The sequence below is a fragment of the Protopterus annectens genome, chromosome 1.part0 (assembly GCF_019279795.1).
Source record: "Protopterus annectens isolate FY-2018-M chromosome 1.part0, PAN1.0, whole genome shotgun sequence".
Lineage (NCBI taxonomy): Eukaryota > Metazoa > Chordata > Ceratodontiformes > Protopteridae > Protopterus > Protopterus annectens.
In genome coordinates, this window is record NC_056725.1 from 1,835,304,136 (window position 1) to 1,835,376,224 (window position 72,089).

The window sequence follows — 72,089 nt, forward strand, 5'->3', positions numbered from 1 at the left end:
TCAGTTTTAACATCTAAGAAAGACATTTCTAACCTTATTTCTAAAAGGTTATATTTTTTTCTTGCATTTCTGACTGTTTTGTTTATGCAGCAGAATGTGCTGCCAATTTCGCCTTTTATTAGAAAAAAAACAGACACTTTCAAGACTAGATTTATAAGCATGTTTATACAATCAAAAAGAGTAATTTTGTTGATTGAGTCATTCAATCCTTCACTCAATCATTCATTCATTAATTCCCTTATTCCCTGATAACTTGACTTTCCAGTTAAGTGTTGCAGGGGAACCAGAGACTATCCTGGCACTCACAAGGTTCAAGGCAACAAAACAAATCCTAAACAGGGTGTCAGTGCATTTCAGGACACACACACACATGCACACATACACGCGCGCACATACATACACACACACACGCGCGCGCGCGTGAGTGCGTGCACATTCACTCCCGCATGGCATGCATTCCTAGAGGCAATATTATACAGGATCTCCAATTCACCAATAGTACAGTTTTAGATGAGGGAGGAAAACAAAGCATTGATCAGAATCACATTTATTGGCCAATTATGCATGCATACAAGGAATTTTTTTTTCAGTGACTCTCCAATTATGAATTATACATAAATGACATACATGCAACTATTAAGAACAAGACAAATGGCATACATGCAACTATTAAGAACAAGACAAAAAAGTAAATATACATATATACATACAAGGTGCAAAGTGAAACTCAGTGCAAGAAATACTGAAATAAACTCTGAAAGAAACAAGTATTAACAATATGTAAACAATACTGCAGAATCCTTGGAGGCTTGGGAAAAAGAATACCCCAACCTAATAAGCTGAGTTAACCATTTATGAACTTGATGGCCTGTGGAGTGAAACTCTTCTTATATCTCTTTGTTTTGATGCGTATTAATCTGTAATGCCTGACTGACGGTAATAGTTCAAAAAGATGGTGGCCTGGATGTGAAGGGCCAGTGATGATCTTCCCTGCCCTTTTCATGACTCTGGAATAGTACAGGTCCTGTAAGGAGGGCAAACTAGTACCAATTATATTTTTGGCAGACCTGACTACTTGATGTAACCTATTTTTGTCATGATTAAACCACACTGTTACGGATGAGCTGAGAACAGACTCAATGACTGCTGTATAGAATTGAATCAACAGTTCCTGTGGGAGGTTGATCTTCCTCAGCTGTCCCAGAAAGTACATTTGCTGTTGTGCCTTTTTTATGATGGACCCTACATTGGTCTCCCACTTCAAGTTCCGGCAGATTATAGATCCCAAAAACTTGAAGTATTCCACAACTGACCCAGCAGTATTAAATATAAACAGGGGGGATAATATTGTAGTACTACGCCTAAAGTCCACTGTTATCTCCACAGTTTTAAGAGTGTTCAGTTCCAGATTATTCTGACTACACCAAAGGTCCAGCTGCTCAACCTCCCGTCTGTATGCAGACTCATCACCATTCCTGTTGAGCCCGATGATAGTTGTATCATCTGCGTATTTAATAAGTTTGACAGAGGGCCTCTTAGAGGTGCAGTCATTAGTGTAGAGGGAGAATAGCAGTGGGACAGCACACATCCCTGGAGGGCACCTGTACTGATCGTGCGATAGCTAGATGTAAATTTCCCCAGGTTCACCTGCTGTTTCCTATTGATTAGAAAATCAGTGATCCATTGACAGGTGGAAGCATTAATGGAAACTGGGAGAGTTTCAAGTGAAGAAGTTCTGGAATTGTTGTCTTAAATGCAGAGATGAAGTCCACAAACAGAATCCTTGCATATGTCCCTGGGTTGTCAAGATGTTGCAAGTTATAGTACAAGCCCATATTAACTGCATCATCCACTGACCGGTTCTCTCGATAAGCAAACTGAAGGGGGTCCAACGAGGGAGCTGTAATATCCTTTAAGTGACCTAACAGCAGCCTCTCAAAAGTCTTCATGACCACCAATGTCAAATCAACAGGCCTGTAGTCATTCAGTCCTGTTATAGTGGATTTTTTAGGCACTGGAATGATTGTGGCTTGCTTGAAACATAAGAGAACTTCACACAGCTCTAATGATTTATTAAAAATCTGCGTAAAAACAGGAGCCAGTTGATAAGCACATGTTTTTAAACAGGAGGATGAAACCCCATCTGGACCAGCTGTCTTCTTAATTTGCTATATTTTAAAAAAATGATGCGCATCCTCCTCAGAGACAATTAATGCAAGCTGAATGTGAAAATGTGTGGAAGAGAGAGAGAGTCATATAAGTCTGAACACTGACAGAGCTGGTAATAGTATCATTTGTAACCCCAGGCTTATCAAACCTGCAGTAAAAAGCATTCAAGTCATCAGCCAGCTGGGAATTAACTGAAGTGTAGGGGGGTGGTTTCTTGTAGTTTGTAATGTTTTGTAGACCTTTCCACACTGATGCAGGATCATTGGCTAAAAGCTGTTTTTTCAGCTTTTCAGAATAGTTCTTTTTAGCCACTTTTTTTCTTTTGTCAGTGCATTCCTTGTCTGTCTAAATAGTGTTCTATCCCCACTTCTATAGGCATCTTCCTTGGCATGATGAAGCTGCTTAAGTTTAGCAGTAAACCAGAGTTTGCTGTTGTTAAAGTTTAACCAGGTCTTAGTGGAGACACATTATGTATGATGTGGCATGCTATGTTTAAAAACCATTGTGGATGCAGGAACTCTTTATGCAAACATATACTGAGAGCTGCAATGGGCTTACAATTTTCTTTGCAGGTATGGGCTTTTGGATGGTATCCTATCTTACAGCTCAAAGAATATGAATGTCAGGTTTGTTTGTAATGCACATTTCCTGGGGCTTAATGAAATATTTAGTTTAAAGCCAGTGCTTAAAGTCAACCATTAAGACCTTGATTGCTGTGGTTAACTCTTCTATATATGCACCGTGAAGGCTCTGCTCAGTGTTTTATCAGTCTGAAGAATTATGGAAGCATGAAACCACTTAATTGTTTATATAGTGTGCATACAAATGACTTTTATCACTAAGTTGTTTTTTTCTTTTCTCTAATGTAAAAAGTGCTTGCTAGTATTACTTCAAAAGCAGAGAATCAGTTGATTGAAGATCAAGCCAGAAGGTTTCAAAGACACCATACCTAACGCCCTGCTTCTATGTACACGTGGACTATGCAGCAGCTATACAGGTATACATAAGCCAAGTCAAGACTGTGGACTGACCATATGCTATATACAACATCATTTATGGATATGTGACTCACAAAATTATCATATAATTCTGTTTGATAAGTGCCTGTGTTGTCTTGTTTCACTGCTGGTAAGGATTTTTGCACAACATAGTACTTAATTCACTTGACACAACAAAATGTAGATTATGAGAGAATTTGAGTAGAACACAACAGGATACAAACAGTCAAGTAGTTAATGCAGAAGTATAGTATTAATATATTTGCTCATTTATTATATTACTCCCACAGAGTAATACACATTATATAATGCAGTATATTCCATAGTTACAAATGGATTATGTCATTATATCTGAACCATTCTGTGTTCTTCGTGACTGCACTCCTGTATTACTGAGGGTAATAGGATTCATTCAGAGACGTGGAAAACAAATGCTTCTGGCCCCACCAATATCAGGAATAATACCAAGAATAAAATGTATTAATCTCAGTGTAAAAACAAGCTAAGTGCTTTTGTTCTCTAATTTTAGAACTTAAAACATAGCAACACTTTGCCCCTTTTATTTCTTACATATATTTTACTTAACATATAAATATGAGTGTGTGTGTGTGTGTGTGTGTGTGTGTGTGTGTGTGTGTGTGTGTGTGTGTGTGTGTGTGTGTGTGTGTGAATGTGGATATATATATATATATATATATATATATATATATATATATATATATATATATATATATACATATATATATACATATTTATACATATATATATATATATATATATATATATACACATATATATATATGTATATATATATATATATATATATACAGTAGAGACACACACACATATATATATATATATATATATATAGAGAGAGAGAGAGAGTGTATATATATATATATATATATATATATAGAGAGAGAGAGAGAGAAAGAGAGTATATATATATATATATATATAGAGAGAGAGAGAGAGAGAGAATATATATATATATATATATATATATATATACATATATATATATATATGTATGCATCCTTTACTTTTGTTGAATTATGGTTTCATAGATATATGTTTAGTGGATAGAATTTTGTCGATTGAGCAGATGGTTAACAGGTGTGTAAGACTGGATGATTCTTGGGGTTGGGGAATATGCCCTTTCACTGGGAACTGTGTAATCTTGGATTCAGTATATATAATTATGATCTGGAACATTTCTCCCCGGGCCTCCGCTGAAAACAGGCTCTGTGGAACCTAGTCGGACTTTCCCGGTCAACAAATGATAAATAAAAAAAATAATAATAATTAACAGAGGGTATGCCCCCTGCAAAATACAATCCCTAGGATTCATTAACAATCATGTAGGTGCCATGCATGTTAGCTGTTGAATATGCTGCTGCTCACTGCACCTACACGGTTCCAAGCACCTTTTCATAGTCAGCAATAGTGCTCATGCCTACCAGTATAAACAAAACAGACTGTGTATAGGTAATGCTCAGATATGAACAGAGGCTGTAGCCCACACATATTAAGGGTAAGTACAGGTAAACAATACAGAATAAGGGGAATTGCTACACATAAAGTGTGTTATAATGATTTAGTAATGTTTAAGAGGGGAAAAGTGTACTCATATCCAAATGTGGCAAAGTGTATAAGAGGTATTGTTCCCATAAATCCTGCAATATTGATGTAATGATAATTAATGTGAATGACAATCCCACAATTATGCACATAAGCAATAACAGATATGCTAATAAAGGATGTGATACGACTATAAACCTGCAGTGTAACACAGGGGAGTGAAAATGTGATATACATGTTATTTAAATTCCGTTTAGCAATGGCAGAAGATACTTTAAGGGATGAATTAATAGAATACAGTTATTGCATATAAGGATGTATAAACAGGGAATCGCACAGCACAGATGGCAGACAGCGCAGTGGTGCAGTGGTAGTATTGTCGCCTCACAGCAAGAGGTTCTCCAGTTCGATTCTTGGCCAGGGTACCTTCTGTGTGGAGTCTGCATGTCCTCCCTGCATTTGTGTGGGTTTTCTCTGAGTGTTCCGGTTTCCTCTCACGTTATAAAGACATATGTCTGGAGCATTTCTCCCTGGGCTTCCAGTGAAAATCGGCTTTGTTCCAAGTTGGACTTTCCTGGTAAACAAATGTTAAATAAATAAATCTATGTATACAATCTGACAGCACCACTGTATTAGTTATCTCACCATGTATACATAACAACAAAATGACCTTACAGTTGTAATGTCAGGTACCCATAAATAGACACGGTTAAGCAAATAAATAACAGTGGCACCAATAGGAAAGGGGTTTATCATCTACAAGCGTGTAATAGACAAGCAAGAGTTGTATGGTTATGGAAATGTTATATGCCAATCTAATAGCAAAAAACATACAAAAGTTACAAATGTCAAGACACACTGGATGACATGTCAGAAGTCTAGTTGTGCCATTGCAAATATGTCCGACATAGTAATATTGGGCATGCCTTCATGCAACTACAGGGAACAGTAACATAGCAGCAACACAGTAGAAAGTGTTGTAACAGAGGATTAATCACAGTTTCTGATAGTCTCACAGCATGCCATACAGTAATAAACATTTTTGGAATCCCTCATCTGCCATTAAGCTCTATAGTATGATGGAAACAGCTGCAGTATTAAAGACATAGCTGAAGGAAGACATGCAATACAGAACATAATTATATTTTGAATAGGTAATGCATATGAGCAAGGAATGACCTAAAAAACATCTGTATCATGTCATTTTCAAATACATGCCCAAACAGATGTCAGAGAGATGCATAACAATCATGCACGCCAGAGACATGCACATATCCGTCAAGTAAAGAAAAAGAACACCCTTGAAGGGTGTATAGCATTATCGTACCATATAAGGTGTGTTGTTGACCTACCTGGTATGAAAATGTTGGCCTTTTGAGTGTGTGTAAATTACTGTTATTTGACACATTTGTCTGATAGGCATATGTCACCAGATTCAAACTTCTGCCTATTATACAAGGCTCTCTTCAGACACAGAATGTGCCACATCAAATAGCAATGTAGGCTGCCACAAATAACTTAATTGAATGTTAGTGTTAACCCAGGAGGTACAAATATAATATGAACACTCAGATTTATTCACAATGCTGGAAAGGAGCTGTACATGTTACTGTCCATACAACACTGAGCATTACAGTATGCCTTCTTCTTTGACAAAGAAGCTGTTTCCATCATGTAAGACACACACTTTCCCAGAATTGAACCTAGTCTATCTGTGCAGGTATGCTATAAAAGCCAGTACTCAGTGCATGTGCCACAATGGCACTCACATTTCAATATCCCCTGAATAAACATTCCACTGCTATGCAATCACAACCTGTGATGATATATCATTATCCAACATAAAAATGGATATGAATAACTAGATACAATGGTGTTTGTGTAACATCAGTACATTCATATAATGTTGTCAGCCCCTTTCAGGAACTGAACAGCACGCAGTGCGACTGTACTGACTAAGAACATCTGGATGAACCACAAGTGCCACAGTGGAAGTCTTACAACTAGTATAACAATCCACCTATGTTAAATTATTACATCATATGTATGTGTGGTAAACACTCTCTGAGATGAAAGGGTGCTTGGAGGACTCTCACACTTTAAATGACACATTATAACTGTAGTCCATGTCATTCATGCATTACAGTATAAGGCACAACAATGCTAACAGGCGTTGAATGTGGATGTTGAGCACATTAGCATTTGACAGGAGACAATACATGATATCTGAAAGGATGAAAGCACCATGGAAGAAATGTCATTACAATTCTGACATATAATTTCTGCAAAGGATATGTGTGCCTGTAATTGCTGTAGTACATCAACAGACAGCACATTGTCTCATCCCCTTGTGCCAGAGGATAACACTTCCTACATATGTTATGTAAGGAACATGAAATAAAAATTCATCATTACTCAGTATAAGAATTGTTATGTGAAAAACTGTCCTAGCTTTTAGTAAGAGAGATCAATACCTATATATATATATATATATATATATATATATATATATATATATATATATATATATATATACACAATGCAGACATGCTTGATAACAGTGTTTGTAACATGTACATTCACAATAACACTGACACAATGTAGTCTGAGCAGTAACAGATGAAATTCAAATAACTACCCAAGATTACACATCACTGCCTGAATTGCAAGCACCACACAACCGTGTTGAGGTAAAACTGAAGACAGTGTATGGTCAAATGGATGACATCACCACTGTTTATTAGCTGAATGTTTAAGCCAGAAAGTCTTTGAAGTGCACAATAACACTGTACAGCTACACGTCATATATATCTTTGCAGAATAGTATACACAGTATGAGGTCAAAAAACACACTCACAGCTGGACTCCAACATTCTACACATGAAGTTACACAATGGACAAAGCACACAATCAAAGTCACAGAACATAGGAGAATGCACACTTGAAATCTGACATACTGCAGGTATGTTAGCAGTATGTAATCATTGTGTGGGCAAAAAGTTATTTTCCTTGGTGATGCTGTGATTTGCTAGTATCACAGAATGCCACGGTACTTCAATATCATAATTAGAAGAATACATAAATGTGGTTAAGGGGTAGACAATAGTATATGACAATAAAAAACTGTCACACTATTGAAGCAGTGATGGGATCAAACCACTTACCTACCCACCTATCCATTTACACCACCCATATAACACATTATCAGCGACCAGCACTACAGGAGAATAATGACTACATTTGAGACATACAGCAGGATGGGGATGGTGTAGTCATCTATCATTTTAAAGCGTTTATTCAGAGTAGAGGTAGAATGAGCACAAGCTCACCTAAATATCAACACCTTCATACACACACAAGTCTTCCATGGTGGGTATTGAACTTCCTACTCATCTAGTTACACAATTTACAGATTAGTGTACTAGTCACATGTGCCAAAGTAGAAGTCAGACTATTAAGGTGACAGAGTGCACTTTTGTCAGGATGACCTCATCAGTGTGTTTCAGACAGGATACTTTCATATAAATCGGTATAAGGAAGTTGTGTGCACATTTAAATGCATTCGCCTCAGGGGAAGTGGTGACAGCAACAGGCATTACACACATACAAGTCTTCCACAGTGGGTATTGAACCTCCTACATATCTAGATTACACAACCTAGAGAGCAGTGTACCAGTCATAAATGCGACAGGAAAAATCAGACTCTTTAAAGCAGAGAGTGCACTTTTGTTAGGATGATGTCATCAATGTGTTTCATACAGGATGTTTCTGTAAAACGTGGAATTAGGGAGCTGTGCGAGCAGTTAAATGTGTTATTCTCAGGAAAAATGAACACTTCACCAAGTTTTACACACAGTATCTCACACACACACAGACACACACACACACACACACACACACACACACACACACACACGCACACACTTCTTCCATGTGGGCAACAAATCACCTACCTGTCTAGGTTAAAAAATCTAGGGTACACTGTATTAGTCACAAGCACTACAGGAGAAGGCAGGCAATACCACTGTGAAATTAGCATTGGAATATTTCTAAAAAATGTTGCTTGGAGGATATGGTACTGTGTATCACAGGTTGTCCAACAAATCCATATGTGTGCACAGGACAATGTAACATCACTATGATTGTTACATGTAATTACATACTTTTATAATGAAATGTAGATACTATCCCTGCTGTACATTGTGTTACTGTGAGGGACATTAACATACTCCACATAATGGAATGACATACTCATTGACTGTTGCACACCAGTGAATCATCAAACATTGCCGTGACTTCCTTTAGAGATGATTACACACTTGTATTGTCTCATACTTGTACCACATGCATTGGCAAGACAAACATGCAAGTTATACAGAGGACAATGCACTGCAAAATTACAGTGATAGAAACTGTGAGAATATGTTAACCAAGCTGGTAATACAGTGCAAGTGTAAACACTGTAAAGCAGACATATACTTGAAACAAATTAATTAAGCGAGTCAACATAAATCTGAAATCAAAATTGCCTGTTGACAAAAGTAATGCAGACATACAAAGATGCAGCATAAAATTATAACAATTTGATTTTTTCATTTTTATTGCACTTTTTGAGCACAGTACTGTTAAGCTGATTTGCACTGCTGATGGCAAAGTGTTAGCACATGCTTAATCATATCTTGAAGTGTTGAATGTACAAAAATAATTAGCAGTATTCTATTAGCTCTGTGCTGACTTCTGCACAAAGATCTTCACAAGACAGCCTTCACAATAGGTACCAGGCAGGTTATTATAGCAGCAGGGTAATGATGTATGAAGTATAGGTTTGGCCAACATTTACAACCACAGTAGTCAGATAAAACATCATGAAACATGAGGTCGTCCGTCTGTATTGGAACATTTGCAACATACCAAGAAAAACATTTATACCTTAGTGTTATCTTAGCACAGCATGTAAAGAGTCACAAGGGTAATAGTTAATACTTCATAGCAGATTTCAGCAAATGTGAATGTATGAATTTATCACTAATACCCTACTGACACTGTTATCCATACATCAGGCTCTTCAGTTTGTTCAAAATGATATTAAACTGAATAATCATAGCATTGCACATAGACTCAAAGTCAGAGTAATGTGGACAAAGGCAATTAAATCCAAAGATATTGCCATAAGCTGTGTACTTCCATCTAGCCTTCTTTGCATATGTTGCCTGGAAACAGACACTGGGCAAATGCAAGGGTGGAAGAATAATGATACAGAAGGGAGAAGATACATCAGCAGGGTGACATGAAGGCTTGGACAAAGTAGATTATGATAGAAGAAGGATAATTGTGGCTCATAACAATATGTAGGCAACAGCTACACATAAATTATTGTACGAAAAACACTCAGTAACACTTGGCTAATGGCTGGATTAGAATCCTTGAAATTATTCAAAAATCTTTCTACACATTTCAGCATTAGCTCATTATACCACAGAGGAATTTCTACTTCACAACATTAAAATAAGACTATTGAAGTACACTGACAACTTATTGAAGAAGGAGAGGTAAACAGAAAGAGTTAGAGACAGGTGCAGGGAGGAACAGCAACAGTATGTTTTGTAGGACATGTAGGAACATCTGTATGGTGTTTTAGTCTTATCTGTTAAGTCCTCGGCAATTTTTCACACTCTGTATAATAAACTGATTGCTATAAGTACAAATAAAGCATGAGAGAGTACAATAAACATGAGTACCTAACCAGGATAAGGTTGGCTTACTAAATCTCTCTGTTGAGGCTGCAGTGTTCTTGAAAATGATGTCTTGCTGCACTATTCCAATGTTATGTTAAGGACATGTGTTATAAAGAGAGAAAAACAGATGTTTGCAATTAAATGTATGACAGTAATATGATATGTTCTGATATAATAAATTGACATACAGCTGTAATCGAACCTATGACACTATGCCAAAATAACAGTCTACAAACAGGATAATTATGTTCTGCTTATTTAGACCATTTACTGCGCTTAATTTATCACCTGCCGCCTACTTTTATACTGTATTTATTTACTATGTACTAAACTACACTGTTGTACTGCAATTGCCTGCTTCATTGTGCCTGTAAAATTGAATTTTATTTCTGTTTTCACTGCTTACAATACTTTTTTGTTGTTTTCACTGTTTAAGTATTTACTGGTATTTTTTCACTGTTTAAAGCTATCTGTTCTGCCTGTTCTGGTTTTCCTGACAATCAGTCTTTAAATAACTGATCTATTAACTGTTTAAAACATTCTTTAGAGCCTCCTGGATGATTTTCTGCTGTTTTAAACATTTATTTCAGTGTTTCACTGCTATTTTTCTGCTGTGTTAAACATTCTGTAGTGTTTCCCACTGAAAATAGGGTAGCTAGTAGCTGTAGCATAGTCCAGACCCAGGCCTGCTGCTTCTGGAACTATCTGTAGTGGTTTGTTTGTTCTGAGCATATTTTCCAGGCCATCTTGGATTGGAGGGGAGACTATCTGCACTTTCGTGAGAGAATTGTGCCAGTTGAGACCTGTCTGGTAAAGGGAGGCTGGTCTAGGGCTTGGAATAAACATCCTCATTGGTCCCTTTGAATATTTTTAGAGGTTTTTTTTCAAATTTTAGCTTCTAGTATTTAGGCCCTGCATTTGAGTAGGGTTCTGCTTGTTTGTACTGAGCTGAACTGAGGTGGGCTTCCAGCCTCAACTCTGAGCTGAGATACCAGATGATTAGAGGCTTCTGAGCTTCCAAAAAAACACAAGTTGCCTGTTTTTTTGCTTATTTATACTATTTAGTGCACTTTTTATTGCCTGCCACTTACATTTATTCTGTATTTATTTACTATGTGCTAAACTATGCTGCTGTACTGCAATTGTCTGTTTCACTGTGCCTGTAAAATTGAATCGTATTATTGTTTCCACTGTTTACAAAGCTTTTTTGTTGTTTTCACTGTTTAAGTATTTACTATTTTTTTACTGTTTTAAAGCTATCTGTTCTGCCTGTTCTCGTTTGCCTGCCAAGCAGCGTTTAAGTAACTGATCTGTTAACTGTTTAAAACGTTCTTTGGAGCCTTCTGTCTGATTCTCTGCTCTTTTAAACATTTTCCAGTGTCTCACTGCTATTTCTCTGCTGTGTTAAACATTCTCTAGTGTCTTCTGATGAAACTAGGGTACCTAGTAGCTGTAGCATAGTCCAGATCCAAGCCTGTTGCTTCTAGAACTGTTTGTATTGGTTTGTTTTTTCTGAGCATGTTTTCCAGACCATCTTGGATTAGAGGGGGACCTGTCTGCACTTTTGTGAGAGAATTGTGTTTATTGGGACTTATCTGGTAAAGGGAGGCCGGTCAAGGGCTTTGAATAAGCATCCTCACTGTTCCTTTTGAATCTTTTTAGAGTTTTTTTTTTTTTTCAAGTTTTAGCTTCTGGTATTTAGGCCCTGCATTTGAACAGGTTTCTGCTTATTTGCACATTGCACAGCACAGTGCAATTGTGCACCAAAGCCGAACAGTTAAATTCAACAAATTTTTCGTTAAAACCCAGGCAGAAATATCCATTCAGTGAGCTCCTCCGTGATCTTTCCTGAAAAGTCACCTCTAATAACAACCATCTTCAGCGTAGCATTATGGACAGTTGGACTACCCTTGTTTCTCCTGCCAACCTTGTTGATTTGGGTCTCTTGAAGCAGTGTAGCAATTGCCTCATGTACACAGGCAACCCTCTACTAATAACACAATCTACTACATAGTGTGAGAGATGTATTTATACTAAGAATCTCAAATCCATGCTCTCTCTCACTCAAAACACTAACATAGAGAAGGTTGTCAAATCACCCACCACCACATATTCAAATAGTACCACTACTCATAGACATACCACTACTAATACACATAGTATGCATCAAACACATAAATCCACGTAACGTGGAGGTTCTCTCATAAAACTTACCAAAACACCAGAGACCTCCAAAACACAAGACTGCTACAGCTAACACAGTCTCCATAGCACCCATGACACATAGCAACACCAGTGTCTCACCGACTAAGCCTGTAAGGCGTAACAGTCAAAAACCAAGTTTTCTTGTCATTATTGGAGACTCAATAGTGAGACACACGGATGTCCCACTCACCAGGTTGGAAAAGGAGAAAGTCAAGGCCAGCTGCCTGTCCAGTGCCAGGATTCGTCAAATCACACATGCACTCAGGTCTCTCAGCAACAAGTACCGTTATGACTCTGTCACAGTTCATGATGGTGTGAATGACCTGAGATGTACCTCACTGGACTATATGAAGAAAGACATGGTTGAGCTCTCTGAGTATGTGTCCCTAGCAGTTGTGTCCCTAGCCTTGAGCAGCATACTACCCTCACCTGGAATGATGCCACAGTATAAACAAAAAATGATTGATTTCAATAATTGGCTCAGTTTTTGGTGTCATTCAAAGGTAATCCTGTTTCTGCCAGCCTGGGAAGCCACGGTCAACAAACCTCTCTGCTTTGCCAGTGATGGTTTGCACCTGGCTGGCTGCTGGCAAAAGCTCTTACCTCCCCATACTGCCTTTTTAGGCAAGGTCTCAAAAACAACATTACCAATGTGAAATTAACCAAACAGAACAAAATAAGGGTCATGCTGCTAAAAGCTAGGAGCTTAAACCAAAAGCTGCACTCCCTGGAAGCACTTCTATCACTAGAAGATGTAGATGTCTGTGCAGTCACAGAAACCTGGTTTAAGGCCTCAGAAAGTACCCCAGCCCTGCAAGGCTACAATGCCTTCCATACCTTTAGACCACAGAATGAATATGTGAAAACCAAAGGAGGTGGTGTTTCAATCTATATTAGAGATAAATTCACCTCCCACCTAATTAGACTGGACAACTCCATGGAGTTACTCTAGATCCAGGTTACGGTGGGTAAGGCACCCATTCAAATCTTAGCCGGTTATAGATCCCCCTCCATGGGTCATGACACCCACAAAGCCTACTTAACCAAACTGAAAACAACCCAAATTTTCCCGAACACACTGGTTATGGGGGATTTCAATTATCCCATCATGAACTGGGAAACCTATGCTAGCCCGAACTCACTAGCACAAAAGTTCCTTGACTTTGTGAATTCAAATGCCCTGGAACAAATTGTCCATACCCTGACAAGAGGAACAAACATTCTAGATCTGGTCCTCACCAACATGTCAAACAGGTACACTGCTGCAACTGCTGGACCCTCATTAGTTAAAACTGACCACAAATCAGTAACCTTCCAACTGACACTAACACCAGAACTCACAAAGAGTGAAATCAGACTAAATACTTCACGAAGGCAAACTATACCCTCATAGGAGAAGGTATAAATGCATTCCAAGCCCCACCCCAAGCTGGAAGTGGTAACTACACCAAAGATTACATAAAGCCCCATACAATCACTTGCATAAGTGTATAAACCCGTCTGTATGGGATAGAATCAAAGCCGGAGCCTCAAGTAAAAACAAGCTGCCATGGTGGACATCGAGCATCAACAAACTTTACAATAAATGGAAAAAGTTGCTGTCCAAGAAAACAAAGGCAAGGCCCCAACAATGGAAAAGCACCCTCCTCGGCCTCAACAGGCAAATAAGAAAACTTGTCAAATCCTACAATAGCTCCTTTAAGAGAAACCTAGCAAATACTGCCAATGATAACAAAAGGCCTTTTACATCTAGGTACGTAACCTAAAGGGTAGGACCCAAGCATGTGCAGAACTAGTGGCCAGCAGTATCACATACACTGACCCCACAGAGATAGTGAACCTGCTAGCAGATAGGTTTGGTGAAAATTTCACTCCCTTGTCCTCTCCTAACTTACAACAAACCCTCCCCCAAACTCCCCCCACCCTACATTTCTGAAGAGCAGGTCCTCAAAGCTCTGTCCATGGCAAAAAAACACAGCCCCTATGGAGCCAGATGACATCACAGGCTGTCTTCTAAACAGGCTAAAACATAACTAGCATCACCAGTAAGTACTCTTTTCAATCATAGCTTAACCACAGGCTTTGTTCCTGCAGAATGGAGAATAGCTACAGTTATTTCCCTCCATAAAGGTGGCCTAGCAACAGACCTGAGGAATTACAGACCCATATACCTGACCAGCTTCATTTGTAAGGCCATGGAACGTATCATTATGGACCTCATAAATAAAGGCACAGGTAACATTTAACCCTGGATCCTATCCAATTCGGCTTCTTGAAGGGCAGATCCTGCCTGTTAAATCTGGTGGATTTCTTTGAAAGTGTGACCAAGGCCATTGATGAGGGCTAATCTGTGCACACAGCATACCTCAACTTGGCAAAGGCTTTCGACACAATCCCACATTCAGACATTACCAATAAACTTAGCAAACTGAATGTAAACTCCTTCACTGTAAGATGGGTTGCCAACTGGCTCACAAACCAGACACACACTATCAAAGTGGGTGACTCCACATGAACTAGCAGACCTGTTACCAGCGGAGTACCATAAGGGTCAGTGCTGGGCTCCCTACTGTTTGATATATACTTCTCAGAAGTTCAGGTCAAAACTAAGGGGTTGTGGCTAACCATATTTGCAGACAACTGCAAACTTGGTGCAATCATTGAATCCCCAAATGATGTCAGTATAATCCAGAAGGGTCCCTCACAGATAAATGACTGGTTTATTAGTCACGGTCTCAAACTGAATACAAAGAAATGCATCATCATTCCATTAGGCACAAACAATGTCCCTTCACAATATCAACTCAACAACAATACACTAAGTATCCATGAAGTGGTAAGGGACTGGGATCACAGGTTGACTGAGACCTTAACTTCAACCATCACATGTCTACCATAGTAAGGAAAGTTTTCACATAGCACGCTTGATTAGTAAAGGCATCAACTCAAGAGCAAAAGAAGTTATAACCTCCCTGTGCTTGGCACTTATTCAGTCCATAATTGAGTATAACACCCCAATTGCCATGTACCATACTAAGCACCTGTAGCAATTAGAGAGACCTCAGATGTTTCTAACAAAGAAGAACAAGGGGCTCCAGCATGTGCCTTACACAGACCGAGTAAAGTCCCTGTCACTATACTCCATATTGTATAGACTTCTTAGGGGAGACTTATACCTGGCCTACAGAGCAATCCAAGACCCAAACCTAAGCCATATTTAAGTCACCCATTCTAGTGACTTAAATATGGCCTGCAACTTAAATTGGACCTGCTGGAGGAACAGATTTATCTCCCAATGACTGCCACGTCTTTGGAACAGGCTAACAATTCATGTAAAACAGAGCACCTCTATGACACTGGTCAAGAGGAACCAGGACAAGTGGATGGGGCTCCATAAATTCTTAGTGGAGCTAGTGCCCACAATCTTTCTGGACATAGGCAGTCATCACTAAATGCAATCTTGGGTATTGTCTAGCACTTCTATGGATTTTACATTGGGTTGAAACAGCTAGGCTTAAAATGACCTCCAGGTCAATAGCCTAGTAATCTCCTATGATCCTGTGAGCATGCTACATATGAACTCCTAATTTAATACATCCAGCAGTCTTCTAAGAATTGTTAAATTAACTGAATCACAGTACTGCCTTTATTATGGCTTTACTCTGTATTCCCAGAGTGCAGGAGATTTAAGCACATTTACATGACAGTAAATGGACCACTGCAGATTAAATTGAAATCTTCAGCTTTTGCAATAAGAAGTTAAACAGCATTCACTGTCACTCAGCATTGCTGTGTTATGCCAAGCTCCACACAAATGCCAAGGATAGAGTGAAGGCTTTTCCATGGACCATTTATGGCCATGTGTGTTGTGTATGAATCTGTTTTTTCACAAGATTAAACATGTGGAAAAAAAGGGTGTGATAGAACAGTGGTGAAAATGGGGATGGCAAGCAGAGAGTAGAAAACAGAGCAAAGAGTACAAACATTTGTAGGAGGGTCATTGGAGAGCACCATAGCTATCAACTTCTTCACAATGTCAATGTACAATTGTACCCACAATGTCATGGATTTGCAGAGTCGCCACGCCAGTGATGGGTGACAACAAGAGAATAATGTTGTATGACCAATTGGGCCAAATCAGTTGTGTCAGGATGACACATTGGTGAAGTGGAGAGCTATGAATAGGGTGTATTTTTTGTGGGAAAGGCACCCATTTATTTTTGGGGTTTTTTGTAGGGAAGAGAGAGGAATGTTGGGAAAGGTGTTTAGGAATGAGAGGGTCAAGTAGGTAGGGTAGGTTAGGAAATATCCACAGACATACAGGGCATGCAGGACAGATAAGGATGGTAATGGAGATGAAAGACTGGAGGGCACCATGTTTGGGGGTAGGTAGTGGGCATCAGAGAAGTACCCACTTCCAGCATCAGAACAGTGAAAATTTAGTCCTCACCCTCATAACTGTCATCAGTGTCACCTGCAGCAGCTCCCTGTGTCAGTGATGGGTGTGGTATTGTCTTTGCAATCTGACACAAGATCTTTTCAGCTCTTCAGATACATGAATTAAGGCCCTTCTACATTTCTGTTTACACCAGCCCTGTCATCTCTTGCTGGGTGACAAAATCACCGCCTCCACTACTATTGCTCCCAGAGGGTACCACTTCACCAGCAGCCTGGGAAGAGCTACCTGACACACTTGGAGCAAGTAGGGCAGAGATTGTGGAGGCAATACTGACAGGTTGTGACCCTGAAGTGCTGGGTGTCTGTGCTGCCATCTGTAGAATATGGCAGGCTGAGCAGTAGTGGTCAGTGTACCTCTCTGTGCTGGTGATGATCAATTTTTAGCAATAAGTTATGCAGACAGTAAATTGTTAATAAATTATAACCCCCAAACACACACACAAAAAGAAAGAAAGGGTGGGGGAGACAAAACAGATATTTCAATGTCACTGTATTTTTTAAACAAACTTGGCTTGGCAATACATAAACAATTGTGATAATTTACTATTGCACACCTTTGAAACATCTATATATGATGGAAAGTTATTTATGTGTCATTAAATAAACAATTGTCACTGCTCTTATATAAGAAACAGCTGCATTTATTTCACTATGACAGATTGCATTTATGCATTCGCAATTAATAATTACAATAACCATAATGTAATTCTTCTTGACAGACTGCTGTTAAGATCTTATAAATAATTATGAATTAAACATAGTTGCTTGTATTCAAATTTCCTAGGGCAAGCAGCAAGAGTTATTGGGGAAGGTATACATGCTTGAGATGAATGATGAGGTATGCCTGCTCAAAATGCTAGTGTTTATGGGAATGAAACATTATGGTTTTAATTTTTGCATGAATCATACCTGCTCCATGATTCTCTGAGGGAAGGTAATCTCCCCGTGTGTTTGCAGCTATCTCCTTTGCAGCCTCTACAACACAAAAAGAAACAAAATACATATGAAAGCATAATGAGTAACTCTGTTGCTTGGCTAGATAATTACTGCCATGTCATAGACAGGTTATCTGTCAGTATACTTACACAACTGGATGTTGTTCCCAGTCCTGAATTCAGCCTCCCATTGGCTTAGGAGGTCCTCCTTGCACTTTTTAAGGTCTCTGTACTGGTGATGACATTGTTTCCCATTGTGTGGAATGCCACTTACAATGGAGACAACCTTGGCTAAGGTATTCCAAGCCTCAGCTTTATACTAAGACCTGGTATAAGCCCTCTGCAGCAGCCTATGGCTGTAGCACTTCAACAGGAGTGCCACAATTATCCCGGACTCCTCAACACCCCACTTTTGTGCTCTAAATTTAGCACCATTCTCTCCCTCACCAGTCATCTCTGCAAAAGTCAAGCTAACAAAATATGTTTGAATTGTCATGTAATTCAGATTTTGGATGCAATTGGTATTGCACAAAGATGCACAGCCTTGCCAACAGCATTTGTGCAACTGAAAGCAGACACAGTGACATTACTTACAGCACATTGTAAAGGTGTGAAACGTGGCATTAACTTGTGCCATGTGTGATGTTCTACCCATTATCACAGGTTCCACTGCTCAACAATGGACTACATAATGGTATGGCTTTTAAGGGTTGCACTTTGGAAGGTGAAAAATACTGAATTCTGACATACTGTCATGTTGGGGCTTACACAATGTTAAAATATTATTGTAACATCTGGAAATATAAAGTATGCAAAAATTGCAACTTCATTTATTAACTGACATTGCCACAGGAGGACTACCTTTCCAGCAATCGAAATTTGACATATAGTAATTTCTGAATGAATGGAGATACACTTCAGATAGGCCTATATGTGTGAGGTTGTAATTATGTCTTGGAATGCATTCCTATGTAAACGTCATTTTTTCTGCAAGTAAATATGTTTCAGGTGGATGCATTTGAATGTGCTGATTAGTACAGGTTGATTTATGTTACATACATACATCACAAGACATAAGGGCCCTGAACACATAGTTGAAATATGTAATGAGTCATGATGATTATAACAATAGCATTGTGCCCATCATACATATGCAAGTGAATTTTATATGAAATATGATCATTGTCATGCCAAGGAAACTGGGCACACATTAGGATGTGTTTAGCTGTAAAACATTAATCATATATCTTAAACAGCACAGTTTCATTATACAAGGCTTACCAATAGATTAAGTGTAAGAAACAAGTTTAACATTATCAATTTTCTTTACTGTTACAGTTCTATTCAGAAAGTTATAAGAATTTTTTTAAATGTATCTTGTATCCAGATTTGAACCCTTAATGTAATGTATTATTTATCTAAAGTTATTGCCATTACACTTTATGCCACAGAAAGAGCTTGGTAATAGGTGGAATTTCTCCTCTTAGTATTGTCCGGGGTACTAAGGAAAGTGCACCATTGCCAGGAGTGTTTCTGCTACATAAAGCAGCCTAAACAAAATTTTTCACTTTTTTCCTTAAGTAGTGAACAGTATTTGCACTCTGCCAAGCGATGAGTAAATGTACCTTAACATGAAAGAAATAAATGAAAAGTAAATATGATGATTAATGGCAAAGTGTACTGCAAACAGGATTCAAACAATGCTTCATGAGTCTCATTTCTCTCAATTCACTTGAGTTATACCTTGTGCCACAGAGAAAGGTACCTGACAGGCATATTTCGCTGGGGTGCCTTCTGTGCGGAGTCTGCATGTCCTCCCTGCGTTCGTGTGGATTTCCTCCGAGTACTCCGGTTTCCTACCACGTTACAAAGATATGCGTCTGGAGCATTTCTCCCAGGGCCTCCACTGAAAATTGACTTTGTTCCAAGTTGGAATTTCCTGGTAAACAAATGTTAAATAAAATAAATAAATAAATACATTTTCTTCAGTGATTACTATCCAGAGTGCTGCCACATGCACAATGCTGCCAGGCATGTTTGTGCTACAAAAGACAGCCTAAACTGAAATGTTCACTTTTTTCTTAGGTAGTGAACCCTGTTTGCATACTGCCAAGTGGAGAGAAATGCACCTTAAAATGAAAAAAAAAATTGAAAAGTATATATTGTGAATAATTGCAAAGTGATCTCTAAACAGGAGTCAAACAATGCTTCATATGCCTTATTTATCTTAATTTACTTCAGTTACACCTCATACCACAGAATTTGACATCTGTCAGGTGTATTTACTAAATTAACTACTCTTCCTGTTGCGGGGGGGGAGGGGAGGCTGCACAATGACACCAGGCATGTTTGAACTACCTAAAGCAGCCTAAACTTCATTTTTTTATTTTTTCCTTATTTAGTGAACCCTGTTTGCAGCTGCCAAGTGGAGAGTAAATGGAAAAGACATTAGAAGAGGAATATATGATGGAGAAAAATACAGAAAGTAAATGAAATGCAATATGTGGGTATATGTAGCAATGCCCAGAGCAAGATGTCAAATACCCCTGCAAATTACAACATCAATAGTACACCCCTAAGAATAGACTCAGAGGTGAGAGATGTAAGTACACAGATAGATAGATATTAGCCTGAACATTGACCACCACATGTCCACAGTGGTGAGGAAGTCCCTTTATGTGGCACAACTTATAAGTAAAGGTACAGCATCCAGATCCAAGAAAACAATAGTCTCGCTGTATTCAGCCCTCATTAGACCAATAATCAAGTACAATGTGCCATTTAGCATGTACTTGACTAGGCACTTACAGCAGCTTGTGCAACCTCAGAGGTTCTTCACAAAGAAAATACAGGGTGCAAACAACATGAACTATGTGGATAGACTAAAAGCCCTATCCCTTTAATCTGTCTCCTAACGACTAGTAAGGGGTGACATGCCTGACCTACAAGGCCCTCACAAATTTAGCCCTGATTGAGCTGCTACACATCCACAAGTCAAGCAGCACAAGGGTCACTTAATCTAACCTTAGTAACCAGCTCAAATAAAACATGCTACAGAGACATACATGCGTCTCAGAGATCGTCTCTTCTTTGAAACAGGCTTCCTATTCACATTAAGTAGAGCCCTTCCTTGGTTGTCTTCAAAAGTAGTTTGGATCAATGGATGGGAAATTGCAAATTCACAACTGGGGTAGTGGCTATTTCCCTTATGGACAGAGGCAATCTGTAAGATACGCAATGCACAAGCACAAATCTATACCAACTTCTTGCTCTTAAGGGCTATATATTAGGTAAAATCAGTTTTATTGGCTAGGCTTGTAAGGGCCCTTAAGCCGTTAGCTTAGTAATCTCCTATGAACCTATGAATGTATAAGAAGTGTATTCAAGTGAACGATTCTTCTTTCTCACATCTCCTTGCAACATCAGACATGTACTTTGTGGAACACATTATCACACTTTTAGTTAATGACAAATAATGTGAAAGTAGGCAGACTAATGATCACATTATTAGCAATGGTGACAACATTTGATTTTTAAATAACAAAAACACAATGGTATCACAAAATGTGATTAAATATGTATTCAGACAACCCTCAGTAAAAGTACCATTTAAATGGATTCAAAACACACATCAGATATCTTTTATCTACAAGCTTACTGCACTTATACCTTGTATCACAGAGAAAGCTACCTGTCAGGTGTATTTTCTTCCCTGAATACTATCCAGAGTGCTGACAGCTGTGCAATGCCATCAGGTAGGTTTGTGCTACCTATAGCACCCTGAACTACATTTTCACTTTTTTCCTTAAGCCATGAAAATGACCTTCACACTGCCAAGCTGTGCACAAATGATACAAGAAAAAAAATAATATAAATCAATTATTGTAGTTCAAACACTTTACATGTAGATGTTTAACCAAATGTGTTATGTAGTAATAGGAACCTGTATGAATGTGAACCTTCAAACAAGGATATTGAAAGCAATCATTTCATACTATTTCCCAGATTTACCACAGACAAAGACATATATTAACAAGGTGAAAAAGACTTTAGATGTAATGGTAACGTAGCATTGTATCAAGCCACATTGAAAGTGCAATAGAAGCAAGTTATAAAAGTTGTCCTTTCACATTTGACAGAGAATGTCTGGATGACTGGAATATTGCAAACAGCATAGGCATGTACTCACGCTATAACACTATAGGTGTAGCCATTTTTTTCTGTCTGGTGCCTCTTTCTGGGGTTGGGGAGCAACCCAAATTGTGTGCAGTCATGGTGAACACTTCAGCACATAGAAATTGTGTACATGTTTCACCCATACAGACACATAGAACTGAGCTCACAGTGATCCTGTCTATTATATACTTGTTTGTGTCTGTTTTTTATTTTATCTCATACAGGGATATGGCACCCTAGAGGACATCTAGACCCCATAAACCACCATACAGTGATTCAGAAAATGAGGTAATTATTCAGGCCTTATGTCACCATGGGGCTTTTCTGTTAAGGAGAGGCAGAGGTAACCAATCTACCCGAGACAGGATATGGCAGCAGGTGGTCAATAATATTAATGTTATCAGAGGGCATGGGAGAACCTACTTACAGATAAGACATCGGGTGACTGACATGATAACCTGTGCCCACTGTAAAGCCACTGCAATTACCAGGAACAGGTGGATATGGGTGTCCTGCTACCAAATTATCACTAATCAAAACCAAAGAGTTCCTGTCTACTATCAGATATCCCAATAGTTTGGCATTAGGTTTCACCAGAGTTCTTGACAGTGGAGCAGATGTGGATGACAAACCCAGCGTGTCACAAACAGACCTTTCAGGAATGCAAAAAACAAGTGTCATTGTTATATCTTTATATGCATATATCTAAGATGTCTGATGTATATACCGCATTTCCCCGAAAATAAGACCGGTTCTTATACTTTTTCCCATGCTGAAATACGCATTAGGGCTTATTATCAGGAGATGCCTTATCCCCCCCCCCCCCCACGTACAACAATCTACATTTATTCATTTATTCATGTACAGAAATCGACATTTATTCATGTACAGAAATTGACATTTATTCATGTACACAAATCGACATTTATTCATGTACTCAAATTGACATTTATTTGGTACTTTTCTGTTATTGGGCAACAGTTCTAGGTAACGCATTAACAGTTGTGTGAGAATTCTATATAAATAGTGCAACAAACATTTCAACTTCAGAATATCTACACCTTGGCTTTCACAGTGCAATATTTCATGCTTAACTGAAAGTGCAGACAAATCTCAATACATGTGTATTGGAGAAGGTGAATAAAACAGGTGAATAACTGCCACTTTTTGAGTGGTGATGCTTTCTTTATTCCTTACCCAAACCATAAGAGAAGAATGATGGAAAGTCATAAAAATGAAGTCTGGGAACTAGTGGCCTTACTTTGTAATTACCCCTTGATAATGAAATGTTACCTTAATACAATAAAGTCAAAAAACTGACAAGAGCTTGCTGGGAGCTGAAAGCAGAAGCAATCCATTCTGTTGCCCCGATAACGGAAAAATTATTCAAATACAGTCATGTCATCTTCTTCTGGAACATTGCCATAACTTCAACCCCCGAATTCCAGCCTGAATTTTTTGAGACTTCATTTCCTGTAGAACCATTGGCCCCAATCTGTCATGCCCAGCAACAGAGCTCTCCTTAAATGAGCACTGCTTGTCCATGTAGCCTGCTCGTAGTGCATTGGCAACACAGCTGTCAGTGATATTATCCTATGAATTATTCACCCAAGTCATGACCTCTTGCAGGCTAGGCTTCACAAAGTTTCCACGCTGATTTCTCTCCATTCTATTTTCAATGTAGTCATTGAGTTCCATGTGCAAATGATCCTTGAATGGCTTGTTTATTGCAATATCAAGAGTCTGAAGATAGGCAGTCATTCCTGCAGGAATCATTATTTGATCTATTCTTCTCTGTGCAAGGAAGTTCTTCATGTCTTTAGCACTGTGAGTGCTGGCTGAATCCCACACTAGCAGACCTCTTTTGCCACCTCGCAAAATAAGTGGCAGCATTACATCGACCCACTTCCTTATAACTGCTTGTGTGCACCAGGCTTTTTCAGTTTCAAAAATGTAAATGCCTGAAACACGTTCAATCTTATCTTTCTTGCTCTTACTAATGATTAGAGGTGGGGTTTTCTTTCCATCTAGACAAATTGCCAAAATACAGGTAACACGTGCACTTTCGTAACCAGTGGAGGGAATGTAGATTGACAAGGCACCCCTCTGATCAATTGTTATTTGAGATCCTTGTCCCATAAACACTGCAGATTCATCCATAGCAATCATGTTGAAGAGTTGGTATTTAGAAAAGTCGATGCCATCAACAAAGGACTTGAATGTAAGTGCACATTTAATAACTTTAGTATCTTCCAGCTTGAACAGTGCTGTTGATCTTCTTAGAGACAGTTGATATCGCTGAAGGAAGCCATCCAGCCAATGTTGTGATGCTTTGAATTCTTCTGGGGATATTTCTAATTGTGGTGCCATTGCAAGGACAAATGCTTGACTATCAGCCCTGTGCACAACCAAAGCCTTTGCTCTCCTGTCAGCAATCCATTCACAGATGATGTCTTCCAGATCAGGAAATAATGGTTGCTAACCTGATCCACGCTTGCACTTCTTAGCATTTCCCTTGTCCACCTGGTGACTGAGGTTATCATACTTTGCTCGCCATTTTCGGACCATCTGGAGTTCCAACTTCTCTTTGCAGAAAGTCATCAGATTCTTTCCCCGGGAGTCCTCCACGATTCCTTTCTTGTACTTGATGGAATAGCTCTTTCTATTCGCACTCATCTTGTCTGGGGGGGAGGGTTAATTGAAGACTTATGAGACAGGAGTGGCAACAAAAATGGTGACAGTTAAGAAGACACAACCACACCTGTTCGTTATCAAGTGCGCACGTTTTACATGCATTGTCTGTACTTTGACCAATCAAAGTACACTTGCCAGTGTTTATGGGCCAAGGATTTCAAACGTCAAGTGTGAGTGAGGATTAGGGTTACAGTAAGAATCATGGAGGAGTCCCGGGGAAAGAATCTTATGACTTCCTGCAAAGAGAAGAAGCTGGATGCCCGAATGATCCAAAAATGGTGAGCAGAGTATGATAACCTCAGTCAACAGATGTCAATAATATTATTATTTTATAATTCAACACTTTCGTCATGTGTTGATGATCTTAAAAGGGGGCTTATTTTTGGGGTAGAGCTTATATCATGACCACCCTGGAAAACCATGCTAAGCCTTATTCTCTGGTTAGGTCTTATTTACGGAGAAATATGGTATATGTATATATATATATAGAGAGAGAGAGAGAGAGAGAGAGGGAGAGACAGCAATAACAGTCTTGCTTCTTAATATAGTTGTGCAAATGAGGGTATAATTGGCCTGTTTTATGGATGGTGGTCAAATGAAATGCTTGAAGCACACTATTGTTTCTAAAATGTAACTGTTGCAAACATCAGACAGTGGAGATATTACTGACATAATTGTGACCTCAGACTAAATGCTCTGATTAGAGAATATAAGTATTTTCATATGACAGTAATCCGATATAAAACTTTTTTTTTTCCTTTACAGCTTCCACATTTACCTTGTCATTACTATAGGTAACAATTGTGTCCTTGGTGGTTGTCCCTGTCTGATGCTATCAGAACACAACCATTACATGATTAAATAAAGGTTGTGTGTCTGACAGGCATCGGTTTTCCTATGTGCATCTGCCTGGGGATCTTATACTTTGACCTATGTAGTGATTGTATGTGCTGTCCTTTGCCTCTTAGCCAGAGCTAGGGCATACTGTGCATGCCTTCATCTTCAAACACCATCTGCAGCTGGTGGTTCTCCCTCAGACCTCTCACCCATACCAGCTGCCAATGCTACTGGCCCTGCTTGTGGTCCTTAAAACTGTGTTCCTGCCCCTTGCTGTCCTCATTGAAGATGTTTCCTGAGAATTGTATTATGTGACATGGCACAGACTAAGTATTTTGCTACCTGTGCCTGCATCATACTGCATTGCACTTCCTGATCTGTCTAGACAATGGAACCTTGATTTAAGCAAACCAAATACATGTTCTATGATATTCCTAGTTTGAACATGGGCCTCATTGTTTCCTTGCAAAGTGGGGTTGTGTGGGTTCCTCATGGGTGTCATGAACCAGAGTTCCAGTGTATAACCTGCATCCCCACTAGATGCCCTTGAAAAATGTCACCCCTAGCAAATCTGGTGTACCTCTCATAAGTTTGCCATATGTATGAGTCATGAAAACTACCTTGGTTACCTGCACAGATATTGCAGATGATCCCTTGGGCATTACAGACAACCTGACAGTTTATAGAGTGGAAGCCTTTTCCATTTATGAACCTCTTTTCCAGTTCCCTAGGTGGGACTTTTTTCTATGTGTGTGCAATCTATAGCCCCCAACACTTCAAGGTAGTGTTCTATAGCCCAGAATTCCTGCATGGTTCTTGTTCTTTCCTGTGGTGTTGTTGGGAAACAGATATACTCCCTTGCATGTAGTAGCATTGTATTTAAAAACTGATGTAATATTCTAGAGGCTGATGCCTGTGATGTGCCTAATATATCCCCTGTGGGATTCTGGAAAGTACCAGTAACTAGTATAAGTAATGCAAAATTTACCGGGTTTTTTTTCCATTGGGATGGGTTCTCCACAATTTTCCTGTAACCTGAGGTGGGGGTGGCAGAGGTTGCATATTTCCTCCAGTCCACTCTGCATCTCTCAACAACTTCTGCTTCATGCAATCCATGATAATTCAAACAGGGTCTAAACACCCTTCTTCTTGCCCGAGGTCTGGCAGCAGCAGTAACAGCAGCACCTGATTTAAAACCTGTTGCACATACAGCATAATAACAGCAGCAGCAGCCCATAACATGCTTTTTTCTAAGTATAATCAAGCCTGTATTCCAAAGAGTGTTGGTGTACATGGCAAAAGCCTACACTGAGTGTAAATGATTGATTTATAACTTCATTTATAGCACCTCCATGTTGGACTGATTAATTAACACGTACTTCAGCTATTTCTACCTTCATTAGCATATTCTGACATTTATCTGTGTTTGGCTGCTCTACACATCATGTTGACCTGTTTAATGAATACCAAATAGTACTCTATTACATACATGCATATATACATACAAATATTTCAAGCATAGGTATTAATGCCCTTCTAGTCTGCTAGTTGTTCCCTTAATAAGTGTCCAGGCTGTTGTTAAAATATCTAAGATAGTGTTTACTTTAATGTAATTCGGTAATCTATTCCATGCATCAGCTGCTCTCTCAGAGAATCGATTAGTACACTTCTCATTTCTATAGAATCTTTCTTTATGGGTTTCTAATACTATGATGGGAACGGACCCCATTCCTAAGTCAAAGTATGATTAAAGTTCATGAAATTAATATTGTTTCAATCTTTAATATTATCCACAGCACCCACAATGTGCCCAGTAACGACTCCTGCAATTCATACAGCATTACATCAATAACATATCTAAGTACAATTGTAAATTCTTTTTTTATAAGACCAACGGAAAGAAGAAAAAAGCAGGTAGTTTGAAGCTGTTCAGCGTGGTGACCAGTACCTGCTTTTTTTCTTCTTTCCTTTTGAATCTTTCTGGGCCTTTGGTGGAGTATCTACAGTTCTTTTTGGTTTGGCTTTTTTATAAGACCCATTGCTCCTACTACTATTGGAACTGTCTGGGTATCCTTCTTCCAATTGCCCTTGTTTCTGCCAGGTATCCTGATATTTTATGACATTGTGTCTCTCCATACATAAGACATTGTAGTCACTGGGTGTAGCAATTTCATTAATCAATGTTATTTTTGTATACTTTTCAAGGCCTACTATATCTAGTTTTCTCACATCTAGTTTTTGAACTGTTGGTAATGGGTGATCCCAAATAAAAAAAAAATTCATAATTTTCTATAATGCTTTGTTGCTCATGTTTCCAGTGTTTTCAGTTACTTTAATATTATAAGATTTGCACAATTCTCTATGTAACAGTCTTGCCACATTATTATGCCTTTCAGTATACGGTCCTTCTGCCGCTAGTATATCACAGCCAACAAGATGTGTGACTATTTCCAATTCTGTTTTACAAAACCTACATTTGTCTGTTTCTCCCAGATGATCAATGGACTTTGTAAACCAATGTATACATAGTCCACTATCTTTTTATTATTATTTTTATTATTTAACATTTGTTTACCGGGAAAGTCCAACTTGGAATGAAGCCAATTTTCAGCAGAGGTGCGAGGAAAAATGCTCCAAATGTATGTTTCTGTAATGTGAGAGAAAACCAGAACACCCAGAGGAAACTCACAGGAACACATGGAGGATATGCAGACTCCGCACAGAAGGCACCCCAGCCAAGAATTGAACAGGAGAACCTCTTGCTGTGAGGTGAAAAAGCCAACTGCTACACCACTCTGCTGCCTAACAGAGGATACAATGTTTTCAACATCCTGGAATGCTGTACTTGGACTTGCTATCTTACTATCTCAGAGCTGCAACAGAATATAGCAGTTACAAACTGGTCTTCTTAAAGTATTAAGTAACTTAAGTCAAATGCAAACAGTATGTGTTGCAGCTAAAGTATGTGGGATACTGTCAAATGCTTTTTTGTAGTCTATCCATGCCATACTTAGAATCTTCCCCTTTTTTACAGTTTTCCATTATGACATTATTTAACAACAAATGATCCTTTGTTCCATATGATTTCCATTTGTTACCCTTTTGTTCTATTGCCATAACTTGAGTTTTCTTCTAAGTGACTATAAACTCTGTTGGCATCAATTCCAGTTATAGTTTATACATCATCTGAAGGCAAGTTATAGGTCTAGAGTTTTTTAGGATGGCTTGCAAGTTCACTCTTAAGTAGGAGCATTGTTTTTCCTGTTAAGCAGGTTGGTGTCGGGGTGCACATACAAATAGTTCTTACTTATGGATAAATCTTCATGTAAAGATGTTAATACTTTTAGCCAGAAGTTAGTTACTGCATCTGGGCCTGGGGTTTTCTTATTAGGAGCTTTTCTTAACTTTGCCTCTGGCCGTGAGATCATTTGAACGTATTATTCTTTCTTTTACTTCTTCTATCCATTAAAGGACCACTACGGTCAAATTATGAAGAAAAAAAGAAGTTATGTACTCACCATAACATTCCATCTGAATAGTTATACTTCATTTTCTGCAACCTGTGGGTATTTGGATCCACATCGGATCTGAGCTGGCAACATTTTATCAAGCATCTGCTCCAAGCACCAAGCTTTTCCCCTTACCCATAATCCCTCACCTCTCCTATCTTCCCTCAGATCGAGTTTGCCACTAACCAAACTATTAGCAACTCAATAACGTTAACCTAGAACAGGTTCAGGGGAAGGAGGAAGGGAGGGATGGTTGCAGAAAATGAAGTATAACTACTCAGATGGAACGTTATGGTGGCTACATAACTTCTTTATCTGAAGTAGTTAACTTAATTTATCTGCAATCTGTGGGACAGAGTCCCCAGCTACCAAAACTCCTGGGAGGCCCTCATGGAAGGATATTCCTGAGCACTGCAGAGCCAATGGATGCTCTCCCTCTAGAGATCAAATCCAACTTATAACGAGAGATGAATGTATGTGACCTTGCCCAGGTCACTGCTGCACAGATATCATCCAGAGAAACCCTAGACTAAAAAGCAGCAGAAGTTGCCATAGATCTGGTGGAATGGGCTTTAATAGGACCAGGTGGGGCTAGGCCTTTATCCCTATAGACTTTCAGTATACATTGTGTAATCCACCTGGCTATGGAGACCTTGGAAATGGCCTTGTCCAAAAAAGGGTCTAGAAAAGGATATGAATAATTGGTCAGACTTACGAAATTGCTTAGTCCTGTGTAGATAGAAATGAAGCTGTCTATGAACGTGTAGCAAGTGCAGCTTATATTCACCCCTGTTCTGGAAATTTGGAAAGAATACAGGCATATTACTCATCTGGTTAATGTTAGATGCAAAAGCCACTTTCGGAAGAAAGTAAGGTTCATGTGAAGCAAAACCCTGTCTTTATGAAAAATCAAGTAGGAGGGCTCGGCAGATAAAGCTTGGCTCTCAGAAACCCTTTTAGCGGAAGTAATGGCCACTAAAATGGCTGTCTTCCAGGACAGAAATTTTAAGTCTACTGATGCTGCTGGTTCAAAAGGGGGTGCCACCAATGCCTGCAGAACTAAAGTAAGGTCCCAAGGGGTGGAAGGAATTCTTAACCGGGGGATGCAAGAGAAAAGTATCTTTTAGAAAGGCTTTGCACAATCTCAAGGAGGCCAGAGCATTCAAATTTTCGCCAATATGAAAATTAGATATGGCTGCCAGTTGTACTTTCACTGTGGAGGAACTTGCCTCAGTTGAAAAATATATGACAAAAACTCCAAGACTGCAGAACCGGCACAGTAAATGGATCTATGTTTCTCTGAGAAGCCCAAATACAGAAGTGTTTCCATTTGCTGCAATAAACCTTCCTAGTGGAAGCTTTGAGGGATGCCACCAGAATACTCTTTACCGAAGATGATAAACCGGGAGTCCTAGAGATTAGGGGAATTGGAGCAACCAAGCAGTCAGCTTGAGGCTGTCCAGGTCGGGCGGACTGATGCCCGAGGGATGGGATATGAGATCCGGGCAGGGATCTAGAATCCATGGAGGAGTTAGAGCATGAGACCAGAGGAAGGGGAACCACACTTGACGAGTCCAGAATGGGGCAATGAGGATCACTTTGCACCCCAGTCGGTATGCTTTCTGAAGAAACTTCAGAATTAGAGGTAGTGGGGAATAGGCATACAGTAACCTGGGAGGTCAAACATGGACTAGAGCGTCTCTGGGGGAGTCCCCTGGGGAGGGGATTAGAGTGAAGAACTCGCTGCATTTTGTGTTGGAAGGAGATGCAAAGAGATCGCAGCAAGGGTGACCCCATGCTAGGAAGATCTCCTCCGCTACTGACTGTTTTAGAGACCACTCATATGGCATTAGAATAGCCTGACTCAATCTGTCCGCTAAAATGTTGGAGTGGCTCGGGATGTGCATTGCAATCAGAAACTGACTGGTGGAAATTGCCCACTCCCACACTCTCATGGCCTCGCGGCAGAGAGGGTAAGATCTGGTCCCTACTTGTTTGTTGATGTACCAGACAACGGACATGTTGTCCGACTGAACTGAAATCATCCCCGGGAGGAGAACAGTGTGAAAGGCTTCCAACGCTAAAAGCGCTGCCCTCATCTCCAGAACACTGATATGCAATCTGGTCTCGGTTTGGGATGACGTGCCTTGGACTGTCCTTCCCAAAAAGTGACCCCCACCCGAGCTGGGAGGCATCCATGGTCACTGTGGCTTGGGCTGGGGATGTTGAGAATGGGTGACCTGCCAAGATTTCCGGAGATTGGAGCCGCCAAAGAAGAGAAGTCTTGCAGGCTTTGCTGATCCGTATAGGGTAGTCCATGGGGAGGTCTAACCAAGACCACTGAACTGCCAAGGTCCACTGAAGCACCCTCATGTGAAGGCGCGCACATGGTAAAACTGAAATTGCTGCTGCCATGGAACCTAGGGCACGGAGAATGTCGCTTGCCATTGGTGTCCTGGGGCCGAGAATCACTGACACATGGGCCCGTAGGTTCTGGATCCTGTCCTGAGTGAGAAAAACTTGTAAAAGTAGAGTGCCCAACCGTGCCCCTATGAATTCCAAGGTCTGTGTCGGATTTAGGCAGAACTTGGAGATGTTGATGGTGATCCCTAGATTGACTGCAAGATGCATGAAGGAGTCTCTGGAAATGCAAAGTAGATGCTTGGTGGTAGCAGCGAGGAGCCAATCATCTAGGTAAGGAAACACCTGAATTCCCTGAAGCATCAGGTGAGCCGCTACTACTGCCATAACCTTGGTAAACACTCTGGGGGCTGTGGTGAGACCAAATGGTAGGGCTCTGAACTGGAAATGATTGGCTCCCAGCCAGAAGTGAAGAAATCTCCTGGAGCTTCTGCAAATCTTGATGTGGTAGTAAGCATCCTGGAGATCTAGCGAGCACATCCAGTCACATCCTCGGAGATAAGTAGTAGAATTTCTGCTTGGCTACCGACAGGTTCAGGGTAGACAGGTCCAATATGGGTCTGAGGTCCCTCATCTTTTTGGCACTAAAAAGAACCTGGAGTAAACGCCTAATCCAGACTGATCTGGGGGGACCGATTCGATGGCCCGATTGTAAAGCAGCAACTTTGAAATTTTGTGCGCTGTGGCCTCCCTTTGAGTGGGTGGGACATCTGGGAGGAGCTTTGATTATGTAGGTGGGGCGATGAATGGGATGGAGTATCCTCTGGATATTATTTGGAGCACCCAACGGTCCATTGTGATGGACTCCCAAGCTGTTAGGTGCAATGACAATCTTCCCCCGACTGTCTCCAGAGAAGGACAGTCGGGCAACCCCTCAGGGTTGCTGCACGAGTTGATCGGAGAAGGTGTCCCTCGACCTAAAGTTCCTCGGACCCCCTATGCCTCTGGGGCAGCATCTGTCTTGTCCCCCTCTGCCTCTAGGGGAATGAGTTGTACTGAGTGTCGTGGGAAAACTGAGATTTTCTGAACCACATCTTCTTCTGCCCTCTCTGATTCCTAGAAAAGAAACTTTGAGGGCTAGAGAAGTGGACTCTGATGGCAGACAGAGTCTTCCCGTCCTTCTCGCTCTGGACTAGGGTGTCACGAACTGTCTTCCCAAAAAGGGAGGAACCGTCAAAAGGGAGCATTCATGAAAGATGCCTTGAAGGGATCAGTGAATTGACAGAGTCTGAGCCAAGCATGCCACCTCATAGCTATGCCAGTCCCAGCTGCCCTAGCTGCTCCTTCCATGGCATGGGAAAGAAGATGCATGGACATGTTAGAAATGGATTTCAGAGTCGACATTTTCACCGAGAACAGCTGCTTATCCTCTGGCGACAAGGAGTCTGGGGGCAACACAGCTAATTCCATGACCAGGTCTCGCTGGAGTCGAATGATGTGCGCCAAATAATTCAGCACTCATACGGAAAACATCACTGAAGAAAAAAACTCACTTCCCAAAGCAGTCCACCGCCCTAGACTCTTTGTCCGGAGGGTGGACCGAATAACTTTCCTGAGCCAGTTCTCTCTTGGTGGCAGTCGCCACCACCATAGCATCCACAGGGGATCCCTTGTACCAAGCCTGTCTGTCTGTGGGAGGAGAAAGGATCCTGTCTGGGCATTTAAGTATTGGCTTTATGGTCCTTCCATGCCCGTGTGGTGATAAGATCAACTAATGGATCTGCAGGAGGGGACACCGAGGATGTAGATGGGCCCATGCCAAAGGCCTCCAAGAATACTGTCTCATCCATTGAGGGTTTTGGGGCTGACCAACCTCCCCTCTGGCAGAAGATTTCTGGCAGAAGATTTCCATGATGTTTCCAAAGGAGACATCCTCAGGAGGTGACCTGGGGGAACCCTCACCTTTATCCAAGTCAGTAACTTCTGTGAGGAACTCCGGGGAGTCCATGTGCCTCCTCTTACATGAATGCTTACATGGGGCCTCCTCAGTGGGACTCTCTGAAGAGGGTTTGTAAGTCATGGGGGGTTCCATGATGGGATCCACCTGGGGGTCCTCTAGCACAGGCTGTCCCTGGGACAAGCTGATGGGAGTCATGACCAAATCCAAGGCAGCCTGGGCGGAGTCCAAGGCAATGTGCTGGGGTCTCAATCCATGGGAGAGAACCCTCTCCACCACGTCGAAGACTGAAGGAGAGCAAACCTCCTTGGCAACCAACAAGGAAGAAGTTCTCACCGGCTCTGTCATGAGGATCGAGGCCGAGGCCAAGGTAGCCAGGATTCCGAAGGAATGGCTCAGATCTGACAAAGTCGGAGCCAAAGACATCACCGTTCCCTTGGATCCGGCTCCCTGTTCTTGGCCCCGACAGTTGCTCGGATCCAAACAAGTCTGATCCAAGGAACTCAAGGTAATGGCCGGCGTCAAGGTTGGAGGAACCATTGGCACCGAACACCCAGCTCCTCGGATCCTTGGAGCCATAAACCCTGAGATCAATGGTCGCATCAGGGAAGGAGAGATAGGATGGAAGAAGGGCATAGAGGTCCCCTCTTCAGCTGGAGAGGGACCTGGCAAGACTCCCATTTGGATTTGGGTCTGAATGAATCTCCGCATCATCCTGTCCACGTCAAGCTCCAATAGACTCTGAGTTGACTGCGAGGAGGCGACCGACTCGGATCTGGCCCAGTGAGATGACCTCGAAGAAGGCCTCTGATCCAAGGGCTCCATCAGCTTCGGGGAGAACCTCAGGGAATGGAGCCGAGGAGAAGTGGTATTAACAACTTTCACAGGTGGACTGGGAAAAGGCTCCCGCTCAGAAGATTGCTTACGGTGCCTCGCTACCCTTTTCTCTCTCTCTCTTTTTTGGCCTTGTCTGTAGCTTTTGTCCCTGCCTCAGCAGGCTTAGAGGGAGGTTGAGTCCCAGCCTGAGGTGGGGAGGGGTTGGTCGGCTACAGGAGCCGATGTCGAGGCCATCGTCTCTAAGGCAGAAACTGGTAGCAGGCCCTTGGCTACCAGTTTCACCTTCCTCTCTTTAAGGGCTCTGGGACTGAACCCTGCACACACACAGCACATGGCAAACTAAGATGGGGAATGCCAAGGCAGATAACACACAGAGTGTGGCCATCAGCCAGTGAAAGCTTGTGGCCACACTCTGCGCATTTCTTGAACATTGGTTTAGGCTGGTCAGCCATAACACATTCCACTAAGCCAAATGCTAAACTAGACACACACACACTCAGGGGTTGGCTAGGCCTAGAGTATTTTCAAGAAAGAAACTCAAACTTTCTAACGACTTTTTTTTTTTTAAACAAACTGACGACAAGACGAAGGGGAGGAAGGGCTATCACAAACAACTACTCTTACACACTAACTTAAGAATCAAAAGTTCCACTTACTCTACCCAACTTGGAGCTATAGAGACCACGATGTGTACACATGAAGCGGCAAATGAGATCTGAGGGAAGATAGGAGAGGTGAGGGATTATGGGTAAGGGGAGGAGCTTGGAGCAGATGCTTGATAAAATGTTGCCGGCCCAGATCTGATATGGATCCAAATACCCACAGGTTTGAGATAAATGAAGTTAACTACTTCAGATCATATATTTTTTTATCTTGCCTTGATTTACTACACCTCCCAAAGCTGCCTGCAGCAAAATAAGTACTCATTCCTAATTTTATTTTGTTTTTACTCTTGTCTGCCCTCATGGGGGCAGACATAGTGATTCCTTTGGAAAGCTAAATCTGTCCCATAATGAACAAACTGTGAGAACAAATAGCCCTACCATTTGTTGTCAGACTAGACTTCCATTCACTTAGAATGGAACACCTGAAAAAAACTGCCAAGTTTGAGAGTCTGCAGCTCATGTGTGATTGACTGGTATGCACTGACTTTTACAAATGTTGTTCCTACTGGTGTACTACACATTCTCTGAAAGAAACTTGCAAAAGTGTCAACAAATTACTGAGATATAAAAAAGACTTTTCACAAGGAGCAGTTTTGCAAGTTTCAGTTCCTGGCCAGGTTAGTCCTCCCATCTCTCCTCCTTCAGTGGGCTACAGTCTCACATTTCCAGCTTTGCTACATTCAACTATTTAGTCAGCTTTGCATGACAACAGACAAAAAAAAAAATCACAGCCTAGTGTGCCACTAAATCTGTTCCCTTGTATGTCTCTTCACTTCTAAATAGCATTTCCCAGAAATAAAAAAAAAAAAAAAAAGCAAATGCGTTAATCCAGAGTTTAGGCCAGTCTATCCATTTTTTTTAAAATGTGCACAGTAAAATAGTCAACTTCTAATGCATTTTGGCTGCTGACATGGTTATCTTTACATAGTTATTCTCTTATAGTATAACCTGAACTTATGGTATTTAATGATAAATTTTACAACAGTTCTCAGTTTCTTAACAATGACCTTCCAAGCTTCTTATGTAACCTAGTACTTTTTCTTACTATTGCTTTATATAGTTTGTCTTAGTTGTATATTTGTAGCGTGTTTCTCATCCTCTCAGTAACAGACTCCTGGAGAAAACTTCCAAAGCAGATACTCGTATTGAAAGAGTACCAGCAGCTGTAGCAGTGATACCACACTCCAAAACAATGCACTCAAACATAGTACTGACAAACACAGGGGAATGTATATGTCTGAATCAAGCAGTGATTAAATTGCTAGGGACTTCACTGAGCACAATTTTACTTTTGATGTGTCCATTTCATAATGTATAACATTCGCACCACACTTATAAAGGCACACCTCTACCATCCACAAACACAGCTACCCACACAACATACCAGTCAAATTTAAGGCTTTTCCCACCTCTCTGCAAAACACTGCAGTAATGGCTTTGGCAAACAAATGAAAATGATTGATGGGTGTTGGTTCAAGACTCCCATCCATATCTCTCAACAGTACAAATTTTTGCAGAAAGTCCAGATATTTTGTCTGTTTTTCATAAAATTGCAGTTTTCTGTCAAATCACTGGCAAATCATTGAACACTGAAGTCAGAAAAGTGACAGGCATTTGATTTTCAGACTTCATATCCGTAAGAAAATTCACTCTAATGCAAAACCTGTTTATCAACTTTCTAAGTTTGTAAGTGCAATATTTATAAATTGTCCCAGTTTTGGGGCCTTTGTCCCCTATTTATGGCCTTGTCCAGATTTCTTGTTCTATGATGTTGAGAGTTATGCTGCCATCCCTTCCTACTGGAGCCAGTCCACTGCACTTGCACAAGTGTTCCCCTCAGCAGGGCAGCAAGCTGGTATTTGTGCAGATTTGCTTTATAGTTCTTTTACACCACACACGCACACACACACACACACACACACACACACACACACACACACACACACACACACAAACAGTAAATCTTGTTGTCCATGTTATTTCTTCTTTTCCTTGGTTTCGTTTCTTTTACTTGTAATGTTACTTTTACTCATTTTTTTCTCCTGCCTCCCATATCTACCCTAATTATTACTTCTAACAAATACTTTTTCTCACTCTTTCTTCTCTTCCCCTCCTCCTCTTTATCCACTATTTGAACTTTTCCACTCTGACATTTGCTTTATGAGTAAATAATAAACTGTCACCCTTATAATGTTAGCACATTTCAATGCTGCATAATATTGTATTTAGTCTAATAATAGGTTCATAGGTAGGTACTAGGCTATCGGCCCAAGGGCCTAAGTAAGCCTAGCCAACAAGGTTCCCTGGCTTATGCAACCCAAGAAAGTTATTTTCCTGTGTCACTGTCAAGCAGAGCCACAGAAGTGATTCGTGGGGTATATTTCCTATTTCCCATCCACTCAAAGATTTTTCTTGAAGAGTGCTAATGAGGAACTTTGCTTGACATAGATGGGTAGCTTGTTCCAGAGTATGGGAAGTCTCTGGGACAGGAATCTATCCCTCCAACATGTCCTGTTTATTGTCGTGACAAGGATTAGGTCTGTAGAGCGTGTAGCTAGGAGGGATTGGGATTTCTTTAGGTGTAGCATGTCCAACAGCTCTGGGTTTGACATAGCTTTATATGTTAGGCAGAAATCACCTCGGAGTAGGTGATATGCTACGGAGTAAAGCTGGAGTTATTTGAGATGGTCAGTGTAGGGCATCTGTTTGAGGCTAGTAATCCTCTTTGTGAGGTACTTCTGTGGCCTTTCCAGCTGCTGCAGAAGTCTTGTGGGGTACATTCCAAAAGAGGCATTGTACTCTATAATGGGCCTAATGAGTGTCAAGTAGAGGGGAACAATGACCTCTTTTTTCCTGGCTGAGAACCCTTTTGTGATGAGGTGTGCCATGTAGAAGGATTTCCTGACTACTGTGGCAATGTGATTATCAAAGGAGAGACTACTGTCCACCTGGGTCCCCAAGGTGTCATCACACATTCGGTGTTAAGTAGACTACTGCCTATGTGGTAGTTCATGGGTACAGAGTTTTTACCAAAGGGGATGACAATGCACTTTTTGGCATTGAGCTTGAGGCCATTGCTCTCACACCACACATCTGTCTCAGTGAGGCCCTTCTGTACAATGTCCACATCATTTGGGGACTCGACTATGGCTCCTAGTTTGTAGTCATCTGCGAACTTCATTAGCCAGGGGCCTTCTGTGTTAGCCTGTACTTCAGAGAAGTAGATATCAAACAGGAGAGGTCCCAGGACTGAATCCTGTGGTACTCCACTTGTCACTGGTTTGAAGTCAGATTTGGAGTCTGCAACTTTTACAGTGCGGGTTCTGTCAGTGAGCCAGTTGGCAACCCATCTTGTGACGTAAGGATTTATACCTAGTTTAGTGAGTTTATATATAATTCCAGAATGGAGGTTGGTGTTGAAAGCCTTGGCGAGGTCAAGATAGGCTGTGTGAACTACCTTACCCTCATCTACCTTGCCCACTAAAGTGTGCTAGCCTGTGTAACTAATTTATCACTGTTTCTGCATTTTCTGTGTGTTTCTACCAAAAAAACAAAAAAATAATCCTTGTTTTACCGCCTTCCTCGACTAGTTTAGACCAGTTTACAGGCATTGCTGTATTCTGGGCTGTGGTGTAGTCCCTGTGTTGTCCATTACCTTACTTGGATAGAAGGAAGTTTCTTTGCTCACCAGTGGGAGTGGGGAGCCTTGAGCAGCCTACCTGTCCTTGGGGGAAGTGACCTCAGCACAAGAAGCTGTAGTAATTGGTTGTTTGGGACCATTTCCAGCTCTTTTGTAGTTCACTGTTTAAAATCCGCCTCTGGGCGTTTTTTCTGGCTATACTGCTCAGACAAGCTCCATGTGGGTTTACAGAGTGGTCCTAACAGCAGGGAACTCAGAAAAGTGACTAACTTCTGGATTTAAGTATCTTTGCTTTTTTTCACTTGAAATAGCTTCTGTAGCTTACCTTGAACTAGCCTGAACTGTTTTTTAACTGATTGCTGCATTATTTTAAAATCTGCACTTAAAGTTACATTTTAGTCGAATTTGATCGAAAGTTTGCTTGTTTGTTTGTTTAATTTAACTGTGGAGGCTGCCCACTAAAGTGTGCTAGCCTGTGTAACTAATTTATCACTGTTTCTGCATTTTCTGTGTGTTTCTACCAAAAAACAAAACAAAAAAATAATCCTTGTTTTCCCGCCTTCCTCGACTAGTTTAGACCAGTTTACAGGCATTGCTGTATTCTGGGCTGTGGTGTAGTTCCTGTGTTGTCCATTACCTTACTTGGATAGAAGGAAGTTTCTTTGCTCACCAGTGGGAGTGGGGAGCCTTGAGCAGCCTACCTGTCCTTGGGGGAAGTGACCTCAGCACAAGAAGCTGTAGTAATTGGTTGTTTGGGACCATTTCCAGCTCTTTTGTAGTTCACTGTTTAAAATCCGCCTCTGGGCATTTATTTCTGGCTATACTGCTCAGACAAGCTCCACGTGGGTTTACAGAGTGGTCCTAGCAGCAGGGAACTCAGAAAAGCAACTACCTTCTGGATTTAAGTATCTTTGCTTTTTTTTTCACTTGAAATAGCTTCTGTAGCTTACCTTGAACTAGCCTGAACTGTTTTTTAACTGATTGCTGCATTATTTTAAAATCTGCACTTAAAGTTACATTTTAGTCGAATTTGATCGAAAGTTTGCTTGTTTGTTTGTTTGTTTAATTTAACTGTGGAGGCTGCCCACTAAAGTGTGCTAGCCTGTGTAACTAATTTATCACTGTTTCTGCATTTTCTGTGTGTTTCTACCAAAAAAACAAAAAAATAATCCTTGTTTTCCCACCTTCCTTGACTAGTTTAGACCAGTTTACAGGCATTGCTGTATTCTGGGCTGTGGTGTAGTTCCTGTGTTGTCCATTACCTTACTTGGATAGAAGGAAGTTTCTTTGCTCACCAGTGGGAGTGGGGAGCCTTGAGCAGCCTACCTCATCCTTCGGGGAAGTGACCTCAGCACAAGAAGCTGTAGTAATTGGTTGTTTGGGACCATTTCCAGCTCTTTTGTAGTTCACTGTTTAAAATCCGCCTTTGGGTGTTTTTTTTCTGGCTATACTGCTCAGACAAGCTCCACGTGGGTTTACAGAGTGGTCGTAGCAGCAGGGAACTCAGAAAAGCGACTACCTTCTGGATTTAAGTATCTTTGCTTTTTTCACTTGAAATAGCTTCTGTAGCTTACCTTGAACTAGCCTGAACTGTTTTTTAACTGATTGCTGCATTATTTTAAAATCTGCACTTAAAGTTACATTTTAGTCGAATTTGAAATAGCTTCTGTAGCTTACCTTGAACTAGCCTGAACTGTTTTTTAACTGATTGCTGCATTATTTTAAAATCTGCACTTAAAGTTACATTTTAGTCGAATTTGATCGAAAATTTGCTTGTTTGTTTGTTTAATTTAACTGTGGAGGCTGCCCACTAAAGTGTGCTAGCCTGTGTAACTAATTTATCACTGTTTCTGCATTTTCTGTGTGTTTCTACCAAAAAAACAAAAAAACAAAAAATAATCCTTGTTTTCCCGCCTCTCCTCGACTAGTTTAGACCAGTTTACAGGCATTGCTGTATTCTGGGCTGTGGTGTAGTTCCTGTGTTGTCCATTACCTTACTTGGATAGAAGGAAGTTTCTTTGCTCACCAGTGGGAGTGGGGAGCATTGAGCAGCCTACCTGTCCTTGGGGGAAGTGACCTCAGCACAAGAAGCTGTAGTAATTGGTTGTTTGGGACCATTTCCAGCTCTTTTGTAGTTCACTGTTTAAAATCCACCTCTGGGCATTTTTTTCTGGCTATACTGCTCAGACAAGCTCCACGTGGGTTTACAGAGTGGTCCTAGCAGCAGGGAACTCAGAAAAACGACTACCTTCTGGATTTAAGTATCTTTGCTTTTTTTTCACTTGAAATAGCTTCTGTAGCTTACCTTGAACTAGTCTGAACTGTTTTTAACTGATTGCTGCATTATTTTAAAATCTGCACTTAAAGTTACATTTTAGTCGAATTTGATCGAATGTTTGCTTGTTTGTTTGTTTAATTTAACTGTGGAGGCTGCCCACTAAAGTGTGCTAGCCTGTGTAACTAATTTATCACTGTTTCTGCATTTTCTGTGTGTTTCTACCAAAAAAACAAAAAAACAAAAAAAATCCTTGTTTTCCCACCTTCCTCGACTAGTTTAGACCAGTTTACAGGCATTGCTGTATTCTGGGCTGTGGTGTAGTTCCTGTGTTGTCCATTACCTTACTTGGATAGAAGGAAGTTTCTTTGCTCACCAGTGGGAGTGGGGAGCCTTGAGCAGCCTACCTGTCCTTGGGGGAAGTGACCTCAGCACAAGAAGCTGTAGTAATTGGTTGTTTGGGACCATTTCCGGCTCTTTTGAAGTTCACTGTTTAAAATCCGCGTTTGCATGGCTTTCTTGTTGTCTTATAAGCGCAGCACCGGTTAAACAAGGCTAAACTTTTTCTGGCTCCGCCAAGTCTGTTCTTCAAATTTTCCCTTAAGGAAGCTCTACTCTTAGTATAACCAGACTAGTCACTGTATTATAAGCCTAGCACTTGTTCTCAATACTTCTCTACTAAGTAAGCACTCTCGTACTAAGTAAAGCACTACACCTACTTACCACCCCTGTGAATACCCACTTCCCTTAAAGGTATACCACTCCCTTATACTGTTCTAGCATGTCGAGTGGTAGATTACTGGCGTCGTCTCCAGTTCAGCTGGTCAATCTGGGCATTTTGAGACAATGCTACATTTGTCTCATGTACACAGACAACCCTCTCCTCCTCCCAACAAACACAAATACATGTGAGAGATGCAACTATATAGCCAAACTGGAGGCTGAACTCTCTCAACTCAGGGCTGGCATGACCAGACAGGAGGAGATGGCAACCACACACACAACAATCCCAGTCCCACATAGACCTACCACAACTGCAAACCAAACACATAAAAACACAAAGACATACTCAGAGGCTCTAATAAAAAACTTACCAAAACAACAGAGGCTCCCAAAGCAGACATCCAAAAATCCACCACCTCAAAACAAAACACATGCAACACTTACTTCAATAAATCAGTGTGTCGACCAATCACAGCCCTTAAGGCCAAACACCTTGCCTGATACACTAGTAATAGGTGACTCCATAGTCAGACACACTGATGTCCCACTGACCAGGCTGAACAAGGAGAAGGTGACTGTGAGCTGTCTATCGGGAGCTAGGATCCGCCACATAACACACGCACTCAGGTCACTCCAAAGCATGTACAAATATGACTCCGTCATTGTCCATGCTGGTGTGAATGACCTGAGACGTACCTCCCTGGACTACATGAAAAGAGACATAGAGGAGCTCTCCGATTATGTAGCCCAGGCTGGTATGACCCTGACCCTGAGCAGCATCTTGCCCTCACCAAGAATGATACCACAATACAAAGACAAGATGATCAGCTTTAACAATTGGCTCAAGTACTGGTGTCATTCTAAGGGGATCCAATGTCTGTCTGCCTGGGATGATATGTTGGACAAGCCACGCTGCTTCGCAAGGGATGGCTTACACCTGTCACCACTGGGCTTCCGGATATTGGCTAAGGCTCTTGCCACCCCCATAGTGCCTTTTTTAGGCCTGGCTCAAAAGACAAACCCACCTCCTTAGAAAACAAAAATGGAAAAAAACTAAGGGTAATGCTGCTCAACGCCAGAAGTCTAAATCTCAAGATGCAGGCACTTGATGCACTCCTCAGCATGGAGAACATCGACGTCTGTGCAGTAACTGAAACCTGGTTCAAGGCTCCAGAGAGCACCCCAGCACTACCAGGCTATACCTCGTATCATGCCTTTCGGCCCCAAAACCCGGGCCGAACCACAAAGGGAGGGGGAGTGTCCATATTCATAAAGGACACCCACACCTCCAGGTTAGTAGCAACACATGAAGCATCAGAGACCATACAGGTACAACTAACCATAGGCAAAACTGCTATACAACTGGTAGCATGTTACAGACCACCCTCCCAATCTCAAGAACCCCACTCAGCCTTCCTGAAGACATTGGAGGATATGTATGTATCACAAAATATCATCATACTGGGAGACTTCAACTACCCAAACATAGATTGGGTACATTATTCTAGCCCTAATACCCTAGCCCAAAGGTTCCTGGAATTCATAAATTCAAATGCACTGGAACAATTAGTTGCCTCTCCCACTAGGGGAGATAATATACTAGACCTGATCATCACAAACATGGGGACAAAATGCTCCACACTGGAAGTATACCCCTCACTAGTGAGATCTGACCACAAACTAATCACCCTGGATATACATATCCCACCTCCACCCCCAGCACAAAAGACCACAGTGAAAAACTTCTCAAAAGCAGACTTCACTCTTCTTAAGACTGAGATGGTATCCTTTAAGCCCACTGTGCCAGTGGATACCACATCCCACAATGCCGAATCCGTCACAAATGCTTTCTATGGACATCTCCAAGAATGCATGGATCATGCAATCCCAAACAAATCCAAGTCCCTCTCCACCAAATGTAAGCATCCTGTCTGGTGGACCTCAGCCATAAACAAATTGTATAACAAAAGAAGGAAGCTACTGCACATCAGAGCGAAATCCCATGAAGGGAAGACATTTCTGATCAACATTAGCAGAAAACTACGTTCTCTCATAAAAACATCCAAGGCAAACTTTGAGAGAAAAATCGCTAAGGACACTAAAGATAACCACAAAGCCTTCTTCAGCTATGTTAGAAACCTGGGCGGAAACCCTCAGATATGCTCAGAGTTGGTTCACAACAACAAAAAATACACTGAACCCACAGATATTGCTAACATTCTGGCTGACAGGTTCAGTGCAAATTTCTCGCCTCCTTCACCCCCAAAAGAAGAAATACTTATCCCAGCTGAATGTATTCTCCCTGTCATCTCAGATGTCCAAGTGAGAACCGCCCTAAACAAAGAAAAAACACAGTATCAATGGGACCTGACGGTATCCCGGGGTGCATGTTACGTGAACTCCAAGACGAGCTAAACCCACACATAAAAATGCTATTTAACCTTAGCCTTACTTCAGGATATGTACCTGAACACTGGCGTACAGCAACAGTGGTCCCACTCCACAAGGGGGGTGCCTCTACAGACCCTGGAAACTACCGCCCCATAAGCTTGACTAGACTGGTCTGCAAAGCTATGGAAAGAATCATTATGGAACTCATAAACGGAGACATAGGGGACCTACAGATGCTTGACCCAACCCAGTTCGGCTTTGTAAAGGGCAGATCCTGCCTTTTAAACCTGGTTGACTTTTTCGAAACAGTCACTAGAGCCATTGATGAGGGCAAAGCAGTCCATACAGCATACCTGGACTTGGCTAAGGCCTTCGACACAATACCCCACTCAGGCATCATAGATAAGCTAAACAGCTTAAAAGTAAACCCTTATGTCACTAGATGGGTTGCAAACTGGCTAAAGGACAGAACCCATAAAGTTAAAATCGCTGGAGCAATGTCAGACTCAAAGCCAGTCACAAGCGGTGTCCCACAGGGATCTGTCCTGGGACCCCTCTTGTTCGGCATTTATTTCTCAGATGTTAAAGCAAACATGGGAGGGCTGTGGCTGACAAAGTTCGCAGATGACTGCAAACTAGGCGCCATAGTCGATACACCAGCAGATACACACATCCTGCAAAAAGGCCTCACTGAAACGGACATCTGGTGCCGTAGTCATGGCCTTAAACTAAATGCCAAAAAATGTATAGTCATCCCTTTTGGAAAAAACAAAGTACCCACAAATTATCACATAGACAGCAACCCACTGAGTATGGAAAAAGTAATCAGAGACCTAGGGACCCAAGTAGACAGCGACCTCTCATTTGACACCCACGTTGCCAAAGTGGTTAGAAAAACATTCTACCTTGCACACCTCATCATGAAGGGTTTCACATCCAGATCCAAGGATGTCATTGTACCCCTATATTCCTCCCTCATCAGGCCCATGATTGAGTACAATGGCCCATTTGGTATGTACCTCACCCGGCACTTGCAACAGCTGGAGAGACCACAAAAGTACCTCACCAAAAGGATCAAGGGTCTCCAACATATGTCTTATTCTGCCAGACTAAAGAAACTTCAGCTCTATTCAGTAGCATACCACCTGCTCAGAGGTGATCTCTGCCTGACGTACAAGGCCATGTCCAATCAGGATCTGATGGACATGCTCCACCTCAAAAAATCCAAATCCATCAGGACCATGAGAGCTAAAGACTTAAACCTCGGCACAAGTATGAATAGGACATGCTGGAGGGATAGATTCATAACCCAGAGGCTTCCCATGCTTTGGAACAGGATCCCAGTTCGTATTAGGCAGAGCCCCTCACTGACTCTCTTCAAGAGAAATCTTGATGAGTGGATGGGAGATCGTAAGTTTACCCCAGGGGTCACATCTGTGTCACTGCTAGACAGGGGCACAGTAAACTAATTCCATTATATAAAGGGACCTTCACTGTGTCACTACTAGACAGAGGCACAGTATTCTAGATTTATTCTGTACATTTTTGTACCATTTCATGGGGTGGCAAAAGCCACATCACTATGGCTAGGCTTACAAATGCCCCAGGGCAGATAGCCTAGTACTATTCTATGAAACTATGAAACTATGGTGACTGCGTCAAAGAAGTCGATTAGGTTCAGGAGGCATGATCTGCCTGTCACAAACCCAAACTGGGTGGGGTCCAGAATTTGGAGGTTACCAATGTCTTTGTTTATGAGTTCCATGACAATACGTTCCATGGCCTGGCAGACCAGGCTTGTCTGACTAATAGGGCGATAGTTCCCAGGATCAGTGGTGGCTCCCCCTTTGTGGAGTGGGATAACTGTTGCTGTGCACCATTCAGTGGGCAAAAAGCCTGATGTGAGGCTATGATTGAACATGGTGCTTAGGTGGGAAGCCAGTTCATTCTGAAGTTCATGTAAAACTTAGCCTGGGATGTTGTCCAGTCCCATGGATGCTGTGTTTTTGGCTTTAGATAGTGCAACTTTTACCTGTGTAGTCATGATTACAGGGACTCTGCATTCTTACTGTATAGATATGGGCTCTTTAGGGGGTGAGAGGGGGGTAAATTTAGCACTGAACCTATCTGCCATGATGTTGGCAATATCAGTTGGTTCTGTAATTTTTGTGCCGTTGTGCTGTAACTCCGAGCAGATCTGGGTGTTGCCATTGAGATTCTTGACATAGCTATAGAATGCTTTGTGTTTGTCCTTAGAATCAGTGGCGATTTTGTTTTCATAGCTAGCTTTGGAGGCTCTTATAAGGGATCTCAGCTTCTTACTGAGGCTGACCAGGGAGCTCCACCACTCATGGGAGTTTACTGTCTTTTGTAACAGTTTCTTCCTTCTGTTGTACAGTTTTTTTATGGCAGGGGATCACCAGATTGGCTTCCTTTTTTGGAGGATTGCTTCTTGGTTCTATTTGGGATAGCACGATCCATGCACTCGTGTAAGTGCTTATAGAGTGCATTTGTGTAGGATTCAGCAGTCGTAACTGTATTGTCCATCTGCATGGGTGTCATAAAGTTTGCCACTTCTGTCTTAAGAAGCATGAAGTTGGCTTTGGAGAAATTTTTTTACCGTGGTTTCCTTAATGGGGGGTGGGGGCGGGATGTGGATATCTAGGGTGATTAGCTTATGGTCAGATCTAACCAACAAGGAGTTGATTTCAAGTGTGGAACACCGGTCACTCATGTTGGTAATGACTAGGTCTAGGATATTGTTGCCCTTGGTGGGGGTGTGGATAAGTTGATCCAGGGCATTGGAATTTATGAATTCCAGAAAGTATTGAGCAAAGGAGTTGGTGTATGAGTAGTTTTTCCAGTTAATGGTGGGGTAGTTGAAATCGCCCATTATTATGGTGTTTGGTTGAACCCTAATATTTTCCAGTATATCTAGAAAAGAGGAGTGGGAATCCTGGGGCATGGTGGGGGATCTGTAGCAAGCTACAATTTGGATTGCAGTTTTGTCCAGAGTTAGTTGCACTTGGATAACCTTGGATGCATTATGCTGAGCAACTAGCGTGGAGGTGTGAATATCCTTAATGAGTAAGGACACACCTCTGTCTTTGGTGTTCCCATCCAGGTTACATGGCCAAAAAGTGTGGTATGAGTTATAGCCTGGTAGTGCAGGGGTGCTCTCTGGAGCCTTGAGCCAGGTCTCAGTCACTGCACAGATATCAATGTTCTCCATTTTAAGGAGTGCCTCGAGTGAGTGCATTTTGAGATTTAGACTTCTAGCATTGAGTAGCATTACCCTCAGTTTTTACTTGCCTGTTCCTGTTACGGTGGTGAATTTGTCATTTGAACAATGTCTAAAAAAGGCACTATAGGGGTGGCAAGAGCTTAGCCAGTATCCAGAATCCCAGGGGTAACAGGTGCAGGCCATCTCTGGCAAAAAATCGTGGTCTGTCAACCATGTCATTCCAGGCAGACAGATACTGGATCCCCTTAGAATGACACCAGAAGCTTAGTCAATTGTTGAAGTCAACCATTTTGTCCTTGTACTGCAGTATCATTCTGGGCAATGGCAGAATGCTACTCAGGGCTAGGGTCATAACTGCCTGGGTTACAAGATCGGAGAGCTCTTCCATGTCTCCTTTCATGTAGACTAGGGAGATACGTCTCAGGCCATTCACACCAACATGGACAATGATATAGTCATATTTGTACTTGTTGTAGAGTGACCTGAGTGCGTGGGTTATGTGGTGGATCCTGGCACCTGATAGGCAGCTGACAGTAACCTTCTCCTTGTTTAGCCTGGTGAGTGGAACATCAGTATGCCTGACTATATGTTTGCCCATAATATCTGAATAAGTGAGTGGGATTTTCATGACAGCATCAAGGAAACATTTTCCTTCCTTCTGTGTTTTTTTCCTTAAGTTTTGGATTTTTCTTGGTATATTGATTGATTTTCTTAGTATATTTTATTTTTTATTTATTTTCCATTTGTTTACCAGGTTAGTACGACTGGACACAAGGTGACCATTTTCAGGGGAGGCTCGAGGAGAAAAGCTCCAGATACATAGTAAACAATTATAAAAAAAATAAAAATAAATTATACAAACATAGCTATTTTGTACAAAGAGCACAGAAAATATAAAAGGAGTATTTTACAATTGATGCAGCATACAATGGTTAGAATATTGAGAAATAATTAAACAAGGTAATATACAACAAATATACAATTGTTTGAACATAAATTCAAAAAGAAGTTTCCATAGACAAACAGGGTCATAAACTAGAAATCATAACTATATTGATATGATTTATATTGCATTTATCATGTTTTAATAATAGTATATGTGTATTATTGTACATATGTGCACAAATATTTGTATTAGTCTATGTATTTACAGTATATTGACAAAAGTACTGGGTCACATCAGAGGCTTGGGAGGTCATTGTTAAAAAACTGAGAACTGTTGTAAAGCTTGGCATTGAATACCATAAGTTCAGGTCATACTATAAGAGAATAACTATGACAAGATAACCATGTCAGCAGCCAGAATGCATTATAAACTGAATGTTTTACTGTGCACATTAAGAAATGGATAGATTGGCCCAAACTCTGAACTGTTGTGTGTGCTTTGTTTTTTTTTTTTTTTGTTTTGTTTTTTATTCCTGGGGAAATGCTATTCAGAAGTGAAGAGACATATAAGGTGAACAGTTTTAGTGGCACACCAGGCTGTGATTTTTTTTTATGTCTATTGTCATGCAAAGCTGACGAAATTGTTGAATCTACCCAAGCTGGAAATGTGAGACTGTAGCCCATTGAAGGAGGGGAGATGGGAGGAGTAACTTGGCCAGGAATTGAAACTTGCAAAACTGCTCCTTGTGAAAAGTCTTTTTTATCTCAGTAATTAGTTGACACTTTTGCAAGTTTCTTTCAGAGAATGCGTAGTACATCAATAGGAACAACATTTGTAAAACTCAACACATATCAGTCAATGACACATGAGCTGCAGACTCTCAAACTTGGCATTTTTTTCAGGTGGTCCATTCTAAATGAATGGAAGTCTAGTCTGACAACAAATGGTAGGGCTATTTGTTCTCACAGTCTGTGTATTGAGACAGATTTAGCTTTCCAAAGGAATCACAATGTCTGCCCCCATGAGGGCAGACAAGAGTAAAAAAAATAAAATTATTAATGAGTACTTATTTTGTTGCAAGCAGCTTTAGGAGGTGCAGTAAATCATGGCAAGATAAAAAATATATGTTTTTTCATTGTTCGCCTGTAGTGGTCCTTTAAGCATTTTTGTTGTTCCATGGGAATTTCATAGATATTTCTCTAAAATGTATCTATTTCTTCTTTTATTTTTGGTGTTTCGATTCCTTTTGCCTTGTTTCTCGATTCTCTGTAAAACTTTTTGGGGTCATCAATAAATTGCTTATTTTGTACTTTTTCTTTATATTTATCTGCATATCTCCTAAGCTTTTCTGCCTCTGCTGATATTTTTAGTTTATTATCTGAGATAGTGCACGATAGAACTTGATCTGTTCTAATACTGTGCATTGCTTTTATCATGTTTATCTTTCTGAGTATTTTTGTTGATCTGTTCCCTCTTCTATACTCTTCCAATAGTAACACTTCTTGTCTTAATTGCTTTATAGTTTTTCTATCCGATACTTACATGATGGTATTCAATTTCTCCCCTTCCTTTCTCCTACAACCCTGTGTTTTTGTGGTAAGACTTTATCTATTATTAATTTATCTGCACAGTAATATATCATATTTACTTCTATTATATTGCAAGAATGTCTATGAACTGTCCTAATTACTGTGTTCGTTTGTTTTATCAGACTTCTAATTTTTGGGGTTTTATTGACTTTCTGCAGTTTATTTCTTTCATTGATCTTAATATGTCTGTCCTCTATTAAATCAAGCAGCTTTTCTCTTAGCTCATTTTCTTCTAAACTGAGGGCACAGTGTTTATTCTACATTTCCTATGGGCATTCTATAGATAGTTCCACAGCACCTTCCTGTGCCACATGCTCTTCAGTTTCATCCTGTGTCATCCATTGCTCTTTCATACGGTAACTCACTGGCCTATCACTCCACAGTATTGAATGCATCAGAGTTGCCACAGTTTCCTGTTGCTCTCATGCTGTGCAACTTCAACTGAATGTTTGTACTGGTTTCCTATATAAGGCTCCAAAGTATCTTTGTATGGCCACTGATCAGATGTTTCCCAGTCCACTGGTTTTGCCTTAATTTGAGGATCCATTGCTCTATCCTGCTGTAATGTTTTCTGAGTTAAATTTTCTACACTAAATCCTTCACTTCACAGGTAATCCATAACTTTTTTAGTTATGTACTTACCATAACTTCGGATGTATGGGATCCATCTCGCCTACATTCACAACATATGGGTTCGGAGCCGATCCATCGGCTCCGACTCGGCAACTAATACACTAGCACGAAGTCTCTCATTGGCTGGGCTACTCCCTATCCCAGGATGCACTACACCTGCTTCCCCAGATCTTGTTTGTTCGCTTTCATACGCAAACACAGAAAATTTAGTAGTCACTATAACCAACTAAAGTTCTTCAAGAAAGATCTCCAAAAAAAAAGAGACTACAGCTCCTCTAAATCCGAATGGAAGGGGGAAGGAGGGTGGGTACTTATGAATGTAGGCGAGATGGATCCCATACATCCGAAGTTATGGTAAGTACATAACTAAAAGATGTAATGGGATCCTATCTCGCCTACATTCACAACATATGGGACAGCGTCCCTAGCACCTACATCCCGGGTGGCTCATTGGAACACACTCCTGAGAACTGTGGAACCAAAGGAAGCTCTGCCTCGAGAAACCACATCCAATTTGTAATGAGAAATGAAAGTGTGCGGAGAAGTCCAGGTTGCCGCAGCACAAATATCATCTATTGATAACTTGGAGTGAAAAGCTACGGAAGTAGCCATTGCCCTGGTAGAATGAGCCTTGACTGGAAAGGGAAGGTCTTTATTAGCCTGTGAATAAATAAAAATGATACAATCTTTAATCCATTTGGATATGGAGGTTTTTGTTACTGGTTGACCCAATTTGTTCACTGCAAAGGAAACAAACAATTGATTTGATTTCTGCGTTTGAGCGGTTCTATCCAAATAAAAACGCAGTTGTCTATGTACGTCCAATTGATGCAAAGTATATTCTGCGTTATTAGAAAATTCTGGGAAAAAGACAGGGAGTTCTATAGTTTGTTGCATACAGAAAGAGGAGGCCACTTTTGGTATGAATGCAGGGTTTAATTTCAATGAAACTCTATGCTTGTGAAAAATCAAATAGGGAGGATCAGAACAAAGAGCTTGAAGTTCTGAAACTCACCTAGCAGATGTTATGGCTACTAAAAAGGCCGTTTTCCAAGACAGAAATTTTAAATCACAAGTAGCAGCTGGTTCGAAAGGACGGGCAGTTAGGGCAGCAAGAACCATATTCAAATCCCAAGGGGAGACAGGATGAGATAAAGGAGGCCTAAAGAGCCAAGCCCCTTTAAGGAAAGCCTTACAAAGTTTGTGAGACATCAATGAAGGTTCAAATGCAGCATGAAAATTAGAGATCGCCGCTAACTGAACCTTAATGGTAGAAACTGAAGAGCCCGACTGAAAAAGGGGGGCCAGAAAATTCAGAACCTCCGATACTGGTGCAGTGAGGGGATCTATACCCCGTTCTTGAGCCCAGAAGGCAAACCTTTTCCATTTACTGGAATAAAGTTTGATGGTGGAAGGTTTATGAGAAGAAGACAGTATGTGGACCACCTCCGGCGAAAGAGCATTGTCTCGGACTAAGGATGGAAGTGGAGTAACCATGCTGCCAACTTCAGGGACCTGAGAGACGGATAAAGCCGTCCTGACTGATGAGTCAACAGGTCTGGCACTGGATCCAGAAACCATGGACCTTCTATCGCATGCCTCTGTAGGAAAGGAAACCAAACTTGACGAGGCCAGTGCGGGGCAATCAAAATCATCTCGCTCTCCATGTAAATGGCCTTCTGTATCACCCTCGGTAGGAGGGGGAATGGAGGGAAGGCGTAGAGAAGACCGGGGGGCCAAATGTGAGTCAGAGCGTCCCTGGGAATCTGTCCCTGAGAAGGGAACAGTGTGAAGAACTCTCTGCATTTCGCATTGTGAGGGCTGGCAAACAGGTCGCAGCAAGGAAGACCCCATCTGTCGAATATTTTCGCAGCTATACCCTGGTTGAGGGACCACTCGTGGGGTAAAAGAATGGTCCTGCTTAATCTGTCCGCAATCACATTGGACTTCCCCGGTATGTGCGTTGCCATTAGAAAGCGGTTGGTAGCTACCGCCCAGTGTCAAAGTCTCATGGCTTCTCTGCATAGTGGGTAAGACCTGGTCCCACCTTGCTTGTTTATGTACCACACCACCGACATATTGTCTGATAGGATAGTAATCGGGCCCTGTGGGAGAGCGTGATGGAGAGCTTGGAGTACCAATAGTACCGCTCTCATCTCCAGGACATTGATATGCAAATGTGTTTCCTGGATCTGCCATGTGCCTTGGACCGACCTGTCCAGGTAATGACCCCCCCACCCTACCTGGGAGGCGTCCGTAGTCACAGTGGCAACGGGACGTTGAGGTATGAAGGGTCGCCCCTGGTCGAGATTTGATTGGAGAAGCCACCAACGCAGATCTCGGCGGTAACTTTCCGTGATTATGATTAAGTGGTTCAAGGGAAGTTCCTGATAAGACCATTGAACCGACAGTAGCCATTGTAAAATTCGCATGTGAAGTCTGGCCAAGGGAACTAAAAGTATGGTCGACGCCATCGAGCCCAACAGTTGTAGGATCCGATGGGCCGGGGCTCTTTGTAAGGGGAGACAGGATTTGACTTGATCTTGTAAGACCTGAATTCTTGCTGCCGGTAAATAGGCGCGCATTCTTTCTGTGTCTAAGTCTGCGCCTATGAAAGTAATACGCTGAGATGGCTGTAGTACAGATTTTTGCAAATTGAACGTGATCCCCAAGAAACGGCCCAAGGTGAGCGTGGCTCTGGCGCTTGGAGTAGTAGATGCTCGGAGGTGGCAGTAAGGAGCCAGTCGTCTAGATAAGGAAACACCTGGAATCCCAGACTTCTCAGGTGAGCAGTTACCACTGCCAGACACTTGGTGAACACCCTGGGGGCTGTGGTGAGACCAAAGGGCAGTGCTCGGAATTGGAAATGACTGGCTCCGAGGCGGTGGCGTAAATGTCTCCTGGACTCTTGAGCTATGGGAATGTGATAGTAAGCGTCCTGGAGATCTATGGAGCACATCCATGCATCTTTTTCCAGCAAAGGAAGAATAGATTGAAGAGTGACCATTCGGAATTTGGACTTCTTTACGAAATGATTCAATGAACTGAGGTCCAAAATGGGCCTGAAGTCCCCTGTCTTTTTTGGTACCAAAAATAATTTTGAGTAAGTTCCTGATCCGATCTGGTCGATGGGGACAGGCTGGATGGCTCTTTTTCCTAGCAGCTTTGAAACCTCTAATGCTGCCTGATCCCGCTGACTGGGTGGTACGTCCGGGATTTCCCTTAAAGAAAGGGGGGGTTTGTTGAACGGGATGATATATCCTCCGGTAATAATGCGAAGCACCCACTGATCGCTTGTTATGGATTCCCAAGCTTGTGGATGTGCCGCAAAGCGACCCCCGACTGGCTCCGGAGTTGCACAGTCGGGCAACAACTCAGGAACGCTGGTTGTATGAAGAACCACGAAAGGAATCGTGGTCTCCAGAGTTACAGGGGCCTCTGCCACCTCTGGGGCGGCGTCTTCCAAAATTCCCCCCCCCCTGCCTCTGGAGGGGGAATCACTGGGTGGAGTAGGGAAAGACTTTTGAGATTTTTTAAACCACATTTTCCCTCCTCTCCCAGCCTTGGGGTAAGGCCTGGAAGGAGCGGAAAATCGGGCCCCAACGGCAGTCAAAGTCTTGCCCTCCTGCTCGCACCGAGTTAGTGTGTCCTTCACCTTGGGTCCAAACAAAGATGACCCATCAAAGGGGGCGTCGGCGAAGGAAGACTTGAAGGCCTCCGTGAACGAACACAAGCGTAACCAGGCTTATCTCCTGAGGGCAACGCCCGTTCCCGCTGCTCTACTCGCCTTGACGCCATACGAAATGAGCCTCATGGACGAGTTAACAATAGAAAAGAGGTAGTCATCTGTGCGCCAACAGTCGGGGCCAGCGCCTCAGGTAGATTACAAACAAGAGAGTCATTTAGCTCTTTGAGAAGATCCCTTTGGAGCCTCGTAAAATGACATAAGTAGTTCAGCGACCGTAAGGTAAAGGCCGCTGAGGACAGGGTACGCTTCCCGTACCTATCCATACTCCTAGAATCCTTATTAGGAGGATGAAAAGACGTCGAAGCCTCTGCCACGTCCTGCTGTGTGGCAGAAGCCACCACCAAAGCATCTACAGGCACACCCTTTGTGAGAAATTCCTTCTGGGGGGGGGGGCTGACAAAAATTTATTGGGCCTAGCAGGCACCGGTTCCACAGAATCAGGGTGTTCGCACACCCTTCGAGAAACCAAATCAAGGAGTTCATCGAAGGGCGGAGACACCCAGGAGGCGGAAGGCTGGGCCCCAAAGGCCTTGAGGAAGACTGACTCCTCAGCTGAAGGGGTTTTGGCTTGCCAGTCACCTCTCTGTCTCAGAATCTCCAAGATATCTGAGAAGGAGATATCATCCGAAGATGATTTGGGGGACCCTTCTGCGTCATCGAGGTCAGTATCCGATGTAATAGACTCATCTTGGGAGTCTACGTGCTTCCTCTTACACAATTTCTTCCGTGGGGGTTCGTCCGAAGCAGTTTCGGACGGACCACCCAGAAGAAGAGAACCCCCGATGGGGGTATCCTCAGGTCCTGGGGCCCCGCTGCCGGGGGGCTGCAACACAACAGAGGCACCAGTCTCCAAATCTAAGGACGGTGAGGTAGAATCTTGCTGAACCGGCAAAGGCATGGCCAGCGCGCTCCTCATGGCCTCAAAGGCCGGACCTCCAGAATCCAAGGAGGTCACTGGTCTAGAGGCCACGATGGCACTGGGAATTCCAGCAGCCGATGCTCCGAGAGGAAGACTAGGCACCGAAGCACCCAATCCCAAAGTATTCCCCTCGGGCCCGGCTGAAGAGGTCGCAGTACCAAACCCTGAACCGGAGGACAGGGTAGGAAGCACAGTCGGAACCGAGAGACCTCGAAAGGGTCTCTGCTCCGACTGTATGGCTCCGCTTTGCTCCACCACCACCGACTCCAACGGCTCCGAGGAGGTTGGAGGAGGAATCGAATGCGTTGGAGGGGGGATCGGCTCCGAAGCTAACTGTGCTGGAGCCGAGACCAATTTGGTAAACACTGGAGATTGGAATAGCCTATGTAAAACCCTATCCAGGTCCGAATCTGAAATTCTCGATGATTTAGAGGAGGTAGACAATCGAGAAGACTTTCCTCTCGGCTCCGAGAGAGAAGGGGACCGGCTCCGAAATGGCTCCAACACTATCGGTGCCGACTCCACCACAGCATGGACCACCATCGGCACCGAAGGAGCCTTCTCCGGAGCCGAGGGGGAAGAGTCTGAGCTGCACACTTCCACCGGCTCCGAAGCCATTGGAACCGATGGAGGTGATTCACCTCTCGATACTCCAACCTGCGGCTCCGACAGCAATGGCGCCGAGGTAGGAGGTATCGAGGCAGACCCTTCGACCCTCGGCCCCAAAGTCAGTGGAGCCGAAGAAGAAGAGGTCAATTTAGTCTTTTTAGAAGTCAGCTCCGATGGACTTGTCGGAGCCGACGCTCTTTTCTTCTTGGAAGCAACAGGTAGCTCTAAGGCTTCCTCAAAGGAAGGCTTGATAAGCCCTTTCAATATCAATTTGTTTTTGCGTTCTTGAAGAACTCTAGATGAGAACGCATGACAGACGCTACAAGTCTCTTGCAGATGTTTCGGCCCCAAACAATAAACACATATTGAATGACTGTCTGTAATTGACATTTTATATTTGCACCGAGTGCATTTTTTAAACCCTGACTTCTGTTCCTTAGACATGGTATAGTCCAAAACAAGTACAACTCTAAGGAAATCCTATGCTATCACCACAAGTCAAAAAAGCGCCAACTGAAAAGCGCGAGACACACTGGCGCGAGTACTGATGACAGTTTACCTCACAAGAAAATGAAACAATAAAACGGCCAAAAGCCCTCTAATTTAAACGGGCTTTGCCCGAAAAACAACTAACCAAAGTAAATAAAAATCAAATAGCACTCAGAGGTAGGGCAAAGGCCCTCTAACTTAAACGGGCCTTGCCCGACTAACACAAATAAATTTCTGAAAACAAGCACTCAACAAAACAATCAGAAATAACAAGAAATAGCAAGAAATAGCTGTTAAAACAGCTGTTTGTTTAATATGGACAAAAATTCCCTAGGTCAAGGACCAATAAGGTAAAAAATAACCACTTAGCTCCAGCCAAGTCGAGACCACGTCCAGCTTGTTAAGCGGCAAACGAGATCAGGGGAAGCAGGTGTAGTGCATCCTGGGATAGGGAGTAGCCCAGCCAATGAGAGACTTCTTGCTAGTGTATTAGTTGCCGAGTCGGAGCCGATGGATCAGCTCCGAACCCATATGTTGTGAATGTAGGCGAGAAAGGATCCCATTACATCCTCAGTTTCTATTTCTTTAACTTCTCCATTACTAATCATTTTTTCTACTTTTCCTCTTTTTCTTATTTTTTGTATTGTAAAATTTTCCATGTCTGAATGCCTTTGCCTGTATTTATCTTCAAGTATGTTTGGTGCTGCTCTTTTTGTATTGATTAGTTTTGCTTTCTCCTTTGCATAAATATTACATCATATTAAATCTCTTTTTTTTCCTATGTCCATATTTCTTCTTCAGATGTCTCTTGATCCTCCTGTTTTTCCTTACATTGGGGACTCATTGTTCCATCATGCTGTGATGTAACCTGTGTTGACTTTCTACAATAAATCCTTCACTTCACAAGTATTCCATAACTTCAACTCCTATTTTATTTTACTTTTGCTTTACTAATCTTCTGTTATACATTCCCCTTTGTGATTTTATTTATTTTTTATTGTGAAACTTTCCATATCTGGATGCCTTTTGCCTATATTTCTCTTTGAATATCTTTGGGGCTGCCTTTTTTGTGTTGATTAATTTGGCTTTCTCCTTCGCCTAAATATTGTATCATATTAGATCTCTCTTTCTTTCCAATGTCCATATTTCTTTTTTATACCTTTCAAAAGTCTCTATATTTTGTTCTTTATATTTTCATGCTTCCTCAATTGCTTCTTTTTCCAAACAGACCAAGGTTTCTTGGTCTATATACTGTTTTTCACAAATCTGTTAGTTCTTTTTTAAGTTATCCAAGTTCTCTATGTGACTGGCTTGATGACATAACATGTTTCTTCAGTGTTTGAGACATATTTCATTTAATACATTTATATGATTTCTTCTTTCTGTTTAATTTTTCCACGTATGTATTTTTCGATAGCATGACAGGAATGGATCCCATTCTTAAGTTATAGTGTAATTAAAGTTCATGAAATCAGTTTTGCTTCAGTCTTTGATATTTGCCAAGACTGCTCTTCGCAGCACCTACAATGTAACCAGAGTTGTGCCCTCCTGAAACTGATACAAAGTTAAGTATATCAGCAACATATTTATGCATGCCTGAAAACTTTTTATAAGCCCTTTGCTCCTATTACTATTGAAACTATCTGGGTATGTTAGATTGCTTCAGCATGCATAATCTGGTACATAATAACTTTATTTTTCTTAGCACACAGGACATTGTAAGTGCTAGGTATAGCAATGACTAATTCTACTTTTAGCCTCTTTTGTTTACAACAATATCTGTTTTTCTTCCTTACATGTTCTTGACTGTTGGCAAGTGATCAGAAATTCTTCACTTTCAGTAACTATTTGTGGTTTGTTTTTCCAGTGCTTCTCAGCTACCTGTATACCCAAGTGTTTGCATAATCCCCAATGCAGCAATCTTTCAGTAAACAGGCCCACAGCCATGATTATATCACAAGTGACAGTAAGATTTGTCAGTACTACAGAATGCACATTTGCCTGTATATCCCACTTTGGATTTTATAATCCAACATGTACATAGTCTACTATCTTGAGCTGCTATTATTAAATTTTCCTAATTTATTTGTCCAAGCAGTTCTTTATACTTACCTCTATAATTATACCCCGGGATTCATGAAGCTCGGCGCAAGGCCGGCGTAAGGCCTGCGCCGGCGGTGCATGGAATATCCGGCGCAGTAGCGCCATATACATATTAATGAGAGTGCACCGGAATCACAGACACGTGCGTAGTGTACGTGAGCGAGCCCAGGTAGGATGCGTCTGGAGGCGTGTCTAAGCCGGCATGAGGTGAGCAACCTAATGTGCTGACAGCCACGGTCCGCCCACAATAGTAATGGCAGCAGCCAGGTCCCGTGCAGAATGAAACGCCGCGTACAGTGCGCAACATAGTCCCGTTACAAATTAACGGAGAAGCAAATAGAAGCCACCAAGGCATAAGTGTACCCGTTCAAGGAGCAAAGGATACGCATAAGACCGCCTCCGTCCCGCAATGCACTGTCAGTGTTTACACTCAGAGAAGGTGTACAGCCGCATGTCAGCGCCGCACCGACATAGGAGCAGCGACTAAGGTCACCACCTGTACCACTGTGTGTGGGGCACTCTCACCATGGACAGTTGGGTCCCGAAAAAGCGTATTAGAAATGGCTGATGTGCTACGATTGTAGGACACAATGATATCCCGTATGTAATGTAATGGTAGCATGAATTGGTTATTTCTGCAACAGAAATACCGAAATGACACAATAAACAGAATAAGCAAGGAAATTGCCACAATAATAAGCAAATTATTTAGGCAAACAAGTGAATTTCTATGCTATATAGTGACCGTTTGTATGTGTCGGCCTGTGAAGGCAGATGTGAGTCCCGGAAATATCCCAGATCGGAAAATGGAAAAGGTGGAAACCCCAGCAGCGACATGGGCATGGTCACCAGGGTTACCTGCTGTCCCAAAGTGCCATGGACAGTCCCTGATTGGACAGTCGTGTCCCTGCAACAATCGTAAAATGGAAAATGACCTGCGATCCCCTGCCACGCAAATTCCGCAATATACATGTAAATAGTAGCATAAAACATATACATTACGGTATGGAACACAGACATGGCATAAGAAAATAAATAAGGAACCCAAACGCTAACAGAATAGGCTCATAGTATGGCAAACAAGTGAAGTTCTGTCTACTGCACTAGCCCTGGGTATGTGTAGTCCTGCAAATTTCGAAGTGTCCACATAACATGCCCCACTATGGGCATTGGAAAAGGTGCCAACCATAATGGTCACAAGCAGTAGTGACAGTACATAGCCGGGTAGCTGTGCCGACATAACAACAGTAAGGAAGCAAGATACCCCAAACACAGGCAAACATGTGCATAGCAACATATCCCAGACCCAGCAACATCTCTGTTGCATACACTGGATGGTGTATGATGAAGTGTAATATCCAGAAGCAGAACCCATGCATTCGGATGTACTACACAATAGCCTCATTGTACATGTCAGTCACACCCATGTATACCCCTGCACCCAAACCTGCTAGCATCCGTGTGCAGCTATACAACCACACACAATGTGCATACCTGAACTGTGGTAAGATGTTTGTGTTAGGCAATGCCACGCGGGCAAATCATTACCCACATGTCAGCAACCCACCGCAGGTACAGATATGTAAATGGCTGCATGTGAATGTGTCAGCAGAATGTGTACATCCGGCATGTAGTATGTACCCGTCCAAACCATCTAGGTTTGCATACGACACGGTGCACATAAGTGTACACATGTGGACAAGTCGGGTCGTTGGACCACCGCATCGCCGATTATCTTTGCAGTGAAGTCGATCACATATAGCGGAACAGGTGCCTAACACACAGGACATCCTAACAGGGTGCTACAGGCAAAGAAGGGAAACTGGGACATCACATGTGGAGATTAAGCGTGGCTGGACGGACAAATACACACGGTCAAGGTAAAGGATGGAACAACATGCATATGGCTGGATGGATGTTGTTAAGTAAAATATATAGAAACACATATGAAGTTCCAGTTTACACTCGAAATACTATATAATGTATTGAATTGTACCGTACAATATGGCAGCAGAACTAAGCCTGCATGTAATTGGTGAAGCTAAGCTGTACTGTGATGGAATTCTGAACCTGGCAGTAAGCAGGACAGCAGGCTCATGTCTGTCATCATTAATTATTTGCTGGGTTACAGAACAATAAATGTATGTACATGCATAACAGCACTCCTTCCCCAGAGGAGGATGGCCTTGTGAGCTCAATGGAAGATAGCAGTACAACTCCCTACCAGACAGACAAAGCAGCGTATCAAGAAATTAACTGTCCACTGTATCGTAACAGTCTAGGGTCCTTGAAACAGCTACAATCACAAAAGGATACTGTAATGTACAAGGTGCCTTGCAAGGCTGTGTTATTCCCATGAGAAAACAATTTAAAAGCACGAGCCCAGCACCCGTATGTATAGACTATTGCGGACCATAGTGATGGAAATGCCCTGTGACCGACCACGTCAGTAAGTTGGGCAAATGCTGATTGTAAACACTATATAAAGAAACTGCTTACTGTATAGAGTCAGACAAAACTCTCATACTTGGACTGTACATTATTTAGCCTGACTGTGTACACTACTAAAACTGTCGAACCGAGCCTCCTGTGTTATCGGCTGTCACTTAGAAAAGCCTACTGATAACTACAGTCTGGTTGTAACAACTTATTTCACATCGTGATCCTTGTAATCGAATTCCCTTGGTAAGCTACAGGTCAGAGTGCATGGCTGGTTAGACATATGCGCTGGAGAATATGCATAAATGGTTCTTCTTGAATGAAAAGACCTCCGACTGAATTGTTGTGTGTAAAGAGGCTGTTTACTGTCTGATCTGTGGCTGAAAAGCGGAAAACTGGATCCCAAGAAGAAAGCGTGCAGCCTTAAACAGGAGGCCCAGGTAAGGAGTGTCTGCCTTTTGTGTCTATTGTAGATCAGGGACCAGACTACATTGTGTTTCTGTTAACAGTAGTGATATCGGGTCGAAGACCTACCCACATACTGTTAAATCTGAACATAGGTCAGGGAACACACAGCAGAGTAAATAGTGAATGTAGACACTACAGTGGATACAGGGAAGGAGACACACGTGTTATGACAGAAGGGTGCGTAGCAGTCGTGTAGAGGATATGGGAGATTATTGAAGCAACAGATCATGTGATCCGCATTTGACGGGTGGCGTGAAGAATATGCAATCGCAGAGAGCACATAATGTGAGTTACGCAGCAAAATGGGGTAATAAATATGACATTGATGGTATATTAGGCAACATACCGTTACTGAAACATTGTAATCGCTGAAAATTTGATGCATATGTTCCAAGGTAAACACCTGTTCCACCCTGAGAGGGATATGCCCTCTCTGGCCAGCCGTGTCCTGTAAATAAACCGAACACATGTCAAATGTCCTGATATCTCAGGACAAACATTTCCCAGATATATATCAAAATGGTAGCATAAAAGAGTTAATTTGTATGTGGAACAGCAAAATATAATAATAAACAGAATAAGCAACTGAAATGCTACAACAATCGGTCGCTCACCTGGCAAAACGTGAATACCTGTCCTATGTACTGGCCGTGGGCATGCATTTTCCAGGCAAATTACACGTTCCGAACACTAATGTCCCACATTGTGCATTGGAAAAGGTGGCAGCCCTAAGATGTGCAGGCGACAAAACAGCGACAATTGGGTATCCGTCATGCACATCGGTGGACTGAGGTAGTGTACCGAAGGGAATAGAACACTACAAATGGCTAAGCATCATGCGTACACAGAGAAGACCATAATACAGTAGTACCGATCGCCCCCCCCCACAACACCCTACCACCGCAGATACCACATGCAGGATATTAAGCGGGAGGGCAGGCTAGTCCCCACACGTTATCCTGTGGCAACAGAGGTAGCATAACGAACAAATGTAATAGAAGCTATTGAAACCACATCCTGAACACGTAACATACCTAGGGACACCCGGTAAGAACACAGTACTACAACAGAGTGAGGATATCTGTCAATTAATTGAAGTACCGAACCATCAGGCAGGACAGGAAGGCCAGGACCCAACCCCGTGGCGTATAGACCGTGGACACCAGAAGATATCTGCAAAGTCATACAGAATTCCCCATCCACAAAGTAATCGCTATTCACCATGCAATACCCTGTATCCCTGACCGGAAACCAAAGGGAATGGCGGATGGTACAGTATGTATAAGCTGTAAATCATGTAAGAATACTTAGGGTAGCGTTGGTGCCAGACCCACACACTATATTCAATGCAATGAACATGCCACAGAAGTATCTTACCGTGGTACATATAAGCTATGTTTACTTTGCAATACCTATACATCCACATAGTCCGTATTGCTTTGCTTGTACAGTCAGGGTGACAGATACAGCCATACCCGGCTATCGCGGGGCTACTGTGAAAGTACAACGATATTCTCACAGGGGATGGCTAGCTACATCCGGTGTCAACTCCACCGGGGGCCAGTCAAGCTCCACTTTAATTGGATGATATTCTGCTTGCGGCCCCTACCCAGCAGCAATTTTAGGAAGATACAATAGCATTATTGAGATAATCAGCAGAACAGGGACATAAAGTAAGCAAGCATAAATTGCAACTACAGAGAATACAGGTCAATTACCTGGCATATCTGGTATCCAAGTAGGGTAGAACATCACATGGCGATAGGAAGGTAGCAATATAATAACCACCCAAGCCAACTAACAAGAAGGGAATGATGTCGTGTCTGGGCCGACTAACACATGTTAAATCTGGATACCAAACAATGCTGTGCAATCCGCTGTATTGTTTGCCTTAACCTGTAATACACCTATGGCAGCACAACACATAGTACACGGATTACAGTAGCAGAAACAGCGTTATGCAGACTAGAGCGATTGATAGCCTCAAGAGCTGTAGTAAGCCTCGTGAATAATCATAACACATGTTGTCAGTCCGCAGACTGTAAGCGGAGATATATGGCGTCAGTCTTGATGCAACAGCAGGGAAGTAAGCAACGCTAAATAGCTGACTACGCATTGCAGTTGGACACTGTGGCATGGTCAGTGCCACATTGTGTACAGGCAGTTGTTGTAGCACCCATGGCAGTACAGGCCTCGGCCGTAATGTTACTAGACCACCCTCTCACTGTGAGAATGTGTCATGCAGTTGCGATCAATCTGCTGCAAGAGAAGATAGAATTCCTGACTCGTGCTACACATATGTCATGTCTGACCATACCACTGAGTCAACCTCACATGGTGAGTGAACGTTGTACAACATGAAACCTATCAACGTCACGTCTGACACCTGTGTATGGCACACCACACAGTTGCCTATACGAAATGGATTAAATAACTACACACAGACATGATAACACTGATATACCCTTAGATGATGCAGAGGTGACAGTTAATGTATGCGGATCATGTAGACAGAGCCCTACAGGAGCGAATGAAGTAGTTTATGCAGTAGTTATTGATAATGACACTGTAGACGGCCAAACCCTGCAGCATAACGTGTCTGCTCCACCTTGTAGTAGCCACCTCCTCGTGTTGTACATTTTGTGTATGGCTGGGGTACACCACACTGGATGCATGGCATTGGTCCAGTGAACCACAGTTGGGTAAGTGAATGACTGGCTCATGCAGTCCTGTAGGTACTGGTAGATGGCAAATGTGATTGATGCAGTGGCTGCCGTACCATCGACCACTGGCTCAGGGTCATTAAAGGAGACCACAGTACTGCGCAGTATTGTGTAGTCTGCCTCTGAGCAAGCAATGTGTATGGTAACTGGCAACACTCACAGCAACGGATGCCAAAAGCAGAAGCCAATGTCCAAATAACATAGATCAACTTCTGCATGACAATATGTCTTATCATACATGTATTGACATGTGTCTGCCAATTACATTTGGAAATGGCCGGTAAGACTGGCCTACAGTTCCCATGATGTACACAGTCTGGGGGTGTTGTTCCGACAATAAAGTGGCAATACCTCCCAATCGTGACCTCTGGGTATGGTATGAAAGTGGTTGTTAACTTGCAACATTGGATGTATAGCATTGGTTTCTGGTGTCGGAAGACATGGTTCCTGTAGCACAACACAGTATGGGTAGTCAAGCACACATACACGATTGCTGAACACACAGCATCAGTGAAACCCACTGCTCACAAGGACACAGTCCGACAAGCTCTACACTTTACATATGCACAGTGGTGTCCATTGTAGGACCCAAAAATTGTGGAAAGAATCGAATAATGTGTTATTTCAACGCGTACCTGAACTCATTGTCGTCACAGGTACACATATGCACATAGCGTGTTTAATGTTGCTGATAGCTGTCCATGTAATGCAGCACAGATGCACAGAAATACCCAGGGTACCGGGTCCATAGAACTGAATCCACATCACACTTCCGCACACATGACGGATGTGTAATGGGTACTGTCAATTGTTGCGGTCAAGGGATTCTGGGTATGTAGACTCTGTGCTCGGTGTTGTTTCGCAGGCAATCCTTCCTCCCGCCCTGTGGGAGGGATGTGTCTTGTAGCACCTGCCTTACTCTCCGCTAATAATGCAAACCATACTCCGGAGAATGCTAAATGTAGGTGTGGAATGTGTACAGCCCTATACTAGTGTCCAGTAGGCAATTGTCATGGATGGACACCCGTATGGCCAGGATGGCACCCACATCTGCAAACCCGGGTAAATGACATAGCCGCGGTAAGGCATAACACAGGAAATACACATAGGGACTACAGTTGACATTCCACATACAAAGCGGACACTCGTGCCAACACCGGCGTACACAGCACTCAGTCTGCCAGCAACAGACTGAGGAGCACCCACTACCGTACAGCGGAACAGATGTGCGACCTGTGGAACACATACTAATGGCACACACACAACGTCACGTAGGATGTGTAAACTATGGCATTCCCACCTACGAAGACAACATGGTTGAATGAATACATAGGTAATCAACATGTTCTGGTGGTGTTATATTGGAAATACAGTGACGGATATGTCCCATTGGGACGTCTGCGGTTTATATGAAGCAGTTGGTAACCAGCATCTTTGGATGTATGTCATTTGTTCACAGTACTAAATCAGCTGGTTATGTAGCACCATGTGGAATGGGTAGTCAAACAGACATCCGCGATTCCTGAACACACAGTATCAGTGAAATCCACTGCTCACAAGGACACAGTCCGACAAGCTCTACACTTTACATATGCACAGTGGTGTCCATTGTAGGACCCAAAAATTGTGGAAAGAATCGTATTATGTCTTATTTCAATGCGTACCTGAAATCATTGTCGTCACAGGTACACATATGCACCGCAAGCGTGTTTAATGTTGCTGATAGCTGTCCATGTCATGCAGCACAGATGCACAGAAATACCCAGGGTACCGGGTCCATACACCTCGTCCACATCACAGTCCCGCACACATGACGGATGTGTAATGGGTACTGTCAATTGTTGCAGTCAAGGGATTCTGGGTATGTAGACTCTGTGCTCGGTGTTGTTTCGCAGGCAATCCTTTCTCTCGCCCGTGGGAGGATGTGTCGTAGCACCTGCCTTACTCTCCGCTAATAATGCAAACCATACTCCGGAGAATGCTAAATGTAGGTGTGGAATGTGTACAGCCCTATACTAGTGTCCAGTAGGCAATTGTCATGGATGGACACCCGTATGGCCAGGATGGCACCCACAACTGCAAACCCGGGTAAATGACATAGCTGCGGTAAGGCATAACACAGGAAATACACATAGGGACTACAGTTGACATTCCACATACAAGGCGGACTGTCGTGCCAACACCGGCGTACACAGCACTCAGTCTGCCAGCAACAGACTGAGGAGCACCCGCTACCGCACAGCGGAACAGATGTGCGACCTGTGGAACACATACTAATGGCACACACACAGCGTCAAGTAGGATATGTAAACTATGGCATTCCCACCTATGAAGACAACATGGTTAAATGAATGCATAGGTAAGCAACATGTTCGGTGGTGTTATATTGGAAATATAGTGACGGATATGTCCCATTGGGATGTCTGAGGTTTATATGAAGCAGTTGGTAACCAGCATCTTTGGATGTATGTCATTTGTTCACAGTACTAACTCAGCTGGTTATGTAGCACCATGTGGAATGGGTAGTCAAACAGACATCCGCGATTGGGGAACATACACCAGCAGTGAATAGCACTGGGCAGGTGGACACAGTCCAGCAACATCTAACTTGACATATGCACATCGGTGTCCATTGTAGGACCCAAAAATTCTGTTCAGAGAATGCCTGCTAGCTTCCTGCATTACTCATGTGACCTAATTGTCGTCACCACGTCACAGGTACACATAGGCACGCATAGCGTGTTCAATGTTGATGATAGCTGTCCATGAACTGCAGCACACATGCACAGAAATACCCAGGGTATCGGGTCCATTCAGCTGCGTCCACATCACACTGCAGCACACATGAAGGATGTGTAATGGGTACTGTCCACTGTTGCAGTCAAGGGAGTCTGGGTATGTAGAATCTGGCCTCGGTGTTGTTTAGCAGGCAATCCTTTGTCCGCCCGTGGGAGGGGCGTGTCGCGTAACACATCGTCACTCTCCGCTAATAATGCACACCATACTCCGGGAATGCAAAATGCAGGTGTGAAATGTGTACAGCCCTATACCAGTGTATAGTAGGCAATTCACATGGATGGACAAGCGTATGACTAAGATGGCACACATAAATGCAAACAATTACACTGCCGTAGTAAGGCATTACACAAGTCATACACATAGGGACTACAGTTGACATTCCCCATACAACAAACACAGACAACCAGCCGATGAAGTCCAAAGCAAAGGCGAGGTACTGTAGGGACCGTCAGTGACCAACCAGAGCACACCAAGAATTAAAGGCAGTCACCATAGTCTATTGGAGCCCACTTCGTCTGCTTCATAAGCAGACTTATTCAGACTACATACAATGCAGTCCAACCTACTACATTTACAAGCATTAATTGGTTGGTACATTAGATGTGCTAGGTACTAATTACATGCCTTAAAGGCAGACAAGCGAACAAACCTTACTTGGGTTACACATCCCACACAGTGAGGACATCAGACATTGCTTGAAAGGTACAGTCTTCATCGGAAAATAGAAATATATGTACATATATGAAACATGAACCAACATAAAATGTTTTCCAAATGTCTGACTGTGTAAGCTACATATATATGTCCTACGGATTGTGCCAATATATTAACAGAACTGCAGACACCTAGTAATATGAATGAACCATAATATATACACATAAACCGTATGATTATGACTACTGTAAAATAGACCAACGAAATGTAAAGATTCACAATGTGCTAATGTAACATTCATTTAGAAGGTTACTTAAATAAATCAATTCAGACATCCATGTGTAAATACTAACAGAAGGCCAGCGAGGTGCTTGCCCTCACATGTACTGGGATGTCGTTCCACAGCATAGTGAGTGTCTGGGTGATGAATCCGTCCCAACAACACGTTCGATTAATGACAGTGTCAAGGTGTCGTCAGCTGCCCTTGTGGTTCTGAGGATCTAACTTATTTCGTGAAGCATAGTCATCAGATCTGGGTTCGACTTAGCCGTGCATGCCAGGCACGGGTCACCTCTGGGCAAGTGGTATGCAACTGTATACAGCTGGAATTCTTTCAGTCGGTCAGTATAACACATATACCTGAGACCCTGCATCCGTTTGTCGAAGAACTGTTGGTGCCTTTCCAGCTGCTGCAGGTGTTGGGTCAGATACATTCTGAGCGGGGCATTGTACCCAATCATAGGTCTATTGGTGATGAGTACAAGGGGACAATGACCTCCCTGATCTAGATGTGAATCCCTTCATGATGATGTGGGCAATGTGGAAGGTCTACCTAACTATGTTAGCAACATGTGTGTCTAACGAACGGTTAACAACAACACGTGTCCCCAGATCACTGGTAACCCCTCCGTGCTCAGTGGATTGCCACCTATATGGTAGCTCGGGGTAACCTTGTTCATCCCGAAGGGTATGCCTATGCATTTCCTGGCATTTAGCTGTAGGACATGTCTCTGGTACCACTTATCCACATCTGTGAGGCACTCCTGAAGGATATCTGTGTCAGATGTGTGTCTGACTTTGGCATCCGGTTTGCAGTCGTATGCAAACATTGTCACCCATAACCCCCCTGTGTATGCGTGTACATTGGAAGCGTAGATGCTGGAAATAGTGGACCCAGGACTGAGCCCCATGGGACACCACCTGTGACTGGCTGTGAGTATGACATGGCGCCAGCAACTATGGCCATGTGTGTTCTGTGACTTAGCCCGTTTGCAACCCATATGGCGATGTATGGATTTACATTCAAGATGACGGGTTTATCAAGTATACCCGAGGGGTATTGTGTCGAAGGCCTCTGCGGGTTGAGGTAGGCTGTATGGACTGCTTTACCCTCAGCAATGGCCTTGGTGACAGATTCTACAAAGTGACACACGTGTAAAGGGCATGATCTGACTATGACCAAGCTAAACTGGGTTGTATCCAAAGTACACGGGTCCCCTATGTCTTTATCTATGTGTCCCATTATGATCCATCTCCATGGCTTTGCAGATAAGGCTTGTCAAACTAATGGTATGGTAATAACCAGGGTCAGTGGAGGCACCATCTATGTGGAGTGTGACTACAGTCGCCCTGTGCTACTACTCAGATGCGTATCCTGAGGTGAGGCTAGGATTACACAGCTGTCCTAAGTGTGGGTTAAATTCCCCATAGAGTTCCTGGAGTGCACAGCTGGGACACCATGTGGACCCATGGATGCTGTGTTGACTGCCTTGGGGCTGGATGTGGGTAATGCTGGACATACCCACGGCAGGCGTGTACGTTCGAGTCCGATGCCCAAGGGACCACACACATAGCCGGCCTTAGGCATAGGCCAAGTAGGTAGCCGTCTAGGGTGTTGCTCTACTCGGGCACCTTTCCAGACTCTATTTGGTGTAGGTAGACCAGGAGGGTAGCGGGTGATGTATCGGTGGCAACTTCTGCCTAGGTCACCACTTACCCTAAGGCCACTCTTCCCGTGGGTAATACAGCAGTACCCACACCCAGGCGGGTCATCGCTAGGGTCATTGCTAGTATGGCACATCATCTATGTAAGGAAGGAAACCATATATCCCCAGACATAATGGCACAGCATGATGCCTGTTCGCGGGGCAAAGGGAGACATCGTCACCAGCGTCGGTGCGGGCGTACTGCAGCGAGATGTCCGTTAACAATGCCGACAATGTGTCGCTTTGTGAAACAAACTCCACAGAGACATTCAATAATAGACAGCGATGGACAACCCGATGTCCTCGTGTCTGAGCTGTTCAACCTGTTACGCCATGTTAAATGTGTGTAGCACAGCGGAACCGGGCCAAACAAAGCAACGGACATGTCTGTGGCTCAGTGAAAGTCGTCACGCAATGTTAAACCCTTGTAATATTGCGATACAGGCCATACATACGGAGGGTTAGTAATGGAAGTAGGTTAGTTCGATCAGACCGTGTGCAATTAGTATAACGAGATCTACAGCGGATACACCGGCCAATCGGCGCTACGGTTAAGACTAATTGGGGGGGCGGCCCTGACATGGTACCATGGACACGGACAAAATGTGCCCATGTGACTCATCTAACATTCGTACAGGGTCAGGGCAGTCCCGTACAGTGGGCGGCCAAGACCAAACCCAAAGCACCACAGCAACACCCTGACAATCGAAGGCCTGTATGCATATGGGATATAAGCAGCTGTCATCTGAACAGCCCTGTGGTGACGACATATGCATCCTGGGCCATGGCGAGGGAATTAGGAATGTTCAACATGCAGTACCGCACCTTTCCCAGCAGGAGAATGGATGCCTGTGACGTGCGTGTGTGTGTGGGGGGGTGATATGTAAATGTACATAGGTACCAAGGGTATGCATATTAATGACAACGAACAGCTAACGTGCACTGGTCACAGTAAGCGTCAAACGTGACTGCAGTCACGTTGGAATTATGACTATAGAACATATAGATGTGCCGTGTGCGTAAAGCGTCCATGCTGCAAAGACTGTTACATATATAAAGCTGTAAGTGCTTTCTGCACCGTCCGTCAACGGATCAGACATATGTTGCGGAATAGTCACAAGTAGCATAAAACACGTAACCACACAGACACTGTAAACATATATAAGCGGACTACGGATATGCGTAATGCGCGTGCGCGTAACCCACAATCCGGACATGCGAGTGTGCGTGTGTGATCCAGTGGAACCAGGGAAGGTTACGGATGTCTCCTCCACACGTTTACATTCATAATTGTCAAATATATGCTTAAATAGTACTTATTGATTCCATGCTTTGTTATCGTAATGCTACTATTATACACATCGATATACAATAACCTGATCAACACACTACATTCTAAGGTGCACTCTCAGCAATTATCAACTATGTGTCCGGATACTGATTGTATTTACCAATATTGTATATATATTAACACATTGTTGCCGTATTATTGTTTCCATGAAGTAAGGCATGCAACACTGATATGTATATGTCACGTTATAATCAAGACTTGGAGCACTGTCCACCTAACTATGAGCAGGTTTATTGATTATTTCGCTTTAAACCGACTCTGAAGGAAGTGTATTAGGGTCGGCTATGTCATGAAATCCGTACTCCGACCGTGCCCCATGTTAGTAGTTGAGAGAGCTCAGTATCCTTTCACTGTGGAGTCTATCGTATTTGACAGTGTCTGTTTCTGCCGATATATGTTCCATAATGTCGTTTATGAAGATGGGCAGGACGCAAGGTTTGCTGTATTTACGCATACTGGCACGTGGATATAGATAGGCCATGTCATACAAACGATGGGTAGTCAAGCAGACATCCACGACTGGGGAACATACAGCGGCAGTCAATACCACTGGCCAGATGGGGACAGTCAAACACGTTCTACACTTTACAAATGCACATCGGTGTCCATTGTAGGACTCCAAAAATTCTGACTGTTTTGCCAGTATGCGTCATGATCAGCCAATCAGAGTACAAACCGTGACTACGGCACAGCTAGACATATGCACCACCAGCGTGTTTAAGGTTGATGATACCTGCCCATGACATGCAGGACATATGAACAGAGGTCCCCAGACTGCCGTGTCCATACATGTGCGTCCATATCCCAGTTCCGCACACATGAAGGATGTGTCATGCGTACCGTGGGGGGTTGCAGCCCTGGTATCCTGGGTATGCAAAATGGGGCTCGGTGTTGTTTGGCTGATAATCCGTTGTCCCGCCCCGTGGGAGGGCTGCGGGTACAGGCCGTGCCTTAGTCCCCAGTAAGGATGCAAAGCATCCATAGGGTAATGCTAAAGGCATGTGTGAAATGTGTTCAGCCCTACATCAGTGTCCAGTAGGCATTTCCCAAGGATGGACAAACGTACGGACAAGATGGCACCCATAATAGCAAACCTGGTGGAATCACACAGCCGTAGTAGGGCATGACACAGGACATAAAGATGGAAACAGCAGTACATACACCCCGTAGACATCCATCCTGCCATGCGAATCCCAGCGTACACAGCAGCGAAGGTGCTATCAAGTATGTGGGGATCACCCGCCTCCACTCTGCGGAACATACCTGCGACCTGTGGAACACATATTAATGGCACACCAACAACG